This window comes from Amblyomma maculatum, chromosome 8, assembly GCF_055883805.1.
Source record: "Amblyomma maculatum isolate TAMU_Amacu chromosome 8, ASM5588380v1, whole genome shotgun sequence".
Classification (NCBI taxonomy): Eukaryota; Metazoa; Arthropoda; class Arachnida; order Ixodida; family Ixodidae; genus Amblyomma; species Amblyomma maculatum.
The window spans coordinates 69,995,717-70,067,805 of record NC_139351.1 but is presented as its reverse complement, the minus strand read 5'-3'; the positions used below and the strand labels follow the sequence as shown (position 1 = coordinate 70,067,805).

The 72,089-nt window shown below is 44.9% G+C and overlaps 2 protein-coding genes across 2 annotated transcripts; both read left to right on the top strand.

Moving 5' to 3' along the window:
- The first annotated feature begins 16,406 nt into the window (after nt 1-16,406).
- LOC146181421 (uncharacterized) lies at nt 16,407-49,031 on the top strand. Its single transcript, XM_084575789.1, has 10 exons — nt 16,407-16,431; nt 17,250-17,505; nt 21,055-21,110; nt 21,851-22,176; nt 23,394-23,524; nt 31,382-31,520; nt 32,978-33,284; nt 40,006-40,131; nt 44,243-44,521; nt 48,766-49,031. The coding sequence occupies exons 1-10, from the start codon at nt 16,407-16,409 to the stop codon at nt 49,029-49,031; spliced, it is 1,911 nt and encodes a 636-aa protein (XP_084431915.1).
- A 4,057-nt stretch (nt 49,032-53,088) lies between these two features.
- LOC146181420 (phospholipid-transporting ATPase ABCA3-like) lies at nt 53,089-62,899 on the top strand. The gene is made up of 5 exons (XM_084575788.1): nt 53,089-53,166; nt 54,302-54,492; nt 55,936-56,109; nt 58,166-58,382; nt 62,570-62,899. Exons 1-5 carry the CDS (start codon nt 53,089-53,091, stop codon nt 62,897-62,899), a joined length of 990 nt encoding a protein of 329 aa, XP_084431914.1.
- Nucleotides 62,900-72,089: the final 9,190 nt, after the last annotated feature.

Sequence of the window (72,089 nt, the reverse complement as noted above, 5' to 3'; positions counted from 1 at the left end):
AATTTTGTTTCTTACTGCATCGTCATATTCTCATTGCTATGATCAGAACCATCATCATGACAAACTAAATGCGCCCTTATTGTCATTGCTACCACCATCATTGTCATTAACTGCATCTTCATCGTCACAACGATCGTCGTCACACTAGATAAGGTGAATTACTACCGAGCCCTGCGTTGGCTAGTGGTTTAACAAGGTTATTTGCTGGGCTAGTTGGGATAGCATTATAACGTTTGAAAGCGCTGAGGCAGACAAGGACGAGAAAAGTGGACGGGACAAAGCGTTCGCCCCGTCCATTTCTCTCGTCCTTGTCTGCCTAAGCGCTTCCAAAAGTTATGGTGGGTTAGTGGTTTGCGTGCTCGACCGGAGATCGAAGGGATAATAGTTCAATTTTCGATAGAGGCAGATTTTTGTTTAAGTGCCAGTTTTTGCGGACATTTACCCAGCCTGAAGAAAAGGTTTCTCCTTAGAAACCGTTTCATAGCGCGCATTTTAGCACAATTTGAAGGTTTAAAATTATAAGGCCAAATGACAGCATCCACAAGAATTGCTCTAGGCAGTGGAAAGCCTTTAAGTGGCAAATAAAGAGGCTGGAAGAGGATTGCAATGACTGACAAAAGGTCTCAGGCGGTTCCAAAATATGCAAATCTTACTGTTGCAACGAATTATGGTAACGTTAATCTTCGGAGGTTGGAAAATGTTATTCGTGCGCAGCTCGGTAATGAACGTATGAATTGCCTACACTCACTCTGAAGGAGACTGTCGCATGCAGTGCCCACAATTTCATCCTGAAGCAAATTGTTTTTCAAATGCAAAACCTGAAGGTCATTCAGATTCGTAGATCTAGTCATTATTGGTCGAGGAAGCAGCTATCGGCTTGAGGGTGGCGGCTTATTTCACTATAGATAAACAAAGCTGAACCTTGCTCTGCGACGCCAGCGCTTGTTTTATGATGGAACGAAGGAACGTGGTGCTACTAGCGCGCAAGACTGCCGGTGGGGCGGTGGTGGTGAAAACTTTATTTGCACGTCACCGCTTTTGTAACCTGCGATGCAGCGCTGACTGGAAACTTCATTCGATCGTACTTCACTGCCGCAATAGATGGCGCGAGCTAACACCCAATTCTAAGCCTAATACATCCATCCATATTTGTCGAAATCTTGAGGTTTAAGAACAGCGAACGGAGTCCGATAACGCTGCCGTGTTGCGCTTTTAAAGGCCAGGAGAAATTTTGCCTGTTTGAAAGACGTTTTGAATTGCGCTAGATGCATCTTGTGCAGTATGTTTCACTCTAAATTCGATGTTATTTGCTCTGTATATCCTAATTATTTTCTCCTGATCGGTTGTATATTTTTTCCCGCATGAATGTTTCCAGTAGAGAAACAGCAAAACCTTCGCCACGACAGCGCCTTAGCTCATTGCGTTCATGCGCAAATGCTCACGGGATTGTTATTAGTGTGCTGTATGAAAGCATTTCTCTACCTCGAGCTGGGCCAGATACTAGCATTTCATTTTCATTATTAATTCGGAATAGGTTTTGAAAAATATTTACGTATAATTGAAATTTGATTTCTGTTTTTTTTTTTTGTTATCATTCTTACTTCTAAACAACTCAAGCGATATCACGTCTATATACTGTCACCATTATCGGGAAGTCTGCGCAACATAGGGTAAAAATAGTCGCAACTAATTGTCCTAAGCTAGTCGCAGCAGTAGATGAATGGTTGCCAAAATGGGCAAGTTCTAAACTTTTAAACACAGCAGCCCATGTCACAATCGAGGCGAATCAGACGGCAGGCAGATAATTGTGATGATAATGCAAGGCATAGCGTGAAAATGTTGGACGGTAGGAAGAATCAGAGGAGATTAAAAATAGAATGGTAAGCAGCTGCATTACCTTGAGTCGCATTCAAATATATTTGCTATCAACAAGTGTACTCAAGTGTGGCGAAAATGCGCTGGTTTTTTTCTCTTGAAAACCAACCAGCTCAAGCGAATGCCTCGTGCTTCATTGAGGGCTGCCGCTGAGGAAGCCCTGGTCACAGCCAATCTGGAGAGTTGCGCCCGGACCCTCGCTACGGACCTCCAGAGACAGCAAAAGAAGAGGCTCAGCATCGCCATCGCAATTATTTCCAAACCTATGGTTGGTGTCCCGACGTCCTACGTTGCTTCTACGTACAGTCTTTGTCAAAAGTGTAGAGCCCAGGGGATCTGCTTCTGAGTCACTTCGTGCGGCTTGTAATGCATCTGCAGTGTTCCAAAGTTTTTGGTGGTAAGATTTTTTTCTTACCCTCTACAATGAGAAAGATCTCCACTAGTGCTAACTTGGCGGCACTACACGGCTCAGAAGTGGACCCCCCGGGCTGTAAACTTTTGACAAAGGCTGTACGTTTTAATTTCACTTTATTGTGTGTTCCTTGATTATTCTAGCTGCAACGTCGATGCGGTTACTTTAGGATATCATGTACTGTACAGGTAAACAAATAGCTAAAGAAATAGTTTGCGCCTGGATGCAAGTTCCAGAAAGAGAAATTCGCAAGGAAGCATAGATTGTTCATTGCATTTAAAAAGCGATCATTCCACTTTAGAAGTCGTGAGAACCCTGATTTTCGGGGTGGTTTCTGTTATGCTGCTATAAACTTTTTCCTATCAAGCTTTTTGCTTCAGTAGTCTTGTTTACGTCCAGTTTATTAAGGGCCAACAACTTCATAGGTTATGCTGGTTTGGCCAAAGCGTGAACAAAAAAAAAAAAAGTGGAGCCAGGAGACAATGCGCTGCAGTAATATGACTTTTCTTCGGACAGCGGCGTAGGTCTCCAAAGTGGAGAAGTGACAGATACTGCGCCTTTCCTTCCTGTAAGCCAAGTAATAATGCGGAAGCATAATTAGGCTGTGTAAAAATGATAAGCAAAATTGATAGTAAATAACATTAAAAATATATAGTGATAATAGCTGATGATAGCGGTAAATAAATACAATGAACTGAAAATTAACAGGAAACAAAAACAAAGATTAAGGGTAAATAATACAGCTTAAAAATAAAAAAATAAAACCAAAGCAAACTAAACATTTAAGAAAAAACACATTACAAAGTAAAGCAAAAATCACAAAAGCATCGCACCAGTGCTACTGTTCTCGCAATCTCCAAATGCAGTTTCTGCAGGGACCTGTAAGTTATTACCTACAGCGCCCGCTGACACATCTCCGAAAGTAGAAAGCGCATTGAATGTTTATACCTGAGCAGACAGATCTGCTACATCTGCATCCTAAATTAATTTGGAGCAACGAAAACTACAATTTTAAATGCCTTCGGCTCTAAGCGTCTTCTACACATCAGAGAGCAAATAGCGCCCCAAGTCTACTAACCGCGCATGCTTCTACAAACACAGCCTTCGTTGCTTTAGGATCCTCATGTCTCACATCTATTCTTCCTTGTTTATAACATATTCCCTCACTTTATAGTTCTTTAACGAGATGTTAAGTTCCTATATCACTCTCGGCGAGTATGAAAAGCATGGCAATCTGCGCCTTACGTGGCCGATTAGGTGGCCAACATCTTGTCTGTTCTGCTTCACCTTGTAGAAACATTGTTATAGTAAAGGGCATCCACCGTGCAACGCCTTTTTGTCTGAAAAGAGTTTTCAATGCTCCCGTACATACATTTTCCACTCCTTCGTATCAAGCATGCAAGCCAGTGTTGGCTCACATTCTTTTTGGGTATTATGACCACAGCCGCGGGGCATGTTCATGTAATGGAGCATGTGTTTGGCGAATTCACATATGTACGCGTGTGAACCGAACATCTCCGAGCCAGAGACCCTTCTGTCTTCCCGCTTATAGCTCGTCGTTCTTGACGAGCCTACGGCTGCCCTGGAACCTGAGCATGCGCGGAACATCTGGGCGGCGCTGCTTAAGGTGCGACGAGACAGCGGACTGTTATTTTCCACCCACAACATGACCGAGGCGGATGTCCTAGCCGACCGTGTCGTCGCCCTCAGCGCAGGCATCATAGTTTGCAACGCATCGCCGACTCATCTGAAGAATTTGTACGGTGAGGACAACAGACCTACAAAAAGAGATGTTAGAAAACTTTCATTCTGGCCAAGCCTAAACGTAAAACTCTCACGTCCCATTCTTCTTGAAGTGAAAGTTCACTATGCTAGGCAAAGCAAAGGTGGCTCTGGCCGGGCGTTCGACCTTCATATCACCTTGACATAAGTCTGCGTGTCCACAATTCCTTCCCGAAAGCCTAACTTAAGAAAACATGAAAATTTGATCCTGAGCTTGTTAAGTGTATGCGTCCATCCGAAAGTATCCCCGAAAACTAACTTGAAGAACCGCGGAAAGCAAACGCGGTGTTATAGAGGCTATCGCTGCAACACTAACAGTAAGGTTCCTTTTCAAAATTTTTACAAACACAATGCTGTGCCCGGCAGTCTTGAAGCACTTCAATAGAGACTTTGATTGGGGCTGCAGCCTGTGTAGAGCTACCTTCTCGGATGTTTTCCAAATGGTCTGGGCCTGTCCATAAAATTCCACTGTTCCCAACCCTGCATTACCCACCCTTCTACGGAGGCCTGGGAGGCGGCGCTGCTGAGCTGCTATGACTTTTTGTCCAGCGGACCAAGTCCCAGCGGACCTTGGTCGCCAGGGCGCGAGCTGCGTTAGACACCATTGAGGCTCCGGAATAGGAGCTCCACCAAGATTTTTGAGGGCCTGGGCCAATAGGGCCTCAGTCGAAACACCCCCTTGTAAAAAAGAATAAATAAATAAATATTTGTCACCACCACCACTCTATCATTAGGTACAAGCCATACTTAAACACCCACATTTTTTTTTGCGTTTCGGGATTCGCCAAAATCAGCAAACTCTCCCAAATGGCCCATGAAACGACCTTGCTGTTCCAGAATTTGGAGAATTTATGTTGCTTTGTTGGAAACGAGAAAGCTAATAGACAACTTCTCCAAACCTGAGGGAGGGATGACTGAAGATTGGTGTTGGCTCCACACAGTCACTAGGGTGCACGAACAGAACACGGGACACCGTCTTTACACATTTCCAGCGCGCTCGTGCCAAAACGACAATGACAGCGTTACTGCAATCACAGGGTAGGCGCTAATCATTCTTAGAAGTGTAAATATATTTGGTTTAGCGGAGATAATTCATCAACGCAGAAGTTGGCATGTATATGCACACTCTGTTTTCATAGAGGACCGTCCGAGATTGGGCGATAAAACCATACAGGCCAAGCTGACTTATGTGTACAATGATTTAGGCCTAATTTCGGCTATGTGTAGCGACTTGCTGCAGTTTCGGCTTTCTTCGAGATGCACGGGTTCCTGTGCCAAATACGAAAACACAGATTGGTATTAAACTTCGGCCCAGTAACGAAAATTAGAAGTTCGCATGAATCGTCCCAATCTCCTGCGCTGGACTTTCGTTCTCCACGATGTCGAACCGGAAATTTTTCGGGTTCGTTATGGTTAAGAGTCACGCCTTTCGACTTTGTATTCGGTTTCGGTTTCAGCTCCGGACACGTATTCCGTTTACGTTCGAACCATTTAAACCATGTCCAAACCTCTCAAATGGGCTCAAACGAGTTCAGAAAAGGAAACTTCGGTTGCATTTTTTATTCAGCTTTTTTAATACTGCGTTGTTTTTTTTGTGTTCCAGCTTATAACAAAACTGAAAATTTATCCATCTATCGCTTTTTCGTCGAATGTGACGAGTTCCAGTCGGTTCTACAGACCACAGCAAAATATTCATAATGAGGGACCGGCGATTAGAGCAGGATGGGGAAAAAATAATGATTGTATTTCCAGTGGCACATAACTAACTAAATCTGTCACGCACCAAACGTTAACAGAAAACGATGTTTCCCGCTGCGCTTTTCAGGTATACAAAATTTCACGTTTTAGTTTAGGGCGAAACCTCTATTGCTACAGGCCCGACAATGCTTCGTCCGGCTCCCAAGAAACGATTTGGAAATCAGACCAAATTCGAACCAAGTACCCACCCAAAGCCACCGGTGTAGTATATACCATATGTGCGACTATATCGCACCGCACGCGGGCGCATTTTGCATTTCGCGTTACCCTGGAGGGAAACGCGGCATCTGTGAATTGTGGTCGCGAAGGCGCTGACAGAAGTCCCCTCCGCCGCGTACTGGGGTTGGAGTCATTATCGTCATCATCATCATCATCATCAGCCTGATTATACCCACTGCAGGGCGAAGGCCTCTCCCATATTTCTCCACTTAACCCGGTTCTGTGCTAGCTGCATCCACTTGACCCCTGCGAACTTCTTAATCTCATCCGCCCACCTAACTTTCTGCCGCCCCCTGCTACGCTTTCCTTCCCTTGGAATCCAGTTTGTTACCCTCAGCGACCATCGGTTATCCTCTCTTCGCACTACATGTCCTGCCCATGCCCATTTCTTCTTCTTAATTTCTAATAGAATGTCGGTAACTTGAGTTATTTCTCTGACCCACTCTGCACGCTTTCTATCTCTTAATGTTATCCCTACCATTTTTCGTTCCATAGCCCTCTGGGTTGTCCTCAACTTAAGTAGAACTCTCTTGGTTAGCCTCCACGTTTCAGCCCCATAGGTGAATACCGGCAAGATGCAACTGTTGTATACTTTCCTCTTGAGCGATACCGGTAAGCTACTAGTCATAATCTGCGAGTGCTTGCCAAATGCGCTCCATCCCAATCTTATTCTTCTAGTTATTTCCTTTTCATGATCCGGATCTGCGGTTACTACCTGTCCTAAGTAGACATATTCGCCTACTACTTCCAGTATTTCGCTACCTAATGTAAACTGCTGTTCCTTCCCGAGGCTGTTGAACATTACCTTAGTCTTCTGCATATTGTTTTTCAAGCCTACCTTTCTACTTTTCCTGTCTAGGTCATCAATCATTATTTGCAGTTCATCCCCCGAGTTGCTTAGCAAGGCAATGTCATCAGCAAATCGCAGATTACTGAGGTATTCTCCATCTACCCTTATCCCTAACTGCTCCCATTCCAAGTCTCTGAATACTTCCTCTAAAGAAGCTGTGAATAGTACTGGGGAGATTGTGTCTCCTTGCCTAACACCTTTCTTCAGAGGAATTTTGTCACTTTCTTTATGCACAACTATGGTTGCAGTGCAGCCACTATATATATCTTCCAGCACTTTCACGTACGGCTCGTCTACCCCCTGATTTTGCAATGCCTGCATCACAGCCGAGATTTCAGCTGAGTCAAATGCTTTTTCGTAATCAATGAATGCTATGTATAAGGGCTGGTTATATTCCGAGCATTTTTCTATCACCTGATTGATGGTACGGATATGATCGATAGTAGAGTACCGTTTCCGAAACCCTGCTTGATCCTTTGCTTGATTGCAGTCTAAGGTTGCCCTGATTCTATTAGCGATTACCTTAGTAAATACTTTATACGTAACAGACAGTAAGCTGATTGGTCTATAATTTTTAAGGTCCTTAGAGTCCCCTTTCTTGTGAATGAGGATAATGTTTGCATTCTTCCATGGTTCCGGTACCGTCGATGACACCAGGCACTGCGTATACAGGGTGGCCAGTTTTTCTAGCACGATATCCCCCCCGTCCTTCAGCAAGTCTGTAGTTATCTGATCCTCTCCAGCTGATTTCCCCCTTTTCATAGTTTCTAGTGCTTTCTTGACCTCGTCCTTCGTCACTGGTGGAACGTCTGACTGTTTTTCCCTACCGGCAATCTCCTTACGGTCCTGACTACTTTGGCTACTGTAGAGATCTGTATAGAACTCTTCGGCTACTTTGACTATCTTTTCCATATTAGTGATGACGTTGCCCGCCTTGTCCCTTATCGCATACATCTGGTTTTTGCCTATGCCCAATTTCTTCTTTACCGCTTTAAGGCTTCCCCCGTTCTTTACAGCATGCTGAATTTTCTCCATGTTATACTTCCTTATATCGGCCACCTTGCGCTTATTGATTAGCTTTGATATCTCGGCCAATTCGATCTGGTCTGTTGGATTCGAAGCTTTCATACTCTGGCGTTTCTTAATCAAATCTTTCGTCGCCTTAGACAGCTTGCCGGTATCCTCTCTAACTATCCTACCGCCTACTTCTACCGCGCACTCAGTAATGATATCTCTGAAGTTATTGTTCCTTGCCTCTAGGGTAATGTCGCCATCCTCAGTTAGAGCTGAAAACCTATTCTGTAGCGAGATCCTGAACTCTTCTGCCCTCCCCCTCACAGCTAATTCGTTGATGGATTTCTTTCTTACCAATCTGTTGCGTTCCTTCTTCAGATTTAGGCTAATTCGGGACCTCACCGTCCTGTGGTCACTGCATCGCACTTTCCCGATTACCTCTACATCCTGCACAATGGCGGGGGTTGAACACATTATGAAGTCGATTTCATTTTTAGTCTCTCCGTTAGGGCTTTTCCATGTCCATTTCCGGTTCTTCCGTTTGCTGAAGAAGGTATTCATGATTCGTAAGTTATTGCGCTCTGCAAACTCAACTAGTAACTCCCCCCTGCTATTCCTAGAACCAATGCCATAGTCACCTACTGCCTTGTCTCCTGCCTGTTTTTTCCCTACCTTGGTATTAAAATCGCCAATTAGTACAGTATACTGCGTCTTTACTTTTCGCATTGCCGATTCTATATCTTCGTAGAAGCTTTCAACTGCCTGGTCATAACTACATGTAGGTGCATAGGCCTGTACAACCTTCAGTTTATACCGCTTATTAGGCCTAATTACGATGCCTGCCACCCTCTCATTAATACTATAGAATTCATCTATATTACCCGCTATATACTTATTGACAAGGAAACCTACTCCTAGTTGTCGCCTCTCTGGTAAGCCTCGATAACACAGTACATGCCCATCCTTCAGTACAGTATCAGTACATTTTCGGGAGAACCGGATTAATTCTCACTCCTACAGCCGTGACGCGATGCGACCATCGTCTTGTTGCGCGTCATAGTTTCCTGCATAGGCGCGCTGTGTACCTTCATCTAAAACCATTTCGAGGCTAGACTGGTATGTTTAGTTCAATGATTTACAACAAGCATGACATTACATTGTATGGCTGCTAGTAAATATTCTATTATGGACTCAGTAAGTGCTGCCAACGATTTTATTTGCCTGCATAGAAAGACCGAAGGAAGATGACATTGTTGAGGGTTGTTGAAGACTTCCGGGTTCGACGCAGGAGCGGATATACTTTAGTCCAGGAAATGTTCTCTCGACGCTGACGTGTGCAGATGGCACAGCAAGTACTGCTGTAACTGGTGAATACAGTTCTTGGCGTCGAAATTCAAAACACTCGAGTGTTCGCTTATTCTGGACACCTTTTGAAATGCGGAGAGCAGGCTCTGTACTTCTTTAGTTTTGAGAAAACTGCCGCTGTTTCCGAGTCCTTGCAGGCAGCCTTCTTCTATTTCCATAAGAAACTCTTCAAACTCTTCTTCAGTTTATAAGTTCCCAGGAGGAGATCTTGTTGCCTCCTGTAGTGGTACTTGATCGCCACCGGCGATCTCGTAGTAAGCTGCTTCAATGTGGTGACCAAATGCTGTTTTGCTCGGCACCGTTCCTCGCTCGTCAACGCAATGTGACATTATGTGTATCACGTTGCATTTGGCCAATTGCACAATTACTACCATTCCCTCTTTTTTTTTTTCTTAGGGCCTAGTCGCATACTTCAGCGGTCCGCCAGACCTCAACCCTCACCTGCTTTTCAAGGTTTTTGTCTGACATCCACAGTCACCACACAACGCGTAGACCAGGTTACTCATTAGCTATGATTTCCCTCAATAGTGAACTTCTACATTTCAGTGCCAGGTTTCTAGACTGCCTAAAGCATTCGCATCAGTAATTGTGGACGGTGGATAAAGCAATGCAGCCCATTCTTTTTTGACACCATAGTTGTACGGGCCGAAACCGTAGCACAACAAATATATCTTGTGAATTCCACTCAGTTATCTGTAATTCCAGTCAATTCCTTGCTCTAGGTAGTGGTGAAAATATTTACATGAAAATTTTCAGGAGGTTGTAGCACTGGTCGGAGTCCTCAGTCCGGAACCACATTGGCGTAGGCTGCGGTCCGCGCGCTTTCGATAAGTTTTTGACTCCTTGCGCCCGAGCTGGTCAGAGCTGCTTCCCACCCCTCCTGCGTTGGCTGGTTATTAATAGTTACAGTCTGATTTCGCTGGCAGGCCCACACCATATGGTACAGGTCTGCCTTCTCCCTGCAGAATTTGCATAGTGAGTCAAATGACTGTGAATCTATTGCGTGTAGTCTTCGTGGGTTGTTAAGTGTTGGTCTGTAGCTTGCGGAGGTGTACCTCCTCCCCTTTGTCTAGTGTTTTTACCGGTAAAGGGTAGACCCGGTGAGATAATCCTACGTGCTGAAGTATTTCAGTGTAGGTTAGCAATGGGGTAGGAGGTTCCAAAAAATCGGTATTGAGTGCCCAGGGGAGAAATGCTCGGACTGAGGCGTGCGCGCTCTCGTTCGCCGGGATGCCCTGGTGACCTGGCTCCCATACTAATTGTTTATGTTTGGGTTAGTAGCCACGGATGTAACTATATTGCAGGATTTTAGTTGCTCGCGCAGACAATGTTTCTTGGCTGGGCGATATTAGTCCGTCCACTGTTTGATTTTGGTGCACTACCGCAACGGCCGCAATTTCCCGTTCAGGACCCGCGGCATCGAGCGTGCTCTATGTCTTAGCTCTCGTGCTTGTCTTAGCTGGTGAACATTGGGGTGCCTATTCCTCGGCAATGGAGCTCCCTTGAATTGTCCTCTCCACGAGGCTGAGATGTCGCTTTTAGGGTCTAGCTGTGGGGAGCAATTGATGTTCGAGTCGTTGAAGACTTGTCGGCCAGTCAGAGTCGTAGAGAGTCGTACCACCTGCGCCGTGAGGTGGGCCTCTATCAGCTCATCAACCGTGTTTTGGACGCCCAGTCGTAAAAGCCGGTCCATCAGTGTCGTAAGGAGGAGGTCCAGGGCCTTCTTGTATGCTGTTCTGATTATGAAGTTGAAGTTCTTGATGTCAAACTTCTTGAGACGGAGGTAAGGTGCTGCATAGACGATGCGGCTCACGACGAATGCCTGAACCACTCGGAGAGTATCTTCGTCTCACATCCCTGATTTCCGCGTCGTTATTCTGGCGATCATCCTGGTGATCACGATCACGAGGCGGAGTTTCTGGATGGCAAGGAGATTGTTGCCCTTGTTATTGATGTACAGACCCAGTATCTTGACGGTCTGAATTTCTTTGATGGGTGAGTTGTCAACGTGGATGGCGATCATGGCCTGATTTTGGTGCTAACCAATCATCAGGTTTGAACATCAGACGCAGCTTAACTTGCCAAGAGAAATAAAACAAGCAGTCATCGCTAGGGACAAAGGGAATAGAAGACAAAATGGGGAAATCGACTTTATTTGTGCTAAGTTCATACCAACTCAAGAAGAGACCGGTAGACTGTTGCCCATTGCGGCCTTCCTACCATCAGCGTCGGCTTATCATTGTGAAATCTCTGTAAAAAATTGCGTCCGCTGACGTCGTATCACGGCAGCTATGTATGTGCCATGCGACTTATTGCCACGTCGTCGAATGATAGGAAAATGAAATTATTAGCATGAAATTGTTTTAACTGACTCATATTGTCGGTTTTTTGTACATGATTATACATTTATTTATGTAAATATGTAATTCATATGTAAAACAGCTTTTATACGTCTCGGGTACCTATATCGTACACTACGCGAGGCAACAAAGGGCACCAAACTACTCGCATATAAACACTTATCCGCCCAATTCTTGATATGGTTTTTATGCATGGAATAGACATTATGAAATTCGATATTAAAAAGTTAGAATCAGTTCAAAAGAAATCAGTACGCTTCATCCTTCACAACTACGGCCGCGAGTTTTTTCGTTCTCATATGCAGATTCAGGCCTCACAGTACTGTCATCGCGCCGACGATTAGAACGTATGAAGCTTCTGTATAGAGTGGTGATTTATCCTCACCTTCCCTCACTGAATAACTACTTGAACTTCATCAAGCCTTCTGTAACTAGAAGTTCCCATAGCATTAACATTACCCCTTTCTTCTTCCGCACTGAAAATTTCAAACAGGTTCTTTCTCTGGAATTCTCTGCCTGCAAACGTCCGATCGCGACCCATGGAAGAGGTTCTGACAGCCATTACTTTAGAGTCATTTTGTTTTTATCTGTATATTTTTAGAATTTCCTGATATATTTTCTCTCGCTGCCCACTCCTGCAATATTCTCATCGAGGCTGCAGTATTTGAAAACGAATAAAACCAAGAATTATATGCTGTTAGTTCACTGCCTGGAAGGCTATCAAATGTGGCAATTTTATCCATGAGAGTCATCATTGCGCAGTGCAGCGGCCACCCGCGTTCAGGATGAAACGATAACCTGACACCAGAGATTGCTGCCATGCGTGTGGCACAATAATGTCCTTCGATCTTGTCATCTTTTTTGCAAGGGGATATATTTAGATATGGTTGTGATGTTCGCGGTGGGCAGTGGAGCTTTAGAAATAAGCGAGAAAAGCGCTTTACAAACAGCGATAGAAGAAAAAAAAATGTATCTAAGTTGCCGGCAAAATTAGGCAGGAACCTTACCGCGAACCGGTTCGGCATGGTTCCTCCGATCTGTTCCAGTTCGGGTTTAGTTCTAAGGTGGAGGAACATTCGGGTACGCCTCGGTTCCGGTTTTCGGTTCCGGTTTGACATCCTGCCCTTCTCAGACTGGCTGTTGGTATACCACGAAAGGAAGCTCCTAGTCGGTGACAATATCTTGTTACCTTCCGAGCTTGCACAGGGTTGCGAATGAAAATTAGGTGACCGTTATCTGTTACGTCTCTCATTTGATATATTTATCGGCAGCCAAAGACCTTGCAAATACGTTTCTGCGTGCCGCCGCGATGATGCAGGGGTTAAGATATCCGGTTACTGTGCTGGAGTACCCGGGTTCGATCCCGACCGCCGGCGGCTTAGTTTCGATAGAGGCGCAACGAAGAGACGTCCGTGTGCTGTGCGATGTCAGTAGACTTTAAAGATCCCCAGATTATCGAAATTAATCTAGCCATCCACTACGGCACGCCTCCTCCCTTCCCTAAGGGCGTGGTTCTGGTGTTCACAGAGAAAGTGTGACAGATATAGCGGCGCTTTTTCTTTCCTGTGAACCAATTATTATTACTATTATTTGTGTCGGTAATATACGGTTGTGTTCTGCACCTGCAGCGAATAACCGCAATTTGAGAGACGAGTTTTAATGCGAAAGCAGATTGGGAAGGTATCGTTTCCCCCACAGGCCCCAGGCGGCGGGGAAATCATACACACCCTATCAACAGCCCCGGCTCGAGGACATAAAATGACGTTTTGTTGGGTCCCGAGTCATGTCGGCATTGGAGGCAATTAGAGAGCAGACTTTTGCGCTGCCCAAGCCCATGAAAAACGAATAAAGAACATAGATATGCCATACAGAGACTGCACGATGCTAGTGTACAACAAACCAAAGGACGAATGACAGTCATCATGGAGTAGGGAGGTAAATAATAAACTGCAGTTGGTGAAGCCCACTTTAGGGGAATGGAAATCATGCCGCCATTAAGAAAGTTTTATATAAGTGAATTTATGCCATCTCCACATGGGCCACATACACGACACACAACTTTTTGTTGAGAAAAGAAAACAAACCTCTGTATGAAGAATGCGGACAGGAACTAACCATAAACCACGTTTTACTTTCATGCACAAGACTTGAAATGCTAAGGAAAATCTATTTTACTCGATTTTACAATGAACACATTCCTTTCCATCCAGCTTTGATTTTAGGTGAAAGCGGACTTGTCGATCTATTATTTGGTTTTAGCTTTTTAAAGGAAGCAAATGTTCTACGGAAACTCAAGTATAAGTAGTGTACGCCACTTACAACCTTGTGCTTGGCGCATGATATTCTGAGCTGCTTATGCGCCATTAAATCCAACACAACTCAACACAACCTTTTTCTGAATTTGCGCGCATGACAGCGGGGTTCGCTTTTCAACCTGGCATTTATTCCAACAGCATACAGTGATTCTAGCTACTTTCCTTCGCTAAGTCAGAAGTGCTACTTCACGGAGTAAATCATCAAAACACAGTATGTCTGAAGTCTAGCTATTCCACCTTCAAATTTTGACCTTTGAGGATACCTTCACAGGTTGTAGTTTCCTGGGGGCATGTCCAGGTACCAATTGATCGCCTGTTTCTGTGAGGTCATGCTACCACGTGCCATGGGCGAATTGACAGCCCCTGAAAACTCGGCCTTCACCACTGGAATGAGAGGGAGAGTTCGAAATGCAGCCTTGAAGCACCACCAGATCCCAAGTCAAACACGCAGTTCCTAGATCATGCAAGAGCTTTCGTACGAGTTTTATATCCGCGCAGTTCCTTGCTGCTTGAGCAGCATGCATCACGATCATCTTCTCGAGCGTGTCTATAGATGAGGGCAGTTAGCAGAAGACATGGTCGGGCACTACATGGTTGGTGGGTTCTGTAACGACATCTCTCCTAAATATTCTTGTTTTTGAGTTTGTTTGCATTAAACGTCTGCATGTCAGCAGTGACGTATGTGTCATCTAGTTTTGCCCTGTAAAATCGTGTTACGAGCACAGTGACTTCTATCGGCTCTGAAATAGATAGCGAGCCAGTCCTTAGCGCCACTTGCCGCAGGCTGGATGCGCCACGCTAAGTGGGGTCAGCAACCTCGGGAGAGAAGGTAACGAAAACTTCATTCACATCTTATATCTTCGAAGGTGCCAAACTGGTGCCTTCACACATTATTCTAGGTTAAGCTGCTGCCAGTTTTCTCCTCCACTTCGTTCGTTGTTTGTTGCTGAGTTTCTCTTAGCTTCACGATGCCTCCGCTCGGTATTGGTTGTCAGTCCGTCACTTTAGATCTATGATTTACTCAGAATCTGTTCTTGTGAAGTCTTTTATAGCACATATAACCCCATTCATTTCATGCGTGAATCCACCAGAAGTGTTGTGTATTTACCCAGAATTCAACTTTTCTCAGTTAATTTAAGGAAGCGCCGACACGTGTTCCACTTTATTTCTGTTTTTTTTTTAATTTCGGATATAGCATTGTCATTGGCCTCTCAGTTCTTCGGACGACTACGGAATTGTTGCGTCAGAGTGGAAAAGTCTTATTGAGAGCTGTTCAAGAAGGAGGCTCTTTTGCAGCGCTATGGGAAGACAACTAGCAGGCGACAGAATGTCGTTACGTACAAACCTGCAAGCACCATCTCCTGTGCATTATATCTTTTCGCGCTTCGCAAGACGCTTCGCAACTGAGCTGAAAACATCCGCATTAAGAGTTGCTATTTGAACATCTGCATTATCTTCTTTGACACCATTTATGTACAGTGTAGTCAGAACATTACTGACGCTTACTTACTCTACGCAAATGCTGAACTGTCTTTGGGTGGAAGTCTTAAGACGAAAACGTAGGAAAGTATCTCCAGGCACACGTATTTGAAGCGATCGGTTTACCGAGTTGCTGGTAGAGTGAGGACTGAATTCTCTGCTCTGATTGGCAGTGCTCTCGTTCACGTGGATCGCCTGCAATAGGTGTGCTACTGCTTTTTTGACGTAGAGCCTCAAAATCTGTTTGGTGTTAAAGGACTATGTATTAATGGGTGTTTGTTCATGAAGTTAATGCGATATATAAATAACACTGTGTTCCTATTTCTCGCTAACTACTTATTTCGTGCTGTGCACATCTAAGCAGGCACGAACTGCAGCATTCGTTCATCATGATCTATTTCTGTGGCGCGCTGTTTTTCTACATATCCTAATATTGATCTTAAGCTTTCTTGGTGTCAATCAAGTAAGCGCAGTTCATCACATGGAGTATGCTGCACAATACAGCAAGAATTTGCAGTGTTAATTTGCGTCGGTACACGGCTTTATTCATAGACCGCATTTTTTGCTTTCACCGTTGCCCAATTCTTCAATTACTATTGGTTGGTAGAATTCAGGACAAAAAGTAATTTCACTCCTACCTTTTTTCAGATGGTCCATTGTGATCAGCTTTGTCACCACAGCTTGATATCTGGCGAGGGTACCACTTCTGAATCAATAATTTGTGTGTTGCTTTTGGGTGTAGCAAAACCATACCGATCAACTAGTCATAGCCATACGTGAGACAATAGTATACCACTGCCACTGTAGTATCACCTTGCTAATCCGCACATCTCTTCAGTTTGCCTGCCTCGCTAAAGGAACCCACTAAGGGACCAGTCTGCTAAAGGAACCCACGACGTGCGCAAGCGCAGTCTGTGTCATTGACGGTTACTAGCAGCTGACTGTGGCAGCTGTTAATCACGTGCTTACAACTTAACATGCGCATTCTACGCCTCATGAAAGGTCGCTCCTTATTCACTGATGTATTTCACCCGTGCACTTTTCCGGGTAGCGCGCTATAGGAAAAAGCAAGATTCTGCTGACATTGGTTCTCGCTCGCATAGTGCTATACATCTGTCACTTGCAAGTTATTCCAGAGAACAACGATGGGCAGTTGTTTCTAGCCATGAAATGTTTCCGATATGGTCTTCTAATCGGCGTTCATGTTGCTTAAAAAGGGGGCAACCCCACAAAGTAATCTATTTAAGCGCTATACTCAGGTGCTTAGTATTGCTTGCTCTACTTAATCAGCAATTTTTCCGACCTACCAGATGTACTTCACGGATCTAGTTAAGATGTAGATGGAGGAGTTTAAAATGATCTACGGGTCAGAGTACTGCTAGATACTTTGAACTGAGGAAGCTGTTTAAAATGTAGAGGTAACCGCTTCGTCAGAAATGAGGTCTTCATTTGACTTATAGGTTTCGCCACGTTCACTGCGCCAGATATTTTTGTCGAGGATGTAACACTTGCGGCCAGATGGCACTCTAGTCGCACTTGTATATTCCGCAGAATGGTGACAGGCGCAGGAATGCATGTACACGTTTAAAAGCGACGAGAAATGCCTAAAATTGTGCACACCCAACAATTACTGGAGGGGGGCGGGGGAACATGCTTTGCTGTTTAAAGTACAACCTCAAAAGAAAAAAATATTTCGCAGCGTAAGTGCACCTGCTCGTATCTCAACCTCTTGGAGGATTTTTTGGCCTCTTGTAGGATGCAGTATGTGAGCCACAAACGCAGTGCCTTTAATTGCCACTTCTTTTACTGATTGGGCGCAGGGGTCGGCTACAAGTTGAACCTGGCGAAGAGCCCCGCCGCGCCGTTCCACCATCGAAATGTCTTGTCCATCGTGAAGAAGTGCGCCCCGGAGGCGGAGATCCTCAGGGATTCGTCCACGAGGGCTGTGATAGCGCTGCACACGGTCATGACGCACGGCTTCCACAACATGTTCCGGGAACTAGAGTCTCAGAGCAGCCACCTGGGAATCAAATCTATAGGACTCTCCGTGTCCACACTCAAGGACATCTACCTGAAGTGAGGCGAAGCTTTTTTTAACTGAGGGGGCGCTAACCTGAAAGAGGATTCAGTGGAAGGTGTCTATAATAACATATTCGCTCCTCTGAGGTGCTGGATCAAAGACCCAGCTGCTATTTTTTCATTCGAGGTTGTTTGGCAGAACAATCATAAGCGCTTCAAGAATAACCTGGTGAGAAAGCAGTAGTACTCGAAATACACCGGGCACATGTAACAGTTGCGAATACTTAATCAAAGGTACGCTATATTTTCCTGCTCTCGACCCAATTGTGGCACTATTGGTGCAAACAAAAGATGAGATATCTGCTTGTACTGTATATTCTTATCTCCTCTAAGCTGCTACTACGGTTGTTTCGTGCTAATTAGTTTTCGCTACTCTGGGCGTAGTGAGCGCGGTATAGCTCCATGCATAATAATGTTCTCAGCCTTAATTCGAAGACGACAGCTAAGCAGCAGGGTTATGGGACGCCACTAGAGTTGCCGTCATATATCGCGACTTGAAGCTCGCGTTCAAACCAATGGACTCTGCGGAACAACCCATACACGTCTTTTCCTATAGACATTGTTGCTTTTGTTGACAGATGAATTTTATAATAAACCTAAAACAATTCATTTGTAGATTTCTTTTACTTACTGAAGGATGATAGGGATAAGTTTACGCAATTACAGGAGTTAGAACACTCGATTGTTGCGCATGGTGCAGTTGCATTCCGTAGCGTTTCTGAAGCTCTGGGGAAGGTGTCGCCTGATGCTTGATTGGCTTTAAGAGCACGCGTCCGACTGTCTCTGTGCAAAAGCACAGTTATAATGAACAATAATATATGGTACATAGTGTGGGCACTGGTCTCGCTTGCGCATGACGCCATTTATGTCGAAAAGAGGCAAGTCGGCCAGGTAGTGCTGCATACGTATTCACAGTAAAGCTAACACATCTTTGAGGTCCAGTTATTGTAACACACTGTGGGGAGCCTCGATGCGCGCGGACTTCACTAATAAGCGAGCGCAGATCTCGGAAGTCGTTGTGCTGGCGGGACCCAGAATATTGAAGATATCTCAATATTTTAAAGGAGTTCCTATGATTGTTGAGCGTCTGTGGAATGTCCTTTTATTTCGGGCAGTTCAAGCATTCAAGTTCAACCTCAAAGTCTCTCAAAGTTGCAAAACTATCAGGCTGACGCTTTACTGGTGCCAATCAAGTTTTTTCGCATGTGGCCGGGATTCCTTGTTGAAGTAACTGCATTCCTTCACTAGAGCGAGGTCAATACCTACAGCGAAGAAAGGTTTTGTATTAAATGAAATGAGCGCGACAGAATAGTCATAGGACAGGACCCCAACCATGGCTTAAATTAATGGTGCTATGCAAGTGAAAACAAAGCCACGGATATTTTGCTATGCGCAGCGAACTTTGAAGATCTTCGCTGCACCACATATATTTATCGTCAATCATTTGTTATTTTACCCAATTTATTGTTCTACTTGCCAGCATATATCTTAGCCCGTTATTGTTTTTTCTTGATCCAGCCCCCTTTTCGTTTTGAAATCTTGCTACCAAGTTCAACAAACTTTGAGTGCATAGCCCAGTTTAGAGCACTGCAGTTTGTCGCGTACACTTCTGTACGAGTGGACCACGCTAGTTTACGTGCCGCTTCTCGAAATTAGCGACTATAGACATAAAATAGTCACGTATCCTACTTGTATATAAAATACTCTTTCATCGACACTTTCTGCGGAAAGATGCCACCTGCGCAATAACCAAACATAGCCATTAAACGAAGGTACCGTTGAATTACACCCTGACGCGGTGGCGCCGTGGTTAAGACACTCGACTACTGTTTCGGTGTACCTGGGTTCGAACGCCACAACCGGCGGCTGCGTTTTGATGCAGGCGAAACAGTGAGGCGTTCTTGTGCTGTGCTTTGTGAGTGCACTTTAAAGGTCTCCAAGTGGTCGAAATTTCCGGAGTCCTCCACTTCGACGCCTCTCTTAGCCTAAGTTGATTTGAGATGTTAAGTGCCATTAACTAAACTAGTTGGCTAGCATAAAGGTTTCAACAGCTAAGCTGACGGAGTCGCCTGCCAGGTGAGAGCCCCCTCGGACAGATGGCTGCGGAGGTCGTGCGCGAAGCACATTCACGAATCACTCGGGAAGATATTGTTACGACATGGTCTGTAGACATGGTGATGGTACCGACGTGGCTTCCACTGCGGAGATCCAGTCTGTTGTACGGGGATCGATGATTTCACCTCCACCAAAGATGCTACGAGTGGAAATCATGCACCGATGATTAACACCACTCTGAAATCTGCACCGCTTAGCCGCGCAACTCAACACTGAGCGTCGTCTTCGTCCACACACCCAGACACTTCTTTCTTCACTGGCTGAATGCCAGCATGGTACACCACATAACAATATAAACGCAGACGAATAACAGATATAACGTTACTGTACGCAAGTGTTTTAGTTTTATTGTATTTTTTAAACTACTAGGAACACGTCATCAGCGTGATTTGGGCAGGCAGTCGTGGGAAATCTTTGTCATGTGGAGCTTCAATGTGTGATATCTAATTACCCAAGTTTATTAGTCATAGAATCGACTTTGCCACACAAGCGGGATAGCTTAGTCTGGATTAACTAACACAGCTGAGTAATTGTTTTATTGTCAGGTCCTTATAATTTCACATTTTGTCTTCACACTGGTTTTCGCGTAAATGTTTAGACGCCACGAGTACAGCTCTGAATAGGCGAGAGCGAAGCACGAGCAGGATATTACGATGAAGGATGCCACCGGAAATGGTTTGTGGTTTTCATTTGTGCACCAAAGCAGTAATCGGTCAACTTGTCCTAAGCTATTGCGTATTGGTACCGTTACCATGTCTGCTTTGCTATAAAGCTATCGACTAACCGCCAGTAGTGAGGTTTTGCCCATTTATCAGCTCACCAATATCGGTTCTCGTTTAACACATATGATTAAGAGAAGTTCTTGCTGCTTTTTGGAAGAACCACTGACGGTCCGTGGATTGAAGACTAAGCTCTGGTCTATAGAAGACGTCATAATAATATGAGGCTGTAGCCGATGAAATCTTTTTCAATAGACAGAATAGGCCGCCCTTGTCGATTATTGGCGTTTTTACCAGCACAGTGGGTATATGGAACCAGGCGCCCACACGTCGCAGCTGTCTATAGCGCAGTTTTGCTCGTAACTCAACCATAGTAAACGAAAAGAAGGAAAAATGCGCTGTTTGAGTCTTTGCCCTTCCTGGTCGCGAATGACCAGCAGTAATAGGGGTACTTTCCCATCGCCTTAACAAATGGTTCATTTCAAGGAACCACTTGACTTATACCGATCACAGGACACGTGATCCACTGCTTGATCGCTATAAAAATGATCAATTCAGATTACATGATCTGTTTTCAATGTTCCTTGCAACAAACCACTAAGAAGCTCCTTAGAGGTGGGATCGACAAAAGTCGCGGATTTTTGAGACAAAGAAAGGACACGAAAGGGTATTTTGTACTAAAGGATTTTGCTCTGAAACTTTGCATTTGCAGGATGACCTTGACCAGTGCTTCACTGATGGAGAGGAACATGTTGGGGCAACAGCTTCGTAAGTGCAGAACTGTATTTTCTGTCAACGCTGTGTCAACTCTGTGAGCCCAGCGCGTGCAGGACAATTTCGCATCTTCAAGAGCGGTGGCATCTTTCTTCAGTGTGCAATAATAATAAAAATAAGTGGGTAGTTATCTCATTCACGTCAAACTGTTTTCAGGGAACAGGTGCTCTGATACTTTATTGTAGCGGGCGCTTCTTAAGCCGAACGTTACAGATGACGTTTTTAATGCCTCGCAGCCTCAGTTTATGACTGCCACCGAAGGCTCGTCGTACCATAGCATGATGATAGTTTTGGCGAGAGATCAAATTCTTGGAGCTTTTTAACCCTTGACGCGGTACCTGCGCGAGGTATTTTTAGGAACATGAGCATAAACTATCTAACCTGTTGCGATATCTGCAATGTAGATTGTCGCTTCAATTGTTGCAGGATTATTGGCTCGTGTTGCAGCCGTTCTTCTTTCAAACTCCCTTCATGCGTATCTGTGCTCTAACCCTTTTTGTGCTCTGTGCTCTAGAAAGTATCGAAGTCGGATTTCTTCACATGCCTTTTTTTTTTACTTCCTGCCCCACATGGTTGTTTTTTCAAGAAAATTAAAAAAGCAATTGACTCTGTGCCGGAAATGTTACCGCCTCCTTACTACACATAGACCTCCTTCAGCTATACAGTCCAATGTTTGACCCGTAGATAGTGACAGCGTGCTTTTCGATCAGTAGATGTTCCTCGATCGATCGCAGCTGGCAACCTGTCGACCCTGCTGAGCAGCCGCGGTGAGGGGACAACTGCGTATGGCCGAGCGAAGGTCTACATGATGGAGCGCGTGCTGTACATGCGGACACTGTGGCATTCGGTGCTGCTCAGTCGCGTGCTGCCCGTCTTTGTGATTGTGATGGGCCTCCAGTCGATGGCCTTGGTCGCCAAGCCATCGCATCCCCCCCGTAATGCGACCGCTTCCATAATCAAGGTGCCGGTGTCGCTGAATCCACTGTACCGGCGCGCTGACATTTTCCTGGACGACGACGCCAAGGCCAGGCAGGGAATCAGCCCCTACTACGTGTTTATGGTGTGTCATAACATATAGTTAATAACTTGAAAAATAAAATAAGCGTTCATGTACACAGAAGACATGTGGATGAATCAGTCTAAAATATATTAAAATGTAATGTAATGCGAACTTTATTGAGCATTAAAAATAGTACTGATGCAAGGCCTGACGGAACCTGATAGGGCTTCACTGGCACTACTTTGCAATCTTGTCAAAGAGGATACCACGAAGATATAGCGGAATAGTTGAACAAGTGTAATTTTAAAGCTCTGAAGCTGTGAGCTGTTTCTTAATCTCTTGTCTAGTGTATGAATCTAAGGCACATGCATGTAAGTTAGTAAATATGGCTGGACTATGATAGTGGCTCTTCTTTGTTCCGTACGTTGTTGTACGCTTAGAGATCGCATATGGTTTTGCGCCTCTAAGGCAGGGGACTAGGTATATTTTTAACTTTCATTCATTAATCGAAAATCGTTTTATTACTACAGTTTCGGCATTCAGGAAGCTGAAGTTCAGTAAATTCAGCAGCTTAAAATGTCTCTCTATGCAACATGTTACGATGCAAGCCTCAGAAATAAAAAGATGGCTATTCATGCACATACATACATACACACATCCATCCATCCATCCATCCATCCATCCATCCATCCATCCATCCATCCATCCATCCATCCATCCATCCATCCATCCATCCATCCATCCATCCATCCATCCATCCGTCCCGTCCCGTCCCGTCCCTTCCATCCACCCACCCATACATACATACATACATACATACATACATACATACATACATACATACATACATACATACATACATACATACATACATACATACATACATACATACATACATACATACATACATACATACATACATACATACATACATACATACATACATACATACATACATACATACATACATACATACATACATACATACATACATACATGCATACATACATACATACATGCATACATGCATACACACATACATACATACATACATACATACATACATACATACATACATACATACATACATACATACATACATACATACATACATACATACATACATACATACATACATACATACATACATACATACATACATACATACATACATACATACATACATACAAATATATCTCAGTCAGTCAGTCAGTGTTTCGTTTCGAATACCTCCGAGGCTTTTCACGTTCTCAGCCAACGAACCTCTGTGGACGCAGGTGAAACAGGAAGGAGCTGCCCTCCACCACTACAATGGCACCGCAGCCGACTCGTTGTTGCTGGAAGCTGTGCAAGATTACGCTGAATACACGCGTCACTACGTCCTCGGCGCCGTGTTCAGGGGCGAAATGTGAGTTTACTTTGCAGCACTCGCCTGATTTCCGCCTTCGACGACGTCAGTGTCACGTGTCGAGCTGTATGGGCTCGTAGGTGGGAACTACATTAGGCTTCTTCGATTATGCAACCTAGTGTAACCCTGTGGCTGTCAAAGTTCTCATCTGACAGGAAGTGGCTCCGTCGACACATGAGCTGGCGGCCACTGTAATCCGCCAGCCGGCCGAGACTAGGTGGATGGCGATATAACCATCGCAGCAAGGTGCAATGCGGGGGAGCGTATTGGACTTCTCTCCGCTAATGTTACGTAGGTGACTTGTTCACCGATGCATTGCGTGTGGCACAGTGTCGCTGCAGCGTGTGTGGGCGGCGGGAATAGGCTCCTCGAATATAAAAGAAATGGCACGAAGTTACCTTGGGTGGTCATAGAGAGCAGAACCAATACCTGCTCGAATTTAGGGATGTCGCAAGCGTATAAACTTTGATGGGTTGGGAAGAGAACACGTGAGCTTCAAGATGCTTTTAAAACGACGCGTACGCTTTAAAGCTTTTCATTTTGGCATTGCATTTGGGGAATTTCACTCGCATTGTTAATCCTGCACTCTCGGATGGTCGCGTCTGTCGAATACGCGTAGGATGCTCGCTCGCAGAACTGTGACTCAGGTTCCACCCTAGCAGGGGTTATCTGTTGAAGCAGATATTTGGTGTACTCTACGAATCCTGAGCATCCACATTTTGCCGTGCATGGCAGCGCCGTGTCTGGGCAAAAAGGATCCTTTAAGTCGGCGCCCAAGGGGAGTAAGTCTGTCGTTCACCGTAATGCATGTAAACGCCGATATATGGACAGATCAACTGGTTGAATATCTATCTCGTGGATGCAACTTCCCCGCTAATAATTGTTGTAGCTGCATACCACTTATATAAATTCGTTGCACAGTGGGGCGCCACAAAAGCATCGTGTGGTCAGTGTGTGTTATGTCTTCACTGGAGAACAAGCTGTCGCATGCAAGGCGTGACAATCCGGACTTGCTTGTTGGCGTTCATGCATGATATGGTTCACACTGGGAAGATTGTTTCATCAATGAATCACGTAAAAGGTGATCGTGCTCGCATATTGCACTTCTCAGATATATATGAGCGTTTTCCAAAGCACGCCGCCTTTCCACTGCGCGGGAAAACGAGACCGCACCCGCGCTTTTGCTCCGCGCACGCTGACCATGTGTATGCACTGTGCTTGCACGTACTGGGGGCTGAAATCCGCGGCCACGCTCGAGAAGGTCCTATAACAGCATCGAAAAATAAACAGGCACTATGGACTTGACAGGTGATGTGTATTAGGTGAAAGCGAATTCATTCATCGTGTAGTACGGCGGTTGTAAATGGCGAGAGCTGATATGTTGCCATACGCACACAAAATAAGTAAACAAAGACACTTAAAAAAGACGTCAGAGATGATGTGCTCAGCAGACCAGTCGAAACGAGCACCTGCACTGCCCTTGAGATTGGACGATCGAACATAACGGCGCATGATGCACCGCGGTATTAGAGTACATGTAAGAATGGCTGCGCCGCTGTCCACTACCCTTTCACCTATCCGTCGTCTGCTAGCTGCCCGAACGCAGCCCAGCGCTGCCAGCAAAAAATTGTCCTGGCGGGTCTAGCAGCCAGCAAGCAGCCTGAAACCACCAGCCAGAGAAAAACGAATGCATTCAGCAGCAACCGGAAGTGACCAGAGCGACCTGAGAAAAAACCAACCGCAAGCGCGGTGCTGGGGCGAATCATCGGGCTGCCCGCGGGCTGCCAGAAGGGCATAAGCAAAGAGACTCATTGTCCGAAAACAAGCAACAAAAAGATTCTCTCCGAACACCTTTCTGTCTGCGCTCAGCCTCAAGAAAACTTCATTTACAAAATGTTGCTTTTGACAGAGTATTCATGATTGCGACGACCAACTGCTGGCTTAAAATAGAACAGCCGCGCAGGCACTGCTTTCACAGTAGGAAGAAAAGCCCATACGAACGGTGTTCATCCATGCGTGCGTCCCCCTATTGTAATTTTCGGCTGTGTGTGTGTGGCCTTAACGTGGAAAATTCTTGTTGAGTGTATTGTCACGCTAATGACGACGATGAAGGACGGTGATGGTGTGACAGAAGATGAGGAAGAAGCGTTGGTTTCTGGGCGCTAGTAGGCTTCATCTTGTTCCGCTACATCAGCACTGTAAATAAACACCCCTTCTTATTTCATCGTAACAACTTGGTGGAAGGTGCTCCGTACGATCCCCTCGATCCCTACCTACAGCGCTGCAAGGCCAACTGGAGCTTCGACGTAGTCGCCGCATCGCTGGACTGCCACCGCTCACGACCATTATGGACAACACCGACACAAACCATGCAAGCCGCGACGCTGCAAGCCAGGCTGGCGGCATGCCTGCCCACTCCAACCCAATTCCGTCACAGCCTTACCGGGAACCATGACCTTTTGCCGGAGAAGAAGGTGAGGACGTTGAGAAGTGGCTACTTGATTATCAACGAGTTAGTCGGTACAACCGGTGGGACCCCCTTACCATGCTAACAAACGTCGTTTTCTTTCTCACTCACACGGCTCTGACCTGGTTTGAGAATAACGAGGATAACTTAACGACTTGGAACGGTTCGCCACCGAGTTAAAACTGCGTTTTGGAGACTCTGTTCCCAGCAAAAAGCGGGCTGAGCAGACCCTTGCACAAAGAGCTCAATTGCCCGATGAAACTTGTACAACTTACACAGAAGAGATCCTCAAGTCATGCAAATGTGTCAATTCCAACATGCCCGAGGAAGACATGTCGGTCACATTTTGAAGGGTATCGCGGCGGACGTGTACAACTTCTTAATCGCCAAAGACAGCCTTGACACTGTCTCCGATGTCATTAGACACATCCGCGCGTTTCAAGCTTTTAAAACACGTCGTACTGCGCCGAAATTTGGGCGGCTGGCCAACGTGCCTACCGTGGCCAGTCTTGATGACCATGCCCAACTAGATCTTCCGTCAACTATCCAGCAAATCGTGCGCGAAGAACTTCTACGGATCAACACGCTTCCCCTGCATGAATCTGCTGAGGTTTCTGTCCAGAGGGCCTCTAGACGGCCTGCTTCACCACCACAAGCGATTCAAGTACAGCATTTCTCTCAAGCTCCTGAAATTGCAGCTTCTATTGACTACCCGCCAATGCATTTTGCCAACCCGACTGCGTCGATGCTTGAAACCCCAAGGTATGACGTCACCTCAAGTGCACCTAGATCTTCTATTCGATCTACAAGGATTCCTGTGCAGTGTGCGCATTCAGCCAGACCTACGATGCGCCCTGCTGTGCCTGGCTCGTATCCACAACAGCATTTTATCCCTTCCCCACCGATATGCTACCACTGCGGCGTTGAAGGTCACATCGCCAGGTACTGCCGCAGTAGGTTCCCGCCACGCTATAACCGCCCGGTGCCTCCTGCAGTACCCAACAATCGGCAATACAGCCCCGTTTTCCAGCAATCCACTCCCCGTGGGTACTTCGGCAACATCCAGAACGGGAATCTCCGCGACCATTCCCCAGCATCTGAGCGAAGTGTTACTCCTCCACCCGCCTTCCGTGCACGTCGTTCTCCATCACCGCGGCGGCGCCCCATGCCGCCCCATCCGGAAAACTAACCAGCGCGACCGATGGGGGTGAGGCCGCTGGAAATGTGCTGTGTGCCAACATCCCTCCAACTGCAATGCTCAAAAACAAAATTCCTGTGTTCATTGATGGTGTGTGTACATTAGCTTTGGTAGATACGGGTGCGACTGTGTCTGTGATGAGTAATCAGTTTAGGTGCTTGTTGGGACGCAAAGTGATGTTTGAATATGACCGTGCTTCAACGTTTTGTGGTGTGAGTGGAGAGGTGTTGCGACCACTGGGTGTGTGTAGTGCGCAAGTGTCTGTGGGTGGTGCAAGTTTTCAAGCCGAATTCGTAGTCTTACCCCACTCTACGCATGACATCATTTTAGGAATGGACTTCTTGAAGTTTTGTGGCGCTACCGTGGACTGCCGAAGTCAAGAGGTTCATTTTGATGGCTCGCATCCGCCGACACTTTTTGAAAGTGGCCTTGATGAAGAAACAGTTTTTAGTATTACCGAAGACACCGTAGTTCCACCCTTGTCTGCCATGTTCGTCCCCGTATCCGTTCCACTTCTTGAGAAGGTTTCATTCCAGGCTGTGGTGCACCCAGTTCACTCAGCATGCCTGAAGAAAAATGTAATTATCCCTCACTGTATGATCTCCGTGCATCACGGTAGTGCCTCGTTATGGACCATCAATCCATCGTCCAAGCCCGCAGTTTTACCAACGGGATTGAAGCTTGCCTCCTGTGGACCCGATGCGCCCCACGTCGTTGCTTTGGTCACAGATATTACGAGTGCCACCGTACCTCTGCCTGCTGATGAAAATTCGATCATCCGCATGATCAGCGCCGATCTCGGCTCACCTCAACGCCGTACTCTTGTGGATATTCTTCTACCTTTTTTGCCTATGTTTGACTTTTCTGAAACAGATGGACCAACCTCTCGCCCTGCACATCGGACCCATCATAGCATCGACACTGGTTCGGCTCGTCCCATTCGTCAAAAGCCATATCGCGTGTCCTCATCTGAGCGCAAAGTCATTCATGAGCAAGTGGAGGACATGCTACGGAAGAAGGTGATACAGGAGTCATCTAGCCCCTGGGCTGTCCCTGTTATTATTGTACGCAAGAAAGACGGTTCGTGGCGATTCTGCGTCGATTATCGGCGTCTAAATTCTGTTACGAAAAAGGACGTCTATCCTCCTCCTCGCATAGACGATGCCCTCGACTGCCTCTCTGGTGCGTCCTATTTTTCTTGTCTTGATCTCAGATCTGGCTACTGGCAAATTCCAATGGACCCTATGGATAAGAAAAAAACAGCCTTCGTAACGCCAGATGGCCTTTATGAGTTTAATGTTATGCCATTCGGGCTGTGTAATGCGCCAGCCACATTTGAACGCTTTGTGGACACAGTTTTGCGCGGCTTAAAATGGGACATTTGTCTTTGCTATCTGGATGATGTCGTCATATTTGGGAAATCCTTCCAAGAACACAATGACCGTCTAGTACGTGTCTTGAATTGTCTGCACAACGCCGCCCTAATTCTGAACTCCAAAAAGTGCCGCTTTGGAGAGCGCCAAGCGCTGGTGCTAAGACACCTTGTCAATGGTGATGGTGTAATGCCGGATCCCCAGAAAACTGCCGCTGTTGAGTCTTTTAAACCCCCGCAGACAGTGAAGGAGTTGCGCAGTTTTCTAGGGTTGTGCTCGTATTTTAGACGCTTTATACATCGCTTTGCTGCGTTGCTTACCCATTGACGTGCCTTCTCCACAAAAACTCTACTTTTAACTGGACACCAGACTGCGACGCGTCATTCCGTCAACTGAAGTTTCTTTTAATATCGAAACCCATCCTACGTCACTTCGGCCCTACTGCAATGACAGAAGTACACACGGACGCTAGTGGAATCGGTCTTGGTGCTGTCCTTGTCCAACGGCACGATGAACGAGAGCATGTTATCGCGTACGCAAGTCGTACCCTGAGCAAACCGGAGCGAAACTACACAGTCACCGAACAGGAATGCCTAGCTGTAGTTTTCGCTGTGCAGCTTTTCCGTTCATATTTGTACGGACGTTCGTTTACTATCGTAACTGACCATCATTCACTCTGTTGGTTGCGGAACCTTCGAAACCCATGTGGTCACCTCGCACGCTGGGCCCTCCGGTTACAGGAATATGACTTTGCCGTGGTGTACAAAAGCGGGAGGCGTCATGCAGACGCAGATTGTCTTTCTAGGATGCCAATGGACACGACTGGACCTGAAAGCGATGATTTCGACAATTATATATCGACCCTCGAGCCAGCGTTCCCCGACACGAATGTTTTCAAAACGGAACAGCAAAATGATACCAGTCTGCAGCCTCTCTTTGCCCAAGTCAACGTACCTACAAGCAGTTTTTGTGTGCGTGATGGCCTCCTATGGAAAAAGAGTTATTCGCCTGTCGGCCAGCGATACCTACTCGTAGTTCCCAAGACGCTGTGCACGGACGTATTGCGTGTTATGCATGATGATCCAACTTCTGGGCATTTGGGATCGGTTCGAACACTCCACCGTGCTCAAGAGAGATTTTACTGGCCCTGAATGCGCTCGACAGTTGAACAATACGTTGCCAGTTGCAAGCAATGTCAACGCCACAAACGTCCAACTGCAACTCCGTCTGGCTTGCTGCACCCTGTGAAGACCCCGACAGCACCGTTTGATCAAGTAGGCATTGACCTCGTGGGTCCGTTTCCGAAGTCCGTGGATGGAAATCGCTGGATTGTAATCTGCGTGGACTATCTCACACGTTACTGTGAAACCGCCGCTCTCCCATCTGCCACGGCGCATCAGGTGTCGCTTTTCTTGCTGCACTCAGTCATCTTGCGACACGGGCCGCCACGAATTGTCATCACTGACCGGGGCCGACAATTCACTGCTGATGTTGTTGACGAGCTCATGCGTTTATGCGCCGTAACTTTCCGACACTCGACGCCATACCATCCCCAGACAAATGGCTTGACTGAGCGCGTCAACAGAACGCTTATCAACATGCTAGCCATGTATGTGGACGCAGGGCATAAGAACTGGGACACCATACTGCCCTTCATCACGTATGCGTTTAATACCGCCACGCATGAGACGACTGGGTACAGTCCATTTTTTCCGCTCTATGCCAGACCACCACGCTACTCTCTGGATACTATCCTGCCCTTCACAAGCCGTGAAGACCCCTGCCTTGCTGAGACCCTCTGTCTCGCCGAAGAAGCTCGGAGAATCGCCCGATTACGGTCTGGTGCTTCACAAGAACGTTCTAAAGTGCGATACGATGCCAGTCACCGGCGGGTCACGTACTCTGTAGGTGATTTAGTCTGGCTATGGCGTCCAATTCGGCGCCGTGGCCTACATCAAAAACTCTTGGCCCATTATGACGGCCCATATGTGGTTATCAAACGCATTAGTGATTTAACTTATGGAATAGCCCGCCTGACAGCATCGGGTCGCCGGTCTGCCAAAACCGAACTGTGTCATGTTGCCCGCTTGAAGCCGTGTCAGCCTCGCACGACTCACGAACACGCCCAGAGGGCTTCGTCTGAGTATAGGGGGAAATGTCACGCTAATGACGACGATGAAGGACGGTGATGGTGTGACAGAAGAGGAGGAAGAAGCGTTGGTTTCTGGGCGCTAGTAGGCTTCATCTTGTTCCACTACATCAGCACTGTAAATAAACACCCCTTCTTATTTCATCGTAACAATATAATCAACTCTCTGAGATCTAACTTAATCGATCTATGGGATCGACACTTTTCAGCAAACTTCTCACTCCATATTGCTTTCCGGAGGAAGCCAAGAGAGCCTCCTCGGGGCCTCTTCTTCGAAGGCGATTCCTCAGTAATGTTTCCTTTCTTATTGTTGTGCTACTAGCGCGATTGGTACCTGACTTTCCATTATGACTTTGTTGTGAACGCACACATGAAACACTCCTTTTTCTTAGTTATAGCTCTTCTTACCCTACAATTCTTTCAAATTTTAATGGTATGGCATGAACACTGTTTTAGCTGGGGGGGCGGGTAGAATTTTACCGATTCCTGCACAGTGATTTGGGAGTATGAAAATATAATATTAATTAAACTTACGTCTCAGTTTCCACATAACGAAGGTATTGCTCTTTAGTTGTTTGTAGGAGCGTGCAAATGTTTTCTAGCCACAATAAATATGCGCTCTCTGTCACATGTAGAGGCACGTAGCTGATCATTTGCATGGCCTGAACAGGTTCGAGGCCTGGTTCAATCCATACGCCATCATGAGCAAGCCCATTGCTTTCGACCTTGTCAGCAGTGCTCTACACGCCTATCGGACTGGGAGCTACTGGGCGCGCTTCAACACTACATTGATGGTCCACATTCCCAAGGTATGTGCACGGATCTCGCAGGCCATCCGGATATTCTTTATTTCTTTTTCAAAAAATGGAAGAAGGAACTGCGACAAAAGGCGGTTAGGCCTGGCGGGGTCACAGTTCCCCATACAGTTCACAGCAGCGCGCAACACGGAAACAAACGATAACAGAACATTACAGCAAACGTGGTAATTAAACATGCTAGTAAAACAAACAAAAAAAACAGTGCACACTATACACTCAAAAAGAAACAACAGCATATGGCACACAAAACACGGAAGAAAATATGTACAGTAACATAACATGATAAAAATTTGCATTTGCCAACTACAAAACCGGACTAGAACAATTTTTCCACTTCGGAGAGTATCAACTGCTTTTTTATGATGTCTCTTTTAAATCTTCGTTTAGAGAGATGGAACATTGAACCTAGGGATGGCGTTTTGAGAATAGTTGGAATCTGGTAATTAAGCTTCTGTTTACCGTAGTTTGTCCTTGTTTTTAGGACGAGGTTTCTGTGTTGTCTGAGAGGGTATTTAGTAGAAAATCGATTAGTAGAGACGGAGAAAAGCCTATTGCTATGGATATGTTGTAACAAGCGGTATGTGTAGACTCGGTTAGGTCGTCCTGCACATGGGCACTATGAGCATGCAAAACATCGCTTTGAATTAGTTTATTCATTGATAATCGAGGCGCGTCTCTCTTTTTGTGTCCTTGCGAGAGAGATAGAGCTGATAAAGTTTTGGAGTAGGCGTTCTTTGCCGTCCAGCTTGGGGAATAACAGACGACAGTAGTTAAGCATGGCCGCTTCCTGATTATATAGAAAGCAAGCAAAACGACTCTGTGAGACCATAACTAGAAAGCGTAGAGCGTGTTCAGAAACTGCGGTCCAGAAAGCCACTTGAACAGAACGGATCATTTTGCAAAGGGATCGTTGTATTCTTTGTGCAAGCCTGCTTTCACAATAATGCTTGGGTTGATTGGATTTAACGCCTAAAATTGCTCTGGCTAAGAGTACCGCAGTAATCGCGCTCCGGAATCACACACTGATATCGCTCAACACACAGACGCCTCTCTGTTTCGCCTCCATCGAAACGCAGCAGCCGGGTGTCGGGTCCGAACCCGGCTACAGCCGTACAGTAGTGGGGCAACTTAACCGCTCCTCCACAACGGTGGGGTCTCAGTTATGTCCCCAAGACGTTAATTGATGAGGTGATATTGATGGTGTTATATGTCCTGTAGGAGGCTGTCTACAAGGAAGTCATGTACTAAAAATAAAAGAGTTATAAAAAGCAGGAGCACCGTCATTTCATGCGCAGTTCTGGGGCATTTCTGTCATGGAGTCACGTTATATTCAAAGCTTAACCACAAAACCAAAATGAAATCCTACCTACGTTAGGTCCCCTGGTTGTATGCGCATACACTGTACCAACTGCACTGCGAATAATCAGTCATATGGCTGAAATGTGCAGGGTAGAGAAGTCGACAGCGGCCTTGATGACGACCTTATTGGGAGAGTGGACACGGCGATCCACACCATGATGCACATCTGGGCCCTAGCTGGTCCCTTGGGCGTGGCCCTGGTCGTCTGTGCCTTCCTGGCGTTCCCTAGTGCGGAAAGCTGCAGCGGATTCATGCAGCTGAAGCTGATGACTGGCATCTCCGGATGGCTCCACTGCTTTCTCAACATCGTTTTTGATTTGGCCACGTTTATCTGGATCGCCTTGCCCATCTCCGTATCTTTCCTTCTCTTCTACAGCCTCGGTCGCGCAAGCCTCAGTAAGTGCCGCAAGGACATTGATGGGAAATACGGCAGTTAAAGAGAAATGATTTTCGAGAATTGTTACAGAAATAAGAGAACAAAAGAGCAGGTAGAACGCAATGGGGAGTTAAAGCTAGAATAATGAGCGTATATTCCGTCATTTGATTTCTTTTGTACTGACTCCGCCTACGCAGTTTTTTTTATAATTCGGAGGGAACTGTTACAAGATGTGAGAAAAAGGGCAATAACTATCGTAACAAAAATATATCCTTCACTACATGTGGAGTTAACGAGAGAGCAAAAAAAAAACGTGAGCAACCATTATTAAGGCGAAAGCATCCTAAGCGAAAACTTCATTAGTGGCTTGAGTGTGGACAGGTAGTAGAAGTGGGAAAGATACACTGCCTTTGCAATTTAAATGACAACAAAAACATAACAATCAAAATTTTGATGTAAATGCTCTTTCTGAAGCGTTAAAAGTGACGTCCTATACCATTTTGTTTGCCGTTTAGCGTCCATGTGCTATTAAAATTGACGGCTAGTTCGTGGTAACGTTTTGAATCGACAATATTGTTACAGGGAGGAAAGCCGATTAACACAAAAAATAGAGAACATAGATATGATGCCCGATGACTGTGAAGTGACTAATAAATTTCAGCAGGTCTAGCGCGAGCGCTCCCTCCCTCGCCACTGCCCGCTTCCTTCTGGTCCGTAACGTTGCCCGGGGCCACCGAGCGATTGTCCTGATCGTGGACGAGGAAGTTTTGCGATATCTTTATTACCCCTGTCATGACGGTGGCTCTGGCTGGATGGCTGGATGGCACAAGCGTTCTCCTGGCGTTCTCCTGGCGTGGTGTTTGGCTTTTTGGGATGATTGGCTTAGTATGCGAGCCTTTGTCCCAGTTAGTACAAAAATAAAACTTGTCATGGGCACCTAATACTGCTTACGTACTATGAAGGCGAAAGTGGGATTGTTTCATTGAGAGTTTTTAAGTTGTCGGGTTGGAATTTGTGTCACAAGCTAGCCTCCAACCTCATTAGGAGCTGTGTACTATTTGCAACGAGAATTCGAAATGATCGGCACCGTAGGGATGTTCTAAGACGAATGGTCGCGTGATAGTTGTTAAGCGGAAGTCACGGTAATGGCGTAGCAGCAAACGTACCATGTGTTGCCGTCAGTGATCTGCGATTCGCTGGTGACATTGCCTTGCTAAGTGACTCGGGGAAGAACTGCAAAGAATGATAGATGACTAAGACATGAAAAGCAGAAAGGCAGGCTTGAAAATCGATATGCAAAAGACTAAGGTAATGTTCAACCACCTCGGGAAGGAACAACAGTCTACGTTAGGTAGCGAAACACTGGAAGTAGTATGCGAATATGTCTACTTGGGACAGGTATAGTGTCCTCAGATCCGGACCATGAAAGGGAAATAACAAGGAGAATAAGATTGGGATGGAGCGCATTTGGCAAGCACTCCCAGATTGACTAGCAGCTTACCAGTATCGCTCAAGAGGAAAGTATACAACAGTTGCATGTTACCTGTATTCACCTATGGGGCTGAAACGTGGAGGCTAACCAAGAGAGTTCTACTTAAGTTGAGGAGAACTCAGAGGGCTATGGAACGAAACATGGTAGGGGTGACATTAAGAGATAGGAAGCGTGCAGAGTGGGTCAGAGAAATAACTCAAGTTACCGACATTCTAGTGGAAATCAAGAAGAAGAAATGGGCATGGGCAGGACATGTAGTGCGGAGAGAGGATAACCGGTGGTCGCTTAGGGTAACGAACTGGATTCCAAGGGAAGCAAAGCGTAGCAGGAGGCAGCAGAAAGTTAGGTGGGCGGATGAGATTAAGAGGTTCACATGGGTCAGGTGGAAGCAGCTAGCACAGGTTCGGGTTAATTGGAGGAATATGGAAGAGGCCTTCGCCCTGCAGTGGGTATAATTCGGCTGATGATGGTGATGATGATAAAGAAGTCGCTGCCGCTCGGAATGCTTGTCGGCAGCTAGCCTGCTATGTAACTGATGTATGCCATCTGTAGCAAATTCCTCGAAACACTGTACTTCGTTACATACGGTGACGACACAATTCGAAGTGTTGTATCATCATTTCGCTGTCGCAAAGTATCCTCTAACTTGGTAAGCAGGTGGATGCGAAATAGGAAGATATATGGCATGATATCACACTGAAGGCTGCACGAGGAACGGTTATGTCATAATTTTGATTACAAACAACGTGATATATTGGTGACAGTCCTTGGTCACACTTTGTGCTCACACTCAGGCTTACACTTCCTGCTCACGCAACTCACGCCACACCTAAAATATATTTTCCGCGGCGCCATTTGACAACTACCGCTCTTGAGCCATAAACCTCGTCATCATCCCCACTCCAATCATCATCAAGATAAATGACTTCAATACCAGATGCATCTTTTGAGGTAGATAAATACGGGGAATTCAGAGGTGGCAATCGCACTGGCATAATAACGCATGGTGGTAGTACTTCGCTAACTTCAGCCATCTCTGCTCCCATTACTCTTTGTTCAGTACTATTTTCACCCATAAAGAAATCTTCTCAGTAAAGTCGGAAAAGTAGCACGAATTCGGCAACATCTGCAGGAGTACGCGCTTTAGTCCCTCGTCTCTTATCACTCATGTTCTAGTCTTCGTCTGGTTCATAAACATCATCGTCCTTATCAAATGAAGAAACAGTATACAAAAGCTGCCGTTCTGCAAGGTGTAGAGAAGAGATAAGAATGATTTCGGTGATAATCATTGAAAAATGGTAAAGCTTAACTTCTTCGTAGACATCCGAAATCCATAATGAGGCGGGGGAAAGATGAAGCGTTTATGTATACCTGTCATAGTTTAACCTGCTTTTGTGCGTAGGGTTTCACGTTCCAAAGCTGCTCAGGCTATAATGGGCGCCATAGTGGTAGTCTACGAAATCAATGCGGTCACCTGCTATTCTTTAACGTGAACTGACATAGTACAGTCCCGAGCGCCTAGGGAGTACTCGCTTAGCTATGATCAGGTGACCAGCGGCGCAGCCTGGCATCCAAATGAAGACTGACACATCGCGACCCCTTGAAAATGAATGCTTGGCTGTAGCTTTTATGTATCGTTATTTATCTACTCAAGTTACTCAACTCAAAGTACTCAAGTTACTGACATTCTAGTGGAAATGAAGAAGAAATGGGCATGGCCAGGACATGTAGTGCAGAGAGAGGATAACCGATGATCGCTTAGAGTAACAGGCTGGATTCTAAGGGAAGGAAAGGGTAGCAGGGGGCGGCAGAAAGTTAGGTGGGTGGATAAAGTTAAGAAGTTTGCAGGGGTCAAGCGCATGCAGCCAGCACAGGGCCGGCTTAATTGGAGGAATATGGGAGAGGCCTTCACCCTGCAGTGGGTATAGTCAGGCTGATGATGATGATTTATCTACGCTCTAGTAGCCAGGATAACTTATAAAGCATCGAGAGGGAGCCTTCTGATAAATAATTTCTTTCCTGCAATGTTTTTGTTATACAAACAGCGTGTACTATTCAGGGATCTATACTGAAATGCCTAAAAATTATTCTCGAACAATCCGAGCTCTCGGATGTTCGCCATATTGTCATTATAGAGATTTGCTTGTCTTTTAAAAAGGAGGGCTAAAATGTTCGACAAGGCTAGCAATAAGAATCTAGTGAAAAAAGTAACAGACAAAAATCGCGTTTTCATGTTACTTCGCTACGCGATGGAGTGCCGCCTAGTGGTGGCATCGTTCATACAATGTTTTTAGCTAATCCAGAGCAGATTTGAAATACGTGTTTACACCTTACCACTCACCGAAGACCAGCCGTGCAGCTAAATACAATATCGTTGGGCTGTCTGCCGGACATCCTGGTTAAATTTGGGGGTAAAGCAACTGTCTCAGGGTGGCGGTGGTCTCAGATGTTATCCCGGAACAAGCGGAAATGAGTCAACGCTTGTGTATATTCAAGAGCTTCAATGTTATTTTTTATCGCCGTATGACGCTAACTTGTCAGGGGCTAATCAGTCGTAACTGATTCAGCTGCACTTCCGCTGCCTCCAGTCCTCCACAATGGATATCGCAAATTTCGTTTTCTAAAGTATTCTCACCCCGCTGCATCATATTCAGATATGTGGCGCAAAAAACACAAACACAAGAGAAGATACACAACACACGCTGCATATACATCTACAAAGCTACTCTGTTGAATTGTACTGCATGAAGAGCAGCATACGTTTACATTTTGACATTCCCGTGTTCTACAGTATAAAAAGGATATCACACACATGCCTAGATAGATAGTGACTACGCCCGTATCCTTATCACTGTACAAATCTGTCTACAAAGCATTTGTACTGTTGGGTGTTACTGCATGAAGAGCCGAATAAGGTCACATCTGTGCATTCGCGAGTTCCATTTGCGGTCGTCAGCTCTCCTAAGGGCGCTAATATGTATCATCGGTCAGCCCAAGGGATCAATTGCGACACTGCAGATGTCAATCTATGGCTGAACTGCTCACTGGCTCAATCAGTTCCTAGGTGGACGTGTGCGAACACCGAGCGTCTTGAAACAACGAAGTGCTTCTTGAACCAGTTTTGTAGCTATACAATATTTATATGTTCCAACTGCCATGAATAGCAAATAGCACCTACATAAAAACCGCGTTAATCCTCCATGGGTTAATGAGAGAGAGCCATGATTGCAGAAGAGGATTACCTTGCTGCATTTTATGGACATGCTCTCTCAGCTGCGATGCTGCAAACGCTCATTACATTTTTGCTACACATTGCCGGCTAACACAGAGTCCCGAATTTAAATAAAGCATCATCAAGCCGTGCTTAGGGCTTAAAAGTGTGCTAAATATTCCATACTTTCCTCCTCCTCCTCCTACTCTTCCTTTTCATCGGCAAGCTTGAATGGACACAATTTGCAGCCATATGTCACATGTTCTTATTGCGGCAAGCTCCTTTGCATCAGAGCGGTTTCAGGATCTCGTCTCTGCCAGGTTTAGTGCGTAACCCTGCCATTGCAACGCAGTAGCCATTGCTCTTAATTGATGTCTTCCAGATGCTAACCGAGGAAGGCGAGGCGGGCTTTTGTTCTCTAGCTTCAAACATTCGGCGAAGAGGCTCGTTATTTTGAGCTGCTACTTACGTATGCAAACCCAATTATGAAAATAAATACATTTTAGACGTTCAAACAGTGATATATGTTTCTGTATTCTGCTAATCGAAACTTTTTCAACGCTGTATAAGTCGACCTTGCAACTCTAAATAAAACTTTTAAACAGCTTACGGTTAACTGACTTATGGTAATTTATTTTATTTATTTAGAATGCACCTATGAGGCTACAGGTGTGAGGTATTACATGAGGGATAGCGGAATAACATCAAAGGTATACACTAGTTAACACAAAAAAATAATTTTCTCTACAAACTTTTTAAAATCTTGTGGATTGGAGTGGAGCACGGCTTGAAGGGGAAGATCATTCCAGTCATTGGCAGTCTGAATGAAAAATGAAAAAGATGCGCAGTGGCATGTAGGCAGATGGTGCATAAACACTTTATTTAGAACATGTAATTAGTATAGTGCAATCTTACGCAATATAAGCTATCCAATCTATACCACTTGATGATATAGCGCTAAATTTTAATTCTTCAATTGAACCTACAATTAGTCCAATGCACCTGTACCAGACGTCAGCTATACAATCATATATGACGTTTATGACGAAAGTATGACGAAAGTTCAATTTTTATTCGCAATTAACTAAGAGTAGTAATCACTGCATAAAATTAGTAAAATGGGAAGATAGTCATGGGGTTGTAAACGATTGTTAAGTCATGTCTTGCACCAGTCAGCCATAGCACACTATACGAAGCAACACTTGTCGCTTGGCAGCTTAAGTTCTAGTTTAACCTTGGTTGACATTGCAGGCCATCCGGAGATACCAAAACGGTCCTCAGGATAGCAGTACAGTAGCTCTAAAATAGCAGAGCTATCGCTACACATATTGCTTATTTCATAGCAGCGTCACGTGATGAACTACAGTGTCCCCGCAGCGAAATTTGACCTTCGTTTTGGAGTATTTATATAATAGCAATATACAATGAAATTAAAGTTCTGAGAGAACTGCTGAAATTTGTTAGGAAGGCGTCTGTGTGCTGTGCGATGTCAGTGAGCTGTAAAGAACCCCAGGTGGCCGAAATTGCTGGAGTGCTCCACTACGGCGTCTCTTATAGCCTGAGTTGCTTTGGGACGTTAAACCCAACAAACCAAACTAAATTCTTTAAGACATAATGTTTTGAACGAAATCGTACATGAAACAGCACTAACCCTCATTTAAAAGCACGTGTCCACGCACTCAACGCTGAAGCTAAAATGGAATGCGATAATATTAAAACTAATGTTGCTGCTATATACAGACTTCTGACTACAGTACGATGTCATCGTGCTCATAAGCATGTCAAATGATGTCCTCACATTTCACACCTTGCTGACCAGTCATTGTTCTGCTATCAACCACGTGACATGCTTACCTATGACCGATTAGTTGAGATCTTGATTGGTCACAAGGTCACATGATCTCTCTTTGAATCAAGCAATTCTTCTCTGATGTGACGATAACTGTAATGCTATCGCATTATCGCAAAAAAATGTGTATCGTACTCCATAACGCAGTATAGCGGAATGGTCAGCTTGTAAATGCAGTCATTCTCGCAGAGGCTCTGTTCATGGTCTTCGTGGTATTCGGCGTTCTGGCAATCCTCTCAGCCCTCCTAATCGCCTACTGCACACGGAGCTACCGCAGAGCCTACGCCACAGTGATGATAATCTTCGGTGCTTTTGGTGAGTGACTACCAAGTATGTGCTGTTCAAAAAGGTATCTAGGAGCATTGCAGCAAAAGTAAGCGAATATGTGTGAAGCTTTTTAAGCGCGTGGGAGAAATGTCTGAAAAGGATCACTTCATTTGACTAACAACATTAGTGCACTTCAATATGGCGGTCAGTAGAACAATGGTGCCCATAGCGATTGTCTAGCTCCAGAAATGCTGGCTTTGGTTCCCGCTTAGGCGCCTTGACTTTTGTCCCCAACATTCGCATAGAAAGAATCTGCCGGGACAGTCATGGTACATCTTGACACATAACAGCACTAAACACAGCTCGAATATCCAACAAAGAGAGCTCTTGTTTGTGTCTTTTCGTGTCATATGTTTTGCGCTGTTAATATTGTGCCAAGAGGCCCCTGTCAAAACGTCTAGAACGCCCTCATGGTTCAGCCTAGGCAGATACTGCACATAGCTTCGAGTATCGGGGAGACATTTCTTGTGTGAACGTATTTTCTCCACGCGCTTGTTTCAAAATGTTGTTTCTTCTTTTCAAGGAGTATGACTTGTGTTGATATTGAGATTCGCGTTTTAATGACGAAAAACCAAAATTTCGTAAGCTATAAATGACCATTAAGCTCAATGCGGGTGTCACGATAAAGATCCGTTTTCTAAACTGAGCTCCGGATCTTCTTCCAAGAGTATTTTGGGATGACACTAGGGTACGCAAAACTGTTCATTCACTTCGAAACACTGTTAACTCGTCTTCCTATCAGATCTTTTCAGGCAGGAAGATTTTCAAATTGATTTTCCAAATCTATGCACGCGTCTTTTTCTGCTGGACAAACGTCAGTGTACCCAGAAAGAGCAAGAGCGTGAATTGTTACCTAAAACACTGAGTCGATTGAGGTGTGTTTGGTGGACGTCGTCGAGGTGATAAGCGCATGCGCACTGACGCTTACGCGGTAACGGTAGGCGGCAGCGGTAATCAGTAACGCTAAACTTAAGCTCTCTAATGTCAAACCATATATGGAGCTCTAGATTGTTAGGTGTGTTCTCCATAAGGCGTCAAAATTGCTCAAAATTTTAAAACAGCAAAAAAGGGGCAACTTTGATTCCATGTTTAAGAAAAACAACAAATTCGATCATTATTACACTCGCTCTGATGATTCTTAAGTACCTCAAAAATATTACGGACTAAAACAGGTGGCATTATATTATATAAAATTATAAAAATATAGAGCTGAGGGCGTTTTCTGAAAATTGCCAATATCCAGCCCTACATTCTAGCACGACTCAGTAACGTATTGCCACTGAGACTTTTTGTCTATATCATACTACCCTTGTTGTATATTTTTGAGAAAAATTGAAGCTCGAGAGTTGCCAGTTCTTCATAATATTTTAAAATTGGCCGTAATTCGAAAGCACACAAAAATGCACAAGTTTGATTCGAACTTCAAAAACTACCCCAATTTAGATTTTTATCAGAATCTTCTTAGAGCATCCTAAATACTTCATAAATATCGGGCACTGAAAATATTGCATTATTTAAAATAAGACACAAGATAAATATAAAGCATAGCGCACGTTTCTAATCTTTAGAAGTTTATGGCTTTCCCTTAAGGAAGAGGCGTAAAAACCTCGATTTATTATTTGCTGGATTTAGATACACTTTTTCTGATGCAATATATAAAGCCATCTCAATGCTTACAAAGTCGTTTTATGCTTGTTAACAGAGTTGAAGATAGTTTAAAGTGGAATAAATTTGCTATTTCTGGCAATTTCATCGGATAACGCAAGGAACGGTGAAACTTTTTTCTCTATCCTAAAGCCTCTTTTCTTGAGGGGTGCAGTGCAGTCAGGTTTAATATTATTTCATTTCTCAGTTATGGAAGAAATTAGCAATACTCTATTTTGAAGGCCATTTTTTCAATGTGGACAAAATTACAATCTTAACCAAAGCTCATTACAGGATTATAGTTTTGGTCGTATTTTGTATTTCTTTATGGCTGCAGCACGAATAACCCGAGATGAATATTCCTCTCGACAGAGCTATCTAGCTCAGAGAAAACGCGTGCCAACACGGAGCAAATCCGCCCTCCACCTAAACTGCAGAATTACGCTTTTGCACGTCAGGTGGACGGTGGGTTCGCTCCTTGCTGGCACGCCTTTCTTTTTGGGCTAGATGGTTCTGCCGACAAGAATGCTCGTCATCTCAACCAACCCCCCTCCCCCCCTGCTGCTTCCATAGGTCAATATTTAATTGTAGATAAACTATCTTGCTGTAAAGGTTTTTGCTTGTGTTTGTACTTAAGCGAACAATTAGAAAAGTCGTCTTCAAAAATTTGACGTTGTTAACATTTGTATTGACGAGAAATCATTTAATAAGAACTGGATTAAATACCACTGCACCCCACACAAAAAATAAAAAAAGATACTACAGGATACAGAAAAAGTTAAAACGTCCTTTGCGTCCTTCTATGAAATGGCAATAAAAATAGAATTTATTCCATTTTAAGCCATAAATAACCCTGTCAACAAGCAGAAAACGACTTTATAAGCATTGTGATGGCCTTGGATATTACCTAACATAAAATTTGACTATATTCAGCGAATACAAAGTCCAAAATTCGACACCTACGTCTAATGGGGAAGCCTAAAGCCCTATGGAATAAAAACAAGCGTTCCGTGTTACATTTATTTTTGCTTTTAGTTTACATAATGCAATACTTTCTAGTGCCTGGTATATTTATCACGCAGTTAAGATTGTATTTGGTTGATATCGATGAAGTCGCGGTAGCTTTTGAAATTCGAATGGGCGTTCATTTTTGATATTTTTTTTAAATTTTGGCCGATTTCATATTAATATGAAGAAAGGAAAAAAAAAATCTTGAGCTTCAACGCTTTTCATAAATAAAGAATAAGAGCTGTATAATATAGACATAAAACTTCAGTGGCAAGCATTGATTAAGTCAAGCCAGAATGTACGGCTGAATATTGGCAACTTTCAGTACAAGTCCTCTCTTTTATATTTATTTTTCTAATTTTAAAAAATAAAATGCGGTACATTTTTTGTCCGTAATATTTCCAAGGTAAAGAGGATTCTTGAGAGGGACATTAATAAAAATCAAAGATGTTTCTATAAAAGGAATCAAAGTTGTCGCTTTTATTGGTTTCAAATTTTGGGCGAATTTCATGCCTTGTAGAGAACACATCTAGCTATTTAAAGCTCTAAATTTTGTTCGAAATTGAGAACGTAACCCACATAATAAATTGAAATCGTTAGAGCAAACAGCTTGAGACATCATGTCTGAATGTATAGTTGAAAATGAATATTTTTTTCAGGGCGTTGCTCCTGATGAAAAGTTTTTTTTTGATAAATGAACTGCAACAACAAAACGTGTTTCTAATAGTTCTTTTAAAGGTTAAAGTTGCATAGAATCAGTGAGTAAAAAAAAATAACAATAACGTATTGCTAAAGCGAGCCTCCAAACTTAAAAATCTTTGAAATGGCAAAGACGACGTTTTCAGCTTGTGATGTGCGATTTATTTCCGAGAAAACTACGCCATATCTTGCAAAACAAAGTTCATTCCTTTCTGTCGAGATAATTGCCCACCACATATTAAGACTTCATGGAGAACAACAAATGGTCACGGGACATTGATTATCGTTATTTGATGAACACACCCATAATATATTGTAGAGAGAGAGAGAGAGAGAGAGAGAGAGAGAGAGAGAGAGAGAGAGAGAGAGAAATAGATCCCAAAGCTGCCCACCTAACTTATAGTAGCGTTTAGAAGCTTCGAGTCTCATTAAATTTTCCAGGTGCCATATACTCACGGGAAATTATCACCTCTTTGGCGCTGAAAACCGGATTGTTTCCTTGAGACTGGAATATAGAAACACCAGTGAGCGGGAGGCGGCTGTAATGTGGGAACGGTTAAAATGAAAATATATCGTGCAGTCATGGTCGCTGCAACTGATGCCTTGAAAAAAAAAATATATACTTGTAAGTTTGAAAAGACGAGGAAAGAAAAAAGAAAATATTTTTAGGAGTTAGAATCAGGTTTCGTAGTTTAAGAAAGTGTTCTGTTTAACCAATGGCACGAACCTTTCTCCCTACATTACATAGGCACACTTGCCATGGAGGCAACGGTGTATATGGCGAGGCGCGGCCAAGACGTAGGCTTCCTGTGCAGCGTCCTGGCGCCGTGCGCGATGCCAATGGCCGTGATTAAGGTGATAGCGCTGGAGTGGACGCGCAAAGCTTGCTTCGCGCTTTCTCGGCGAAAGCTGGAGAACTCCACTGCGCTGGGGGCTTTCTGCCGCAAGACTGCCGACTACCACTGGATCTACCAGGAGGACATGTTCGCCGGCCTGCTGAAGACGCATGTGGACCTGTGCTGCTCAGGTAAAAGACCTCTGCTTATAGAGCAACCTAATTCATGATGGCGACTGAATTAGTGCCTTGACAGTTGTCAACACAAGTATTGATACGAGCAGGGGTGTGGTTAAGAATTTGCGAAATTGTTAAGCGTGTCGGAGGAAATATGGGAGCTTCATAAATGCATTGCTAGCTAGACAGGATGTAAAACATTTGAGAGAATACGATGATAAGTATATGATTCATACACACATGATATAGTTATAACACTTTTCCTAGTTATTGGTTCGTTCACCCTTAAAAATGTCCGAAGGTTTAATGGTAGCTTGTATACGTGCAGTTGAGAGAATCAAGTCTGCGGGTAGAGAATCTTTGGTATTAGAGAGATTTAGCTTATCGTGATCCGCGATCCACCACCGTGACTCTCTACCGCGCGTGGGCGGATCGCACAAGCTGATTGGTCCCGACGCGGCAGGCCTGTGTGCCGACATCCAGTATGTGGCGCCATGTATCGGCGTCAAGGGGGGTCTGGGCATGAAACTCATAAGTGGATACTTATATATTTTGCAAAATAAAGGCCAGAATGCATCGGTGCGGTGGGATTTAAAACTTAGTATGTTCATTTCACTGCCGTGTAAAGGTTCATTTTAACCGACCTAAAGCCGCCCCATCGGCCGGCAATAGGTGGCGCGTCTCGGCTTAACGGTTCATACCATGTTGCACAGAACGGGACACGGTGCACACGCGCAAGATGCAGTTAGACATAGCTCTGTAACGTCTTCAGGCAAGCGCGGCTTTGAAGGAAGCCGTTGTGGAGGGCTCCGGAATATTTACGACCGTCTGGAGTCATGTCGTAGAATTATCTCGCAGAGCATACGGGCGCTGCGCGTTTTGTCTCAATCGAAACGTCTCTGCCGTAGACGGAATTGAGCAGCACGCTTAGGCTCAGCAGCCTGATGCCCACACCACTGAACAACTGCGGCAAGGCGAGATAGTTTATCGACCAGTGAAAGTGGCTGCATTCTCTCTGGCGCCACTAGGCCTCGAACTGTCACGACATCCCTAGTGAAAAATACCCTATGAGTCACAATAACCTCATATTCATTCTCATACTGAGCTCATACGAAACTCGTACAAATCTCATACAATCTCATACAAATCTCATTCAACATATGAGAAATATACGAGATTGTAGGACATTTTTTCGAGTTTAGTATGAGAAATCTGTATGAGGTTATTGCGACTCATGCTGCTTTTTTCACTAAGGATAAGGCTTTCTTTTGCGTAGCACCGAGGACGGGATGCTTGTTTTAGAAAAGTTAAGACCCGTTTTATCTTTCCCAATCGTAGGGCAGATACCTTTTTATTAATAAGGTCTCTGCATACGGTAGTCAATAATTATCTACTTTGAGCGAGCCGCGTAGTTAAAACTGTTCACCTTAGGATTGTTCACCTAAGGATTTCCTGCATCCTTATTTGAGTTGTTGTCGCCTTTTTGTAAGTCATCGGAAAAAGAGCTAGATTAAAGAAGATCTGAGAGCACTGTGGAGTCTAAACTGCAGAAATGCGAAAGCCTGAGCGTTGCTCGTGCACAGGTCCATCAGGTTTGTTCTCTTATAACTGTCAACTAAATATTTCTTTTATTTATATTTAACCCACAGCGCCATTTGGCATTACAGGCAGTTCACCTAATAAACGTGGAATATCACTTTCGTCATCACTACTAATGCCATCATTGTCATTTTCTCTAATTTTAGCGTCACTGTCATCGCTACTCTCATCCTCTCGGTAGACAAGGCGAATTATGATATGTGTTTCACGATTCTGGGAGTGTGGCAGCTGGATAAAGCGCTCGGCTGGGGATCCGAGGGATGATGGTTAGATTTTCGGTGGAGGCTGGATTTTTATTTTTCTAATGACGATAGTTTCGGTTTTGGGTTATGACGTCATTTGAATGACAGCTATAGTGTGACCGAATGAACGAACGCCGACAGTGTGAGCCATTAAAGGCGCACGCCTTGATAATCGCAATAGTTATTACCCCGACAATACGAGCCACCAGAGGCGTTGGCTTTATTAATCGCAATAGTTTTTATCCTCAGAATCTTTGTGCGTTTCACGGCGTATGTTGCGTAATGCGTGTGTGATCGTTGTCGCTTAAACAGCGCCAAAAGCGTGATTTTGAACATTTTGTGGGGCACCAAAGGCTTTTGGAAACCTTTGTGTGTTCCTCTACCGTCCTGTTCCACCAAAACTATTTTTTGTCAGCATGAATGACGTTTCATGGCACGAGTGAGATACCATAGTACTGACCTTCTCTATTCCGTGCCCACGTTTGTCTACCTAATGAACGGAAACCATGGCGCCACTTGTATCTGTTCCGCTCTGCTTCGGGCCTATTGTTTTCGCCCTTCATATATCCAGGTTGTCTGGTCCGCATATGAACATTTGAAGTAGCTGTCGGCAAAACGCGAACTATCTGCAATGAAAATGCAATAAGATAAAAATAGAAAGCTGAGAGAGGACACAGGTGCTGATCTAAAATGGCTCATAAAATTCCTCCACTGATTCCAAAGAGCAGGTTTGAAAGTGGGCTCTGCGGAGTGCCCCTAAGCATCGCGTCTGGCATTCGTGTGGCATCGCCGGCCACCTCTATACAGAAGAGAAGCACATAAAAATGAAGACAGTCTGTATAAACATGCTGGGTGGGATTTCATAAAGTATATCGCAAACTGGGGGAAAACGAAGTACGCTGGTTGCTACCGCCCATTTATTCCGCGAATGGAAAGGGAGAGATGAGACGATTCCATTTTCTTTGCCCGTACCTCGGACGCGAAGCTGCACCTCCACTCTCTTCAGAACGGCGGGAACCAATAATTTTCATTGAGGGCGTCTCGCGCTTGATTAGAAAATGCAATATGTCTGTGCAAAAACTGCTTCTGCTGCTACTGGACCAACGTAAACATAATACCGACAATTAACCAGAGGACCATTCTTTTATTAAAAGTAATCTGTTCACTGTATTTTTAAACCTCTGATTAACCCGTACCAAAATGTCTTTTTACGACGTAGTTCCTTCAAACTTGAAGTATGGGAAGCTCTTAAATATTTGTCATCACCGTTAAGATTAATAAGCGAGCCGCGATGAATGAATCTAAAGCCGAAAACTTTCTTGTTTTTCTAGCCCTGACTGGCTCATTATAGACTCAGTAACATTCTTGACCATAGCTATCAAGCCTACCCCATATTTTCGTCTACCCCAAAGGCCTAGTTGCCAATCATGTCGAATACACTTAGTGTTTAGAAATAATTCATCCATTTATGTTCTGTGTGTGACCGTTCTTTCCGAGGATCCAGGGTAGAGCGAGAGAAAGAAGATGGCTACACAGTATGAAAGAGTACTGGGTAACAAGGGTGGATGGGGGAGCTTCAGTTCGAAATTCGAGCCAACGTTTCGACAAGTGGACTTGTCTACTCTTTCATTCCTTTCGAAATTTTTCATGCAAGCTTCTTTGAAATCAGAGAAACATTTAAGCGCGCTTTTGCCTTACCGCTTTGTTGTGAATGTGCCAACGTCTCCTTTACAGTTCAAATTTCGCCTCAAAACTACTGCCGGTAATGTTCGGTATTCGTAGCTTTGTAGTCTTCATGTTTGCATTTCTAGTGTTACGACTTTTTTCGCTTCATTTTCTTCGGCTCTCTGCACTACTTTGTCGTTAAGGTTCTCAACCGGAAATTAAAAAATGCTTCGTTGAGAGAACTCTTGTTCATTTAGAACAGAAAGCACTTTTTTTAGCCTTGCGCTAAAGCAACAACATTATAATGAACCATATAAGCTCATGAAATCTTTATAATTGTTTGTGCACCGTACAAGAAAACATCTCTCGACTGTCTCTTAGCTCTCTTAGCCTATGAGTGTACGAAGCGATAGCGTAGTCTACCAGCCAAGTCCCGCTCGAAGCCGTATGAACGTAACTGTGGGGTCTTAGGGTACTGTGAATGCAAGGGTCAGCAGGCTGGTTGTGATGTCACCCTCCTATATGAAAACAAGTCCCGGGTGGGCAGTTCCTGCCAAACGTAACATTAGGTGACCCTGCGTCAGTGCGCGGCCACGTCAGCCCTGCCAGTGCCATGCTTCTTATTTTTAGCTCACTACATCAAAACCGACGCCAACGAAGGATTGCCAATGAACGGGCCCTTTAACGCTCTCGAGGTTTAAAATGTGAAGTGTAGTCCAATGGTCTAACATAACAACCGAACATTTATCGCAGCCAACGCCCCCAATCCCGAGAGCTGGCACGCCCTGCAGATGACAAGTCTAGGTTTGGGCCTGGAGTTGTATTTCTTCATCGCCGAGTGCATCCTGCTGTTCATGTACCTCAGCTGCCGGAACTCGGGCCGATTCTTCCAATTCGCATCCGTTGGCACGCCCAGCTATCGGCAGAAAGCGGTAGACACCGAAGTCGTCAGAGAGAGGACCGCGGTACGGCCACTAGTCACTTCTGAAATTCTACGGCATACCTCATGCTCGCTGTAGCCATTTCAAGGTTTGTTTACTAGAAGGATGCAGTCTATTCACATATCTGGGGCCGCGGTATGGCCACTAGTCACTTGTGAAATTCTACGGCATACCTCATGCTCGCTGTAGCCATTTCAAGGTTTGTTTACTAGAAGGATGCAGTCTATTCACATATCTGATTACTGACATGTTAATGCGATGTAATCTTAGTTGAAGGTCTCCAAAATTCTAGATAATAGTTCGCCTTTTGAGTACAATATTGACATGTAGGGAGGAATCAAGCAGAACTTTTTGCTGGGCTAGTTGGTTCATTGTGACTTGAGTGAAACAGCGCGAAAGAAGCCCGAAGGCGAAGGGCCCTGTCCCTTTTTCGCTTCGCCTTCGGGCTTCTTTAGCGCTGTTTTCAGTCAAGTCATGTAGGGAGGAGACTCTGAAACCTCGGATGACTATGATGAGAAAACGCTTTTCACAATCGAGTGTACTTCCAAAAGAGATAGAGCAGAGATAAAAGTGTCAGAAAGAAAAAAATGGTTTTACGCCGACTTATGTTGCCTCCCTGAAAGCGTTCACCTCCTGCCATTCCCATTTAGAAATTAGCTATTGGTCATACACGTCCGTGCACCTTTGTTTTTAACTGACAAAACATGTGGCCTTATCTTCACGGAAACAATCAACAAAATCGTTTTTAAACTGCTAAACTAAATTTGTGTGAACAAGTCGCACTTTGACGGTGATGATGCGCTCATAAAGCGGTAACTGAGGACTCTGTGCAGAGGCAACTGCAAGGGGACAGCTACAAACTCGTGAGACCGAGCAAGACGTCGACGCCTATGCTTCTTTTTATGAGATTTGGCAAGATGTATAACAATGCTTTATGAAAACGAGAAAATATTGTTCAGTGACTAGCACCCGGCGAGAACAAGTGTACAGAAATGGGAGGCTTGTAATTACAGAGAAGTGAATGGAGCCAATATATGAAATCGCACTCAGCTGGCTGGATAGCGAAGTGGACCGTATACTATTGTCTCTTCTACCATGTTCTGTAATGCAAGACAGCAATTTAGAAAACGACTTTTCTCGCACAAAATCTGGTTTATCACTATGCCAGAAGAGTACTCTGACCTGCAGTATTTCTTTTCATAGTTCTTCAGGAAAACAGTTATGTTCTGAACTAAATTCATTGGCCGGAACAGCTGAGTAGATATTGCGGCTTAAACAGAATGTCAGAGTGGTATTAAGCTGTAGTTGCAGATGCTTGTTTTATAGACATGAACTTTTCTGTACGCTTAATTACTGCTTTGTTATTTTGATGAAGCCAACGGTGTTATTTAATCCGATCAGGTGACATATTTCAAAAAACACAGGCGCCGATTAGTAAACTGAAATCGAATGTTGATGTTCCGGCGCCCGGTCGGTGCCTTTGATTTTGTAAAAGATTTCGTAATTTGTACCTCCGTATATCATCGGCCGCTTCTTGTTCTTAGTAATACTCAAGAGGCCCTCAGTTCCCCAAGCGTCCCTCATCCTTCATTGGAAGAAGCCTACATTGCGCTATCCAGTGTAAAAAGAACTTTGAGCTGCTCTTTCCAAGCGCTAATGCTCACATAAGCAATACTATTACGACTGTATACAAATGACGAAGCGAACCATGCAGCTTTTTGTGCCTCTGAGCTGCTTTAACCCCCGCGTCGTCAACGATACAAACGCATATATCGTTGACGACGTGTATAGAGCTTAGTATCAAGGCGACTGTGCACTGTACGATGTCGTTGGACCATGAATAACACTCGGAAGTGGAGGTTTATCCGGGGACCCCTCTTACTGCTAACATCAGAGCCACGACAACTTCAGTATGCGAAATATACAATATTTATCTCAACATGAAAGCATCAATATACCCGATCTAAATTTTCATGCCCAGTGGCGTGTTGAGTGTTGCTGCCTACTTTGATCTCACCAAACACGCTTGATCAAGACCAACATATATGCTTGATCTTTTAATTGCATTTCTGGAGTGCGGAATGTGACGACCTTTTGTTGCTTATTTCTAGATAGGCTAATATTTGCCACAGCAACTTTGATACTAGGGTTTAATAAAAAAAAAGCCTATTTTTTATTGTTCTTGTCATTAAGTTCTACTAAGTTTACAAATTCTGCAGATTTCATTTCAGCTAAACCCACCAGGAAATTTTTATACTCCTCCAATCACCAAGGTAATAATCAAGAAACAAACGTCAGAGCTACGCATTGCATGACGTATTATTGCACGAGTGTATGCGCGCGAAAGGATAATACTAGCTGCTTCCTTGAAGCGTTTGGACAGCATTTCACTTGCGGAGGATTTGCTATAGGGTACATAGTTGGACAATTGGCAAGGTCTGCAGGCAGTGCGTTCTCTTTGCCCTTTCTTAAGCGACACGAGATTGCCCTTTTGCTTGGTAGAAAAATTATTGTGCCTCGATATTGATATATGTTAACCTACAGTCGCAGCTGCTAAATTGCCTCATCGTCACATCGCCGCCATTACCAAGCTCTCTTTTCTCCTCTTCGTTTTACCTGCTGAAGAGTAGCAGGCCAGATGCTCAACGTTCCGGCCGAACTTTCTGCCTTTCCATTATAGAAAAGCATTTATCTATGCATGGCGTTCATGATGTCGACTCCCATAATCTTCATCTTTTTAATCTACAAGGCAAAAACGATTCGGCTTCAAAGTCAATAACAGAGTATTTAGGAATCAGGTTTATTATTTTGACGTGATTGATTTTCAACAATACAGCCTTGAAATAAAAAATTATACGGGCGTACTCTACTATACTTGTAGACATGAGGGCGCATTGCTTGTTCCCGGCCAGCACGAAACATTGGCCCAGTAATTAACTATTTAGGGCACACGCTTGTCCTCTATAAAGTCAGACACTGCCTCCAGATTTTCGATATTGTTTATCTGCTTAGGTCCTATCACGTCGCTTGATGGATTCGCACCATCCCGGACTCAGGCAGATGGCGCCTTTTTATGGTTCATTTAAATAGGGCTGATAAAGGTGCGGGGCAGACGCAACTTAGGGAAGACGGCGATGTGTTCAATATACAAAGCGAGATTATTTTGCAGTGGGAACTTTGCTGAAGATGCCGATGTTTACTGGACATAGCCAGAGTGCTTTGCAATTGTATCTTGAAGAAGGCAATTATATTTGTTGCAAAGTGCGAGTGTGTTGCAGTTCCACAAGTGGTGTGATCGGCAATGGCGAAAGCATAGTCCTTTCGTGCTTGGGGCAGGGATGCTGATCGGTGCATTGTGGCGCCGTTTCAAAATCAAGCCGTGGAAGCGCTTATTTATCTATTGACAGTTCATGCCGGACACGCTGTGCCGGCACACTCTGTCGATGATTCCTGTCCGCGAAACACAGCCCAAGAAACACTTTTCCACGGATATTTCTTTTTGATTCGTTCAAAGTTGCGAAAGCGCAAAACGTCACGCCAGATCGAGAGACGGGGCCCCAGCTCGCGCCATCGGATGGTGGCGGCGAGTCCATACACGGCGCTGTGTCGCAGTCGAGAGAGGGCGCTCGCTGTTTGTGACGTCACGCTAGGAGGATAAATGGGGCTGTGGCTCGGCTCCTGGCAGTAGTCGGGGCGCAGCAGTACGGTATGTCGGATGATGCGTATAAGGCGAGGCTGGAACCATAGCCATAAGTTAATCAAGGGCAACCATGGCACACCACCAGGCGAACAAGGCGCAGCCACGGGTATTGCTTTCGCAATCTTCCAGGCTTAACCAAGCTAAGCCTTCAACCAACTTTTTCGCTGACTCACGATATTAAATAGGAGCACGAATACATTCCGGTGGCAGCTGTGTTAAGTCCGGCTGCCTGATATGTTTCCATCCTCCGCGTTTCTGCAGGTTCACCAGGCTCACCAGATGCAGCAGTACAGCAGGTACGCACTCGTGGCCGAAGACGTGCACAAGTGGTATGGCCAAGAGTACGCCGTGTGCGGCTTCAACCTTGCGTTGCCCCGCGACGAGTGCTTGGGCCTGCTCGGGGTCTATGGTTGCGGCAAGACCAGCGTGGCGCAGATGCTCGCCGGCCTGACCATCGTGAGCCTGGGCGAGTGCCGCATGGACGACGCCAAGCTGTCGGATTCGCCCAGAGCTGTAAGCGCTGTTCGCAGGCTGTCAGAGTCGAGATAGTGCAGAAGGGGCCGTGTATTTCTTACCAAAATACTGATTTCACGCCAAATACTTTTAGAGTAAGAGTCCTCTAAATCCTCCTCCACTGGTTCCTATCTCACTGGTTACTATTATCGTGTACGAATCAATAGCACGTGCCATATAACTTTCTTCTGAATGTTTATGCTGACACTGTTTTAACGGCAGCTTGTTATAAGTGAAACTTTATTTTCATAGAAATAGGCCGATGTAGGTCATAGGTTTACCAATGGACCGTGTGCTTACAACACCGTTAGTGTCGTCCACAAATGTATGGAGAGATATGCAACTAAACATTTGTATTTTGCTTCGGCCTACTGTTTTTTGAGACTCACGTTTGTGTTATCTTAGTAGCAATACTGTGATAATTACCCCGTGTTACAGCAAGTCGGTACAATTCAAGGAGATAGCCTTACCTAAAAAAAAAAAACGTTTTTCTTTGTGTTCTGCAAATATATTGAATACTGTACCTTTCATGAGAATGGGTATATTACTGCATATGATCGAACCCTGAGTATAACCCTGGGGCTGAAACGTGGAGTCTAACGGAAAGGGCGCTAATTAAGTTGAGAACAACGCAGAGGGCTTTGGAACGAAAAGCGACAGGTGTAATGTTAAGAGATAGGAAGCGTGCAGAGTGGGTCAGAGAAATAATTCGAGCTAATGACATACTTGTGGATATCAAGAAGAAATGGGCATGGGCACGAAATGTATTACGAAGAGAGAATAACCGATAGTTGCTCGCGGTTACCAATTGGATTCAAAGGAAGGGAAAGCTTAGCAGGGGGTGGCAGAAAGTTAGGTGTGCGGATGAGATTAAGGAGCTCGAAGGGTCAAGTGAATGCATCTAGCACAGGACTGGTTTAATGGAGAAATATTAAGGAGGCCTTCACCCTGCAGTGGATGTAGTCCACCTGAAAATAGGGAACGCTGAGTTTGGGATAGGGTGCCAATGCTTCCGTGTTACTACATGAAAAATACCCGCCTTTCTGTCATCCTGATTTTAAACCTGATCAGCGCCACTGCAGCTGTCTTCTGCACTTTATGTTCTACAGCCCACGCTATTTGTTGACAATTTTAGTGGCAGTCCCACTTGGGATACTGTCCCGAAGAAGACGCACTCATGGATGTCTTCACTGGTTACGAGGTCCTCGAGCTGTTCGCACGACTGCGCGGAGTGCCTGAGGATAAGATCGAGCCCCTCGTTGAGTGCTTAGCCGGCATCACCGACCTCGGCGACCACTACGCTAAGGATTTCTGCGGCAATTACAGGTACCCGAGAGATTTTATTTCTGAATAGACACTTAGATATTTGTAATGTTGGACATTTTCAAGTAGTCCGTCCAAATTATAGACTTATCTTAGAGGAAAACGTTTACGGGTGAATGACACAAGTTGTCATTTAGCACTGTTCAAGAGCATGCCCCACTTAGTGCACTAAGCATGAATTTTGTCCAGATCATTCTGCAAACTGCTAACAACACAATCATTTTCTGCATTTGTGTAAATTGCAGAATCATCAGCGTATAACCTCACTTTGAATTCCAGATGTTGGGCAATGTCATATATAAAGACGAGAAGCTAGTAGTCAGGGGCGCACCGTTTTTCTAACTGAACTCATGTTTTTTGGCACTTTTAGTAGTTACGGCGTGTGGTTCATTGTACATTCACTGTTGAACGTGGCCATTCTACGTTTCCTGTTCTTGCGCAGTCATCATCCTCATCTCTGAAACTCTCGCATACCATCATAGCATCCTCCGTTATCCCTCCAATTAAAGTCCACTTCGCTTACATAGTCCACGGAACCACTCTAATCTCACCTACACAATTTTGTTCAACCCCTGCTCCGCTTACCTTGAAATATAGGCTCTAAGAGATCGTCCGTTATCCCACTTTCCCAGTACATGCCCAGCTCGTGCTCATTTATGCTTTTGGATTTCAACTTCAATTTTATGAACTCGCGTTCGTTCTCAACCAGTATGCAAAGTTGTCTGTATTAAAATTACGCCCACAAATTTTCTCTCCATAGCTCTCTGCATTGTCATCAGTTGAACCGGTTCTGTTAGCCTCTACGTTTCTGCCCCATAGATGGGCTCTGGTAAAATACAGTTCATATACACTTCCTTTTGAGGAATACCAATTAATGTGGCATTCTGCATCAACCCTTTCGATTGCAATATGTATCCATTCAATTCTCGCTGTGGGGAAGCTGTGATCTTTCAAATTTCTCATTACCTGCTCAAGTTCGTTCGAGCGAGCATTGACACAGAAACATTCGTCCGCGCTTTCATGTGTTTTAATTACGTTTGGCTTCCTATATATAAGTTCATAAATTTACCAAGCTAATCCCTGCTTACTGTTGTTCCTGCGCACTCACACATTGGACTTGGAGTTTAACTCATGAAGCGATCACCCTTGGCCCACATGAACTATGTGATCGTTGAAAAAAAAAAGCGCACAGTGGTGGAGACAAAGCTCAGCGATCGCCACCCAATTGCATTGAGCATCATCACAGTTTAATTGTGAGAACTGCTCACTTGTGGTGGCATATTAGTTTTCGGCGTTATCTGGTTTCTAAAAATTCTGTTTAAAGGAATAAATGCACATGTCTTAGAAACGCCGTAAGCAACTGACCTATGTCGACATTATTGTGTCTTCAGTGTTCCTTTATTGGTATATTTCATACCGCACAAAATATCGTCCTATCTCTTACAGTGCCGGTTCACGGCGGAAGCTGTCGGTCGCAGTGGCCCTCATTGGCTTGCCCCGCGTCATCATCCTAGACGACGCCACCAGAGGCATCGACCTAGGTGGCCGCGAGATGATCTACGAGGCCCTGCGCGACATAACGCGAGTGGGCGCGTCCGCCATCATTATGACGTCACGAAGGTGGGTAAGACACAGGGCGCAGCACATTAAGACAAAAACTGCCCCCTCCCCCCTACATATAGACAATACACCAATTCTGGTAATTCAATAATTGAGTCACCTTCGGAATTAAAAAAAAAAAGCTCTAATTTTGAGAACCTAACAGCATTTAGAGTGCTTTTTTATGCAACTGATGTTTTTGGTCATCTGTAGTACTTACGACGTGTGGTTAATTATATAATCACTGCTTTCGTAAGCTGCCATCGTTCGATAACACCATACCATCGAGCATTCTTTCCTCTATTCCATTTATTCCCTCTCATAGTTTGCTATTTTTGTTGCGCAAATATATTTTTCGCTGCATTGTTTTCTCTTGTTTTAGTTTTCTAACTCTCTGTGGTACAGTTTCTCTCCCTGAATTTGGTAGCTCGCTGCATATTTGATCGAAATAAGTACTCAGAATACTGTGCCAATGTAGATTGATCATCAGGTAGTTAGTTGTGTCCTTAGCGCGGCAAAAGTTTAGATATTATAGGAGGCTGATTGTGAGATCGCATGAGATGCAACAATATGGGCTCGCGTTTGCTATGTTTATTGTTAAAATTATTTCAAATATATTTTTTGTTATATCGAATGCAAGGTGAAACCGTTTCTTTATTATTGGAGCACTGATTGTCATTTAAGCTCTTGAACTCTCGAGTATACAATAAAAGCTAAGAAACGCGAAACTGAAACCCTCCTCCAAAGGCACAGTAACCCGTAATTTGTAAGAAGACATCCCTGGGGCTTATCTATTCCTAAATGCTGGGTTGCTTATTTATGACGCAACATATACCCCTCAGGTGATCGATAATCGCGTGGAAATACGCAGGCCTATTTTACTAATATATGTGATGGTTACGCGCTCCTTTTATCTCGTATGGGCGTGATTGGTGTATGATTTAATGTCACTTATGTGTGTGATGGTATATCACTTTTTAAAAGTTTCATTTAGCACTGTAACCGCTGGTGGTATGACTTTGGGGTTTTTCTGCATTCAAGCTCCACGACAACTACATTTTATCTCTGTTCTCTTTCCTTCTCTTTCTCTTGTTCTCTATTTGTAATTTTTGAGTTTTACATTAGTCTGTCGCAAGGTTCAGGTTGTACCCTAAACGGCGGTCTTTTAAAGATTGCTGTATTCAGTCGCATACTGAACGCTCCTTTCACTCAAATACACCCTTGAAATTTGAGGTCGCATACATTACGCGCTGGAAAACATTCCGGAAAGACAAGAAGGTGTACAACCTCGGTAAAAAGTGGGCTGATAGCTTAAATACTTCGTCATACGTAACTCGATTTCCGCAGTAGATTAAAGCGCACTGTGGAGCATCTTGCGTTATCGAATGCAAAGCCAGCCAAAGTTTTAAAATCAGCATGCATAACGTTTGTAACGGTAAGTGAACCTGAAAGGTGTAAGGATAAGCAGACCCCAAACAATGCAAAAGCTGACACCATCCAGCCAGAAGCCTAACCGCAATAAGTGGTATGCGATCGATAATGCTGCTGATGATACGCGCATGGCGTTCGAAAAAAGTGCGCAAGCATTCACATCCTTCTATTCGGACTACGCGAACAAAACTCAAGTCCGCCTATTTTGCCCAAATGGAGAGACAAATATCGTTCTTGAACGACAGAAGTAGCAGCTACGCTCACTCTGCGAGCGCGTCCACTATAAGCAGTAATACTGTAGTTGTTCTGTTCCTTTCTTTTGTCAATATTTCTGTATTTAAACAATAACACCGACGGTAATATTCCTTCCGGACTTCTAGTTTTCTTGTTAGGAGTAATACTATAGCATTAAAGCGAAATTATCAACACCAACAGAAGTTTTTTAAATGTATTTAGAGGTCATCCCGTTCTCTGCTCACGGTCCATCTCATGTTTTCTCTCATCTGGCTGTTCCTGTTCCTGCAAATTTCAATGCTGGAACAGTTGGGTTTTGATATTTATTTTGTTTGAGGAATGACAACATTGGAAAAAACATTTAAAAGCCTTACGCATGGACCCCGCTAAACCTCGAATGCGTGCAATGCAGCACGGAAGAGTGCGAGATGGCCTGCACTCGCGTGAGCGTCATGGCGGGCGGCGAGGTCAAGGTCCTAGGCAGCGTGGCGAGGCTTAAGCAGCTGTTCGCCACGGGCTTCACCCTCACTCTGGCCCTGGCTGAGAGAGCCACGTCGTACACCATAGAAGCGGTGGACAAAGGCGTCATAACCGCCTTTCGAGACGCAAAGAGGGCCGACTGCAGAGAGGTAAGAGACGTGCACTCAGCCTGAGGTATGCATCGACAGGTCGGGGCTGACACGCGCATTTACGAAAAACCGGGAGTCTATATGATATAGAGGCTGAAAGCTCAATCTATCTGCCAACGTTTAACACGTGGTCATCATACCCAATTTACATGGTTTCTGCATAAAAAAGAGATTATGAGATTTGAGCCATGCAACATCAATATTTCAGCGCAATAACACCGATGCAGGTCTGTGTGAGCACCGTATATCCTAAATCTTGTATCTTGTATATGACTCATAGCATCAAAATACCCAATCAATCGAATCGCCATTTCGAGTCTTTCGCCATAGTTCTAGGCGATCTGAGAGATTCAGCGAACATGGGTGCAGCATGCATTCGGTTCTCATTAGGTATCTCTGCTAATGCGTTTCCCTTATGACATGCTTCTGTGCTAGACATAGTATGCCCCTTAGTCTTTTACTCTTCATATTGCGCCCAGAATATTTTATTCTTACATTTGCGTCACCCACACACTTACCATCAGGGCTTCCTTGGATTCGTGTTAGAGCCAGTCCGCATACCACTGCTTTGATTAGAAGCCTCGGGGGTAGGAAAGAATTCTGATAACCACCTACTCAAGGAATAACTAGTTTTGAGTCTCAACTTTGCAAAAATATTTTATCATGCGTTTTATTTGTCTCTCAGTTTGGCTGCCTTGACGGCTTGTTTTGGGTGTGGAATTCGTAGTAGCAGACTCTTCGGTACTTAGATCCGCGTTTACAACAGCATCGAGATTTGTAGCGTAACCAGTGTTTCGGCGCATGTGTGGGAAGTTAGCTTTCAAATGGAAGTTGTTGTTGAAAGTTGTGCCAGTGGTAGTTGCCATCAAACCCAGTGCTGCCGATAAATATTTAATTCCTTCTGGGTTTCGCTTATAGTTATGAATTACTTATTCGTGTCTCTTCGCCAATGCTGCTTTTTTCGAAGGTTTCCAGTTCAAGACACCTACTTCCGAGAACATCAATTATTGATGTCACTTTCGAAACTTCTTGTGTGCATTCTGTGGAGCATTGACGCCAGTGCGATGTAGTACTGCTCGAAGCTTGAACAATCGTTTGGATATAATTGCATCAACTATACAAGGTATTCTTGTGTTTTACTAATACATCCGGACCCTGAAAAATTTCAATAGAACCATGAATGTCATAATACTAGCGAAAACTTAGATTTCTTCCGAGGCTTCATTTATCTCGATTACATCTTTGCAACGTACAAATGTCTAGTACAGATGCTTTGTCGTAAAAAAACGTTTCACTGTGAAGTACTTTATTAATTAGTGGAGCGACTCAAAAATAGTCGATACCCGGTTAAGGGACAGCAGTGCGCAGATATTGCCCCACGACCATTTCTTCTTAATCCAAATCACACTAGTTTTATTCATTTTGGTCGATGGCGGCTTTTTCTATTCTCCATTGCGGTTAGAGATGCTATGGTCTATTTCCAAAGAATTATTTGAAGCGCCCTAGAGTAAAATTAGGTTGAAGAGAGCTTTACTGGAATATACGTAGGACTGGAGACGGCTACCTCTGGCGCAAGGCGTTCGATTTACAAAGCACAGTATTAGGGTCCTACCTAGGAAGCTCAAGCTTCAAGTGCGCACGACAGCTGATTGGCGAGGAGCCCAGAAGACTTTATCATAGATTGTGTCGGCGTAGTGTCATCTTCTTCAAATCTCGCTTCAAAAAGTCACGATTTGAAACGTTTCCTGTGGCTATTCTGTGCAAAATCTTGAGCCTATATAGTTGATGCCTTCTACTGGCTAGCAAGTATTCATAAAATATAGGTACTTAACTGCTGTTCTGAAATGAAATAAAACACATCAGCAACATTATGTGAGAAGGCAATCATCAGGCGCCATGTGTACAAGTGTACACTTGCATTTGTCACTACAGGAAATGGAGCCATATTTAAAAAAAAAATCCGCAAACCCTTCTCGCTTACGAAAAGCTGAACTAGTATATTGATTAAAAGCGTTACGAAAGCGTTGAGTTGACATCAACATCATTTCTACCACGACATTTCTGAGTTCTAAGGCAGCTTCTCAGCCCATTTGAAACAAGGGCGGTAGCGCATGGTGTGCGCTAAATACAATTGTACAGCACCGCTGCTAGAGAACATGGCGAAACTACGCCGGCCGACTGGTCCCAGACCACTACAATGGTATCGGTAAGCAGGACTGTCTCCTCCGGAATGAACCGACACTGCAAGCACCCTCGGACTATTCGTAGCCGACGCTAGCCTATAGAAAAGGGATCAACACATCCTCTAGATAGTACAAGCGCCTCCCTTCTTTTGTGATGCCTGTGTCTGTGTCTACGTCTCCTTTAAAGAAAAATGCAGGAGCGGTACACTTCAGCTCAACTAACCATTTAATAGCTGATTACTCGCCAGCGTGTCCGTGCGTTATAAGCGATTGTTCGACAAAAGTGACCCACTTAGCCAGATTCCAGAGGATTCCATTTGTCAATAATTCTGATGACGTTATCAGAAATATAAAAATCCTGTCTCCACCGCGAATCGAACATACATTCTTTGGATCCCCAGCCAAGCGTTTTACCCAGCTGCGCCACGGCCTTCATCGTGAAAAGCAAATCGTATATCTCGTTGTCTATTGTGAGGATGACAGTAGCGATGAAAATGACGCTGCATTTAGTGATAATGACAATGACGATAGGAACGTTCATAATGACGGTGCATATAGTTGATAACGACAGTGATAGAAAACGTGATGCACCGCGTCCACCAGCAACGCTTCGGCTTTCGTATTTCTGCACTGTAGATTCCACACTGCTCTCAGAATTTATTATTATTTTGAAGCAAAAGCTTCGCCACCCTGACAGTCTTCGCAAAGATTTCAATCTGACCTCATCTGACATTCAAGGAGCAGGACAAACTTCTGTTGCTATGTTGTTCAGGCGTCCATATAAAATACGAGAGATACTGTTCCATTCTTTTTCTAAAAACCAACGCAACTTAAAGGCAGGACTGTTGCTATGCGGGTTCAGGTGTCCATAGAAATATGTGACTATTGACCTTTCAGACTTGGAGCTGAGGAGAAAATTGAAGGGGGTGGAGCACGTGACTAATCAAGTGGCTGAATTCATGTCGTGCAATCGTGCGATGGACACAGCAATGACATCATTAGATGGGTATAAGAACGAGGAAGAACCGCACTTCGACCTAGGAAAGAGGGTGACTGCTCCTTGCCCTACGGGGTTGGGAAAATGGCGGTGGCTCACCATTCACCATCGGTTGTATGCGTTGAGCCGTCATTGCACTCACGACCGCTTAAGTGACGGACGACGGCTGTTGCGATGCGCGTCTTTCTCTCTCCCTCTTTTTGTTCTGTTCTTCTCTCTTTTGTCCGCGTGAGGCAGCGGAGGCGGCTCAGCTACAGAACCAGTAGCAGGACCGTGAGTTTTCTCTTCCTCCTACCTACATTCGCAGCAACATCTCGACCCAGAGCCGACTATGCACACCAGTGGTGATGATGATGTGCTAAGCGCCTCTTACTGATGTCAGTTAAATCAAGCTGCGAAGGAGCTACTAAGCGTCACCATGCTCTGAAGTTTTCGCTTATTACGATGTTTAAGTTTGCTTAACCTCAACTCATTTTTGTCTTCGGCTATTATTGGTAGGATGCGCGTTTTGATGAGTTGCGTGTGACGCTCTGCACTACGTGAAAATGAGCTTGCTATGCATTTACCCTTTCACGTATTGGTAGCTTCAAATGAAATCAAAGAGAAAGCACTTATTTGATGGCGATCTGAAATCGTTAATAGGACGCTCAAAATTCCTTGTATATACTTCGTGCATATAGCTTGGTTGCTCTCCTTCCCGCCCTCGCGGTTCAGCGGCTTTGACATGGGACGGCGAATGCCTCCCGCGGATGATTCGCAATACCAGATAAATGTGCACACCTTGAGCCAACCTGGTACCAGTGTACATGAAAGCTTCAAGTGTTGGAAATCAGCCCGAAATCTTCCACAAGGGTTTCCCCTCAAAGCTATGCTCAGCTATGCCATTTAAACTCTTGTGCCATATTACACCTTACCACATTACATTTACATTACATAAGGTTAAATTAAAGCTTAATTGTACTGTCATTGTACACGCCTACAAGCTAATTAAGCTGTGATCTTCGCAGGGCGTCTTCGTGTACTACGTCACTCAAAGTCTACCCTGGAGTGAAGTCTTTACACGCATCGAACAGCTTCGTAAATGGTTCTGGCTCGAGTCAGTGCTCGTCGCGGATAACTCGCTCGACGAGCTCTTCCTGGGCATGGGTCGCGCAGAGATGGCCGAGGACGGGGCTGTGGCCAAGCGGGCTGCGAAGGACGCCTCCTACCCCACCTACACAGGCGACCCCTGGGGTCGGCAAGAGCAGCAGAAGTACGAGCTACTCAAGACGGTGCGCGAGGCCCGCAAGAAGGAGAAGGAAGATGCCAAGCCCTTGAAGGAGGCCTCGCCGCCTTGATGCTTCCTTTGTCTATGGCGGGAAGTGTCCCTTGAATACGTGTCCTTAAAGGGAACGGAAGTGATTAGTACGCCTAAAAATGTACACAAGAAAGCTCCCCTTTCAATGATCAAGGACATATAGCAAACCGCGTGCACATTATTTTTTATTAGACGCTAGAATTGGCTCTCTTCTATGAATTTCACTCCGTTCTTTGTTTCCCTGCTTTTAGTTCTTTTCTTTAGGAGTGGAATTCTTTTATTGTCTTGTGCTGTATTATTTTGTACGCCGGGAAATATTACCTCGCTAATCGGACAAGTAGTGCCAGTTCTAGAGAACTGCTTTGACTAGTGCGACAAAAGTTTGTTTCATGGAGCAGAATAAAAACGTTAGCAGTGCAATAGTAAATAAATATAAAGATCGGGTTCTTTCTATTCAAATACACTGTATGGTTTCAGTTGCTGGTAATATTCTACATTCCCGAGAGTGAAAGTGCTTAGAGAAGCAGAAATCTCATCAAAAGGTTCGTCATGCTTCCAATCGTAAGTGACGTCGTCCTCCTTATTGAATCCTCTAGTAATAGGCCCGGAATTTTAAAAGCGTAGACTGCTAGATTTCTGGTACCTGTCGCTGTCTCGGTTTCATTGAATTTTATCAGTCACTGTGCACATGTCTTCCATGGAGCGCAGCTGCGCAGGCAGACAGGCAGGCAGGCAGGCAGGGCAGGGCAAGGCAAGCCAACCTAAGCAGACATGGCCAACCGCTCGTTGGTTTTTTTATTGGCCAACACAGGTAAGGAAAAGCTTGGAGTATGGTTGGTTGCCAACTATGTCGGTTCGCAGTTGGTAATGTTAGTTGGTTCAATATCTTGCAAGAGCAAATAGCCTATCGTTTGTCGGAACGCAATATTTAGCCAGCCTCTTTACAACTGAAACAAGTCCATAAATGCAGACGAAGATTCGTACAAGCTCAAATTTATTGTCAAATACAATGTGCGGGAAAAACGAATGTAAAGTTTATAGCAGTAGATACTAATTTCCGTATACATATTTTCCGAGCATAAAATTACTTCTCTATACCACCAAAGCAAGTGGGAAACTGCGGACCACTTTTGGCAGCCGGGTTTATCACGCGTGGCCACTTTCCCGCCGTTCTTGAGAGTCTCAACCTCGCGATGTCGCGAGGCTTCGCTCTGCGGAATTCTTCAGCCAAGGCAAGTATATTCCTCTTTCTCGATGGCTTGACAATCCTATTGATGCAAGGGTATAAGGCATGAGAATAGAAAACAGAGGAGTACGTAATATTTCTGCACATGTACAGTCTTTGTAAAAAATATACGGTCCAAGGGATTTGCTTCTAAGCCTCATAACGAGGCTCGTTACGCATCTGCAGCGCTCGATATCTCGTAGACGAGAAATCTAGTCCTCATTATTTTCTGTAATTAACTTCATATACCAATATTGCTTCCAGGAGCCTAGTTAGAGTGCTTAGAATTGAATCCCTTGGGCTGTATGTTTTTTACAAAGACTGTAAATGTTCGCATTACTTCATTGCGCGGTTGAGGGCCTCTCATTGTATCGCTTGCTGGAAAGAGCGTGTATAGCTACTCTTGACCAAGGCATTAATCTCAACGTCCACGTGGCGTGCTCCTATGCAACTCGCGCATTAGCGAGCACTATGCATGCCGCGTTGGGAGTTAGAATGTGCGGCAAAAACTTTTTTTTTTTCGGCTCCGTTGTGCACACGCGTGTTGCGTAGTGTGGCGTACGGAGGGTAAAACCTGCTTGTGAGACGCTACGTATCTTTTTCTCTGTGTACGCCGGTGCTATCTTCGGGCTATCCATCGTACCGTACATACGCGCGTATCAAAAATACTCCTTGCGCTGTTATTTGAACCTTAAATAATAATTGTACCTTTAAGCTCTGCCGATAAAGTCATGATGCAATAGCGTTTCACACGAACAGATGATGTCTTTCACGTATTTTTTGGCGCTTTTTTTTCAATTTTTAATTTTTAAACACCGATATCAGTATCGGCAAACACTGTCTTTCCATTTTGAGCAATCTGACACTTTTGAAGCCATTTTTTGATAATAAATTTATTTCCATTGATCTAATAGCATCAACAAGCATTGATTTTGTATTTTGATCATTTACAAGCGGTTGAACCCTATTTTTCCAATTTTTCTTTTTCAGTTGTTTCTTTTGCGTAACTGATATATTACGCGCTCAGTTTACTTCATTACCACCATCAAGCTTTGGCTTTTCATTTTGACGGCTTTGACACCAAAGAACCCTTTTTTACAATTTAAAATTTTTCTTCATTTTTAAATTAATTGATCAGTTACGCACTCTAAACTGTCTTAATAGCATCATGCTGCATTGGCTTTTTGATCTGAGCACTTTCACACCTATAAACACCCTTTTAATTTTTTTTATTCTGTTATTTACCGAAACCGATTAATTCAATGATTTCATTAACTCGTCACTTGATATCATACACCATCGTCAGAAATTACTAGAACCACAAATTACCGTGGTACGTCTTTTACGCAGCTCCTGACTATTTCCGCCATGCTGTGCCAAGAACTATTACTACTACGATGTCAACGGCTTTTATTGCGAAAGCAATACTACTGTAGGTTTCGAGCCTTCAGTGTAGCGCGGCGGTAACTACGTCTTACCCACGTGACACACGGGCTGGCAGGAGCTGCCAGCTTGGGTCTCTCGTTTCGCAATGGGACGGTTATGTTGAATCAGCCTGCTAGGACCCTGGCATTCACGTTACCCCTATAGACCACTAAGGCACGTTCATACGGCTTGGTTAAAGCGGGGCTTTATATGTGGGCTGAGGAAGCAGAAAAGGAGAAGAAAAATGCTCGGTCACCCGCAGCTAATGCTTTCACTCAATATTTGGCTCAGCAGCGTTGAACCCTTGTAATTGTTTAAAACTGAAGGAGCAGTATAAGCAAGCACCAGACAATTTACGCATATACGAAGCTTCATGGATGCCGGCAGCGCTAGTGAAACAAAATACAAAAATTAAAACAAGCAATTACTTTCTAGTGTCCGAGACATTGCCAACTAGACCTCAGTCTTTGATGTGGTGAGATTACGACGTTATCACCTGGTAATGTCATTGGCCATGTCGCCTGGGATTGTAAACGCATATCGTAATCCTCCTTGTCTAAAGTGAAAAAGATAGCGACGGGATTCCGTTAGGGACAGATGCTGCACCTTCACTTTTATGTAAACCAATTATGGAGCGTCGTAACTTTGATGCGTTCATCCAAACGCTGGGTATGTTCAACAAGGTACACGCGATGTACCGTCAGGACTGTTCATGAGATCACCAGGCGATTCACGTATTTACGAAGCTGATCCCGCAGGATGTCCAATGCAGGGATCCGTGCGGCGCCTTTCATTTGGCGATTTATCGAACGCCGCACCACGCAGCAGGCATCAGCGACGTGTAAAATTGATTTACAGGAAAGCAAAGCCACCGCATCTATCACACTTCTCCGCGGACATCTGAACCGTGCCGTAAAGGAAGGAAGGAAGGTGGGTGTGAACGAAGAGAGGGAGATAGAGATGCCGTAGTGGAGGGCTACAATCCACCGTGCTAATGGCTTTTGCCTCGTCGCACTTTAATGGTCCGAGGCCTTTATAGCCTTTATAGGCTCATACACGCGGCCATGACATTCTCTGCCCGGTCACGAGAAGTGTCGCACTTCTCCCCGAGCTTCCACGGAATACCGCGAGGAGGAGGAGGAGCAAAGCATTTATTATATAAACTTCCTTCCTTTTCTTCCTGAGTGGAGCCCTCAGTCAAGGGCTCCATGTGCCGCCTCAATCCTGCAGGCCCGCCAGAACAGCTGTCGCTGGTCTTGCGGGTTGTTGCGAGATAGTGCCTTTAATGGCTCATACTCGCGCGGCCATGACCCTTGTCCGTCCGGTCACGACCATGTCAGACCTTTACTAATACTAGTAATAGTAATAGCTAATAACTAGTTACTAACCAGTACTAATAACTAGTCATTAACTTGTACTAAGTACTCATTAGTCTAGACTAACTAGTCAAGAGTAATGACGGAGACGACTGTGACTATGATGCCCTGATTTTATGACGCCATTGGCCATGACGTCATGACCTTATGTGATGTTATGCATCCGGCCATGTCTGATAACCGGAACTAAAGTCATAATGACGTCGCATCCTGTCACGACTGGTCATGATGCCACCAGACAATTCACGCATTTACGAAGCTGATCCCGCCGGGCGTCCGATCCAGGCGTCCGTGCGGCGCCTATGATTCATATAACGCTCCCTCGAGCGCCGCAGCTTACAGCGTATAGAAGTAGACGGAGTACAGTAGGCATCAGTGGCGATTCAGGAAAGAAGGGCTACTGACCAAAGCGTTAAAAGGCTTTCACCTCATCGCACTTTAGTGGTCCAAAGTGCCCCCTAGCAATTGTTTTGTAATGTTAGCGTGAAGGTTTTCTCAACAATCGGGCCTGCCCTATAAGCGCCACTCGGGGCAATCTTTCGTGATTTCTTTCCTTACAGTAACTGTGTAGCTCTTTCTAGTATCTTGGGTTATCCTGGATTAAACTGGTGTTTTATTCTCATTTTTCGTGCGTTTTACTAGTTAGGTGATACCATTGCTCACAAACCTAATTCAAGGCGTTGCATTCATCTGGCGACCAACGCCATTTGCCTGAGTCTTGGTTCATCCCGCGAGCGTTGCAACTTAATTTTTTGCTTCACCGAAAGCACACCAGGAGCACGAACATGGGAGAATCTCAGAAGTCGTTTTTTGCGGTACCTCCACCGGAAGGAAACATGCGCCTCATTGGCTGAATGCGGAGCTGTCTGCAAACGAGTTTGACTTTCAGATTTTATGCTAGAAATTAACTTCGATGCTCGCAAAACGTCAGCTGCTTTCCGAGCTCATTAAATTGAAGTAACAGGTCTAGACACGCTAGAGAGCTGGCGTTTATCTAAAATAGAAATACCAGCTGCAAAACTCTCAGGTGAAAATTTCGGTCTGTCTTCTAATGCTGCGCACACAAACTGAGATGAACTGCTTTAACTAAACTTTCCAGTAGTTGAGTACAAAGGCTACGCTGACAAATATTCTCTACTTTCGTCGCTCAGCTTAATGACTATCCGCAGATATTTCCAATATGCTATGATGCGTTACTCACACGGATCCTTCTGGCTGCATTAGTGGGCTCCGCTGCAATTTGCAGCAGATCGCAACGACATCATAGTTCGAAGCAGGATTTTGTGAAACGCTTTAAAATTTATATAAGAGGCTACGACTTTCGTATCAAATGCGATGACCGCGTCCGTACTAAGGGCGAGAATGAGAATCAGCGCGACTTTTCTGATCCTGGAGTGGCTGAGGCAAAGTCGCCCGAATTCTCTTACTCAATGCCATCCAAGATTCCAGGCCTTGAATGGCCTGCTCGAGTTTAGATAGTGATTGGTGTGGGGGCGGATATTGGAGTCGTTGCTCCCTGTAGTGGAGAGTAATTTCGTTATAGGTAGCGAGGCGTTCGCGTGCACTGCCTGGGTCTGTAGCTGGCCCTGCTCGGTTGACGTGCGCTCGAGCTGTGTTGTGGGCAGCTTCATTCCCAGGTTTGCCCGCATGAGCAGGTACCCATAGGAGTTCAACTGATCTGGTCAGGGGTTGAATAGAATTGAGAATTTTGAAAGCAGGCGTGTGAATCCTGCCTCGTGCGAAATTGCGGATTGCTGTTTTTGAGTCACTGAAGATTAGTGTGGCAGTGGTTGAGGAGATTGCCAATGCAATTGCAGCTTCGTCTGCCTCTAACGAGGATGCAGCTTTAACCGAACCAGAAACTATAGGGTGAAATGCGTTGGAAACCACGCTCAAGGCATAGGCTTGATGAGTAGCATATTCTGCAGCGTCCACATATAGACTGCACTGGTATCAGCGTGGTATTGGTTGTGCAGCGCCGCGGCTCTAGCTTCTCGCCGAGCTAGGTGATGGACCGGGTGGACGTTTTTCGGGAGTGGATGGATTGTTAAAAGAGATTGAATTTCTCTCGGGGTTGAGTGCATGGGTCTGAGGGAGCTTAAAGGGTTTAGGCCTAAGGACGAGAGAATATGCCTCCCGGTTGTGGTGGATGATAGGCTTTCAACTTGTGCTGTGCGAGTGGCTTCGCTAAGCTCATCTAGGGCATTGTGAACCCCCATAAGGAGCAGACGGGCATTCGACGTGTGTCTAGGTAGATTTAGGGCCGTTTTATAGGCTTGCCTGATTAGTGAATTTACTTTTTCTTCCTCCACTGTGGAAAGAAACAAATATGGAAGAGAGTACACCACTCGACTCACCACGAACGCTTGTATAAGACGGTGGAGGTCGTGCTCCCGCATCCCCCGGTGACGGTTCGCAATTCGTCTAATCAGTCTCATGGTCTGATGGACTGTGTTTCTGAGCCTAGTAATAGCGGCAGTATTCTTGCCGTTGTTCTGAATAATGATGCCCAGTATACGCACCTTGTCAACCTCGGGGACTTGTTGGTCATCAATGTTGACTCTAATATTAGGCGGTGGACCCATGTCTGTGCGGCACCTTGAAGGGTGCAAGAGCAACCGACCTGATTTACTCGGTGAGCAGGTGAGGCCCACCGCCGCGGCATGCGCCGCGACGATGTCCGCCCCACCTGGAGGGTTTCCTCCATTTGACCGACATTACCCGTTGATGTCCAAAGAGTAATGTCATCCACGTAGAATGATTGGGATATGTGAGGGATAGCAGTCAGGGCTATTGCCATAGGAATGAGCGTAATATTGAAAAGAAATGGAGAGAGGACTGAACCCTGAGGTGTACCTCGGCTACCTACTAGTAAGGTTGGTGAAGATAGTGAACCGAATGTTAGTTCTGCCGTTCGGTTGCGAAGGAAGGCCGCTACATAGGAGTGTGTCCTTCCTCCCACTGAAATATCCGAGACAGCGTCCATAATGCCCGAATGGTGAACATTGTCAAAGGCCCTGGTGAGATCCTGCCAAGCCTTATGCTGGGGGATTCTGCGTCCTGGAATTTGATCACCGCCTTCCTATCTCGGAAAAAGTCCTTGATTTACTCATATGTTCTCTTGCCCACGTTTACTCCTTCCAGACCTCTGAGCACCGCCTTGTGTCGGACGTTGTCGAATGCCTTCGTGAGGTCAAGACCTAGGATCACCTTGGCATCTAATCCTTTCTTGTCTATAATGTCATGTTGTTGTTTGAGCATTACATCCTGCGTGCTGAGCTTAGGTCTAAATCCCACCATCCCGTGCGGCCACATGTTTCCATCTTCCATGTATCTCGTTAACCTCGTCTGCACTACGTGCTCCATAAGTTTCCCCACGCACGACGTCAGCGAGGTCGGTCGTAGGTTTTCCAATTTTGGTTCCTTCCCTGGCTTGGGGATGAGAACCACCTCTGCCTGTTTCCATTCCTCCGGCAATTTAACTTCCTTCCATACTTTGTTCATGTATCGTGCAATCACTTCTTGAGTCGTCGTCTAGGTTCCTGAGCATGACATTGGATATTTTATCCGGGCCAGGGGCCGAGCGAATTTTTAGCCCAGCAATAGCTGCTCTGATCTCCGCTATCGTAATAGCTCCCGAGAGAACTACGTTCCAGGTGCGGGGAGAAACCCCGCTTGGCTCAAACAGCACGCCAAGTACACGCACTGCGTCCACAAGCGGTACGGCGGCGGCTAAAGGGCCCCTGAACAGACCGAAGCGAAAAGCGTTACTTTTCTTCGGGTTGAGCTGCGCTCCAGATAAAGCTTCATATTCTCAAAAGATGTTCAAAAAACAATGAAACTGTTATTGTCACGCACGAAGAGTGAAATGTCGTCCGCGTATGGAGACACAACGACAGTCTCCTGTCCTACTGATGGAAAACCTCGAATACGTCTGTCCGCGGTGACCCTACGCAGCAGTGGGTCGAGCGAAAGTATGAAGAGTACCGGCGAGAGCGGGCGCCCCTGACGCACTCCCCTCGTAATCGGAAAGCTGCTGGCAATTTGGCCATTCAGTACTAGTTCACTGGTAAGGTCTGTGTAAATGCCGCGTCGGCGATGAACGAATTCGTTAGGAAAACCAAATGAGCGGAGCACGGCGAACAAGTAACCATGTTCTACGCAGTCGAAGGCCTTCGCCTGGTCCAAGGAAACAAAAGCTCCAGTGATCCGTTTGGCACAGGCGTATTCGAAGACGTCTCTTCAGTGTCAGCGAAGCGAACACCGATCGTCCAGGTACCGAACAGGACTGGTATGGGCTAACCAAGTCCTATTCGCACCCTATAGACCAGCAATGTGGCTACGAGTATATAGTCGGTGTTAAGGAGGGTAATTGGTCGCACGAAGAGAGACTCGACGGTGTCATCCCCTTCTTCGGAATTAGAACGATACGGCCGACGCTGAACGAGGGTGGCTAGGCGTCCCTCTCGAGGAAACAATTTACGAGCCTAAGTAAAGAAGGACCGAAGATGTCAAAAAAAGTGGAATCAAAACCGACTACCAGTCCGTGAGGCCCGGGAACCGGCTCATTACGTGCCGAACATGCGTCTTGTGGAAGTTGAGGAAGAGGCCCACAGAAGGAGCCGACAGCTTCTTGAAAAACCTCCTCCTGGTCGAGGCCTTGCGACGAAAAGAGGGCCGCACCTTTCATTATGCCCTGAGGCAATAAACAACGGTATTAAAAATGGGCCGCAAAATGCTCGCTAAGCAAGTTGTGGATGTCCGCGGGTTCCGAAAACGTAGTACTGTCCTCAATATGGTCATCAAGCATGACGTTCTCCACGCGAGTTCTCTATACCTATGTTTAGAAACTGATTTATTAGACATTACACGTTCACATTACACATTCACACGGGCGGCGAAAAATGACCAAAAGAGGAAATACACATTATTACCAAACGGCAAAATCCCATTCGACTGTGCGCACTTAGCGGATTCTAACCCGAGACGCATTAAAAGGACATGTTGCGAAACATGCGGATATGTCAAGATTCATTGTACTTACTACTGAGAGAAACAAATAATTCCTTAGGTCTATACAGTTGAGATCATTCCTCCGCACTGCAATCCGCACACTGTCAAAATCTACTATTTGCGATTATTAGATTGGGATAGATACAGAAGAAATCACATCAGAATTGGCTGAGAAATATCAACTCTAGAGG

Bases quoted from the DNA above. Each gene is read 5' to 3' on its own strand.
- LOC146181421 (XM_084575789.1), top strand. From the start codon at position 16,407: ATGCGCATTCTACGCCTCATGAAAG. The intron at 21,111-21,850 runs GTAAGTGCAGAA...GATCGATCGCAG, and splicing joins CATGTTGGGGCAACAGCTTC to CTGGCAACCTGTCGACCCTG. The intron at 22,177-23,393 runs GTGTGTCATAAC...CTGTGGACGCAG, and splicing joins GCCCCTACTACGTGTTTATG to GTGAAACAGGAAGGAGCTGC.
- LOC146181420 (XM_084575788.1), top strand. From the start codon at position 53,089: ATGCTCGCCGGCCTGACCATCGTGAGCCTGGGCGAGTGCCGCATGGAC. The intron at 54,493-55,935 runs GTACCCGAGAGA...TATCTCTTACAG, and splicing joins GATTTCTGCGGCAATTACAG to TGCCGGTTCACGGCGGAAGC. The intron at 58,383-62,569 runs GTAAGAGACGTG...TGATCTTCGCAG, and splicing joins AGAGGGCCGACTGCAGAGAG to GGCGTCTTCGTGTACTACGT.